Genomic DNA, 69,745 nt, shown 5'->3' on the forward strand with positions numbered 1-69,745 from the left:
CTCCCCACTTTTCCTACTAATTAGGGGTAGAATGGTCTGTGTCCCAAAAGAAGAATTCTACAGAAAACTCAAGAATCTTTATTTTAGGCTCTTCGCCGCGCGAAATTTTTCGTCGCCTCGGCGAAATTGGGCAGAACCACCCAAGGCCACTTCTCCTCCTCGCTCGCCGCGGCGAAGTTCTTTCTTCGCCCCGGCGAAGTTTGAATTCCCAACTTCACCAAAACTCAACCCTTTTCAAGGCAACAACCAACCAACTCCACATACAAACTCAATTTAGATTAAAACAATAAACTTTTAACTAATACAACAAATCTTAAATACGTACCTCAAGTGGGATATTCATATTGTTTCCTCTTCGCTCTTATTTGAGTTGGTTTTGGTAATTGTTTGATTGAGTGTTGTGTTGAATGCTTGCCCCTGAATTGGTTGAAATAGAAGAAGTTTGGAGACCAAGCTTCGCAGGGCGAAGAAGAATCTTCTGCCGCGGCGAAGATGTGTTGAAACCACGGAAAACTCTCTGGACAGTTTCGCCGCGGCGACAGAAGTTTCTTCGCCGCGGTGACAGCCCGTTTAAAATGTTGTTGAGTTTTAGATATTTTCTTCCCTAGCACATTGACCATTCTACCCCATTTAGCAGGAAAAGTGGGGAGTTATTTGTAAGGATTTTTCATGGAGAATAGTTGTATGGGGGTGAGTTTGTAATAATCAAAGGATATATATAAATTCCAAAGAAGAGTAAGGCAAAAGGGAATGCTTTGGTATAAATTTCATTAAAAGAATAAGAGTTAGCAAACCCTCATTCTTTTTCTCCAAAAACGCACTCCTCATCCTTACTCCTCTCAACTTTTCTTTCTTTTGATCAAGGAGTTCCAAGGGTTTTTGAAGTGATTTGGTAGAAATCAACCTAAGGCTTTCTAAGGAAAAGGTCAAGCAAACCAGTGAAAGAAAGAGTTGGTGAGTCTCTCCTAACAAGGTAAGTAAATCCCAACCCAAGTTGAGATTTAAGAATTTTCTTGATAGGGTTTTGAGAAATGATGTATGTAGTGATATACATGTGATATGCCATGTATGGGGTTTAAATGGAGATTTCTATGCTTGTGAATTGTAATACTTGCCATATGAGAAATGAGTTGTTGGGTTAGAGAGGTAGTTTGAGAGGAATTGAAGGGTTTTGGATCCCCTTTTGGAAGTGCTTTCTTTGATAGGTTTTATGATTATGTGAAGGGGTTTCTCCCCATTTGGATGGTTAGAGAGATTTAGAATCATTGCTATAATGAGTTTTATTATGCACTTGAGTTGTTGATGAAATGTCTAGTAAGGTTTGAGTTTGAGTAGTGACCTTTTCTTGCAACATTGCATGTTGGCATTCACAAGTGCATTAGTGGAGATGAACCATCCTATGCATTATTATATACTTGAAAAGTGACCTAAGAAAGAGTAGGAAACTTTGTGTATACAAATACCTCTGAGTAGAGAGCTTGGTGAATACAACTACTCTAAGGTAGAAGAATAAAATGTTAGAATAGAGTGGATTAGAAGAGTATAAGTGATGGGTTGATGCTTTGGATCATCACCGACAGTTATGGGAATCGGGTGATGTTTTTGTGATCACCACCCGACTAGCCCTTAGAGATGGGTCGATGCTTTGTGATCGTCACCCATAGAGTAATGAAGGTGGATGCTTTGTGATCCCCCCCGGTTAGTTAATAATAAGTAGGTTGATGCTTGTGATCATCATCCGACATTTAGTAGAAGTGTTGATGCTTTGTGACCGTCACCCGATAATGACTAGAGACGGTTAATGCTTGGTGATCGTTACCCCAAAGTCAGAGAACGGGTAGGTGCTAGGTGATCTCCACCTGATAGTTAGGAAAACCGAGTTGGTGCTTTGTGATCCTCACTCGGTAGTCACTAAGAACGGGTTGGTACTGTGTGAATTCCACCCGATGTCATGGAGAGTGAGATGGTGCGTGTGTGAACGCCATCCGAGCCGTACCTCCGGTAAATGAGGCCTGATGTTAGTAGAAACAGAGAATATACGTATAAGGAAAGAATTAAGAGTTTATATCGGGGACAGACAGATGAGGGTTTTACTTACTGAGCATTATCTTGTGTGCTCACCCCGTTATTTTCCTTGTGGATGCAGGATCTAGGTGATGATATGCATCGGAGGGGCGTGGCAAGCGGAGAAAATAGCTACACTGTTTCCCTGTTTTGTCTTTTAAAATGATTTTTTGTAAACAGTACTCTTTGTGTATAAAAGACATATGAATTATATGAAAAGAAATTTTGGGGCCCAATTTTATATTGTTTTATGCTGCATTGTACAGTTTTCAGTAGTTGTTACATTTTTGGTATCAGACACAGATTTTGGGATTGAACAGTGTACTATCTCATCTCGCCAGACGTCCTATACCGACTATGTGTGAAATTCTTTCCTTATAGTTAATTGTTCCTTAGTTTATTAGTGTGATTATTTTGTAGATGAGGCGTAGTTATCGAAAATCGCGGTAAGTGTGGTGAATGAAGGAGAACCTCTAACCCACCAGTCTACGCCCCCTCCCTTGGATGAGCTAGAATCCGGAATAATTCAGCAAGTTATGGTAGAAACCAGGGAGAGTTGTACCCCCTGTTCAGGTACCGCCAGTTACACATGTCGAAAGAGGACAACCGTACCTCCCCCAACGTAGAACAGAGTGGAACCGTTTACGGTCTTTCTAGTTAGCATCAACCCTCAGAGTTTAAGGGTACTACAACCCAGTAATAGCAGAAGAGTGGCTTGGGTCAGTAAACGGCCACAGTTTATTTCCCATGTCAGACCGGAGAGATCCGGTATGCGAGTTTCTTGTTTCGGGGTGATGCCCGAATTTGGTGGAATTAATGGAAAAACTCATGATTGTGACCGAATGACGTGGAAGAGTTCAGCAAGAGTTTGAGGCCGTATAGAACAAGGGACCAGTTCATGAGAAGGTCCAAGATTTATCATTTACAGCAAGGGACTAGTGCCGTGAAAGATACTCGTTGAAATTCAACGCTCTTGCAAGGTTTTGCACCGAATTTTAGCACTCTGGCCTTAGAAGGGATAATTGTGCATGGTTGAAGCCGGAGATAGCCTGGGATATATGACAAGCTCCAACCCTCCTCGAATTATAGTGAGGCTTTGAGCGGCATGAAGGCGGAGATTTTTGAGAATAAAATCTTCCCCGGAGATCCTCTACAGGAGGACCAAAGGAGCTACCCTCTCTCCTCAGAGAGAGAAGCATGAGGGTGTAACAGGTAAAGACATGAAGAATCAAAAAAGAAGTTTCAGTATAGACAGAATAGGAAAGAGTGGGAATAAGCGACCTCACGGAAGGTTTCCTCCTTGCCCTAATGCCGGGAAGAATCACCTCGGAGAATGTCTGAGGATCAGAGAGTATGTTATAGGTGCCGACAGCCATGGCACATGATGAGAGATTGTAAAGCTCCTCTTTCCACCAACGACTCAAAGTTCAAGAGGTACTGCAATGCCAGAGTTTTTACTGTGGCAAAAGGGGAAGCAGAGGCCGTCCATCAGCCGTTACTGTCAGTTGTTTATTTCATTTAGTCCCTCTATATGCTTTAATTGACTCAGGTGCTACTCATTCGTTCATATCTTATGGGAGCTTGAAAGATTAGGTTTGAAACCTACTAGAGCGACTCAACCCATTAGATAGACTACCCGATGGGGTTAGTGTTTGACTCAAGAGATTTTGTTAAGAGAGTCCTTAGTGATCCAGGGTAGAGAATTAACGGTTGACTTAATAGTTTTTGATATGCCCGATTTTGATGTGATTCTGGGTATGGACTTCCTAGGGAGTTTGGAGTAAGATTGACTGTCAGAAAAAGAAGGCGAGGTTTAACCTCGATAGTGAGATAAGTTAGTTTTGGAGAAGGCCATCAGTTGAGCTGCTGATTAGTAATGTAAAAGCCAGGAAGATGTTAAGAAAGGGTGTTTCGGTTTATATTGCCCATGTAGTACGAGTGGTGATGTTCCACAGTTAAAGATTCAGAGGGTGCCAGTAGTTCGAGACTTTCTAGATGTTTTCCGGAAGAGTTACCGGGTTTGCCTCCAGAGAGGAGGTAGAATTTAGTATCGAACTAGCACCAACAGCACCAATATCTAAGCCCCTTATCGAATGGCCCCAGCTGAGCTCCAAGAATTAAAGAAGCAACTCCAAGAGCTTTTAGATAAAGGCTTCATCACCAAGTCATTCTCCTTGGGGAGCTCCAATCCTGTTGTGAAAAAGAAGGATGGATCACTAAGGATGTATTGATTATAGGAGAGTTGAATAAGGTTACAGTGAAGAATAAGTACCCTTACCCCGATAGATGACCTTTTTGATCAGTTGAAAGGAGCGCAGTGTTCTCCAAAATTGATTTGAGGTCCGGGTATCATCAGGTAAGAGTGTTGAGCAAGATTGGCTAAAACTGCATTTCGTACAAGATATGGCTTAGCTGATTTGTATTAATGCCTTTTGGTTTGACTAATGCCCCAGCAGTTTTTATACTTGATGAACAGGGTATTCCATGAGTATTTGGCCAGTTCATTGTTCTTCATTGACGCATTCATTTACTCAAAGTTAAGAAGAACATTAGAAGCACTTGAGATTGTACTGCAGCGGCTGAGAGAAAAGAGTTATGTGCTAAATTCTCTAAGTTTGAGTTTTGGCTTAACCAGTGATTCCTGGGTCATACCGTGTCGAAGGAAGGGATTCGGTAGATCCGAGTAAGGTGCAGGCAATCCTGGAATGGCAGAAGCTGGAACAGTGAAAGAATCAATGTTTCTTAGCTTAGCAGGTTACTATCGACGATTTTGTAGCGGTATTCGCCCAGTTGGCTAAACCGTTGACAGCTCTTCCCCAAACAGAAAACTCCTTTTGTCTGATCACAGCATGTGAAGAAAGCTTTCAAGAGGAAGAAGAGGTTAACATCAGCTCCTAGCTAGTGTTACCGCAAGAGGGTGTAGATTAGACATTTATAACAGATGCCTCTTTGCAGGGACTTGGCCGTGCTGATGCAGTTAGGTAGGGTTAAGCTTATGCTTCTCGCCAATGAAAGAGTACGAGACCACATACCCTACACATGACTTAGAATTAGCAGCCGTGGTCTTTGCTTTAAAGATTTGGAGGCACTACTTTAGGTGTTAATGTAATATCTACACCGATCATAAGAGTTTTAAAGTACTTCTTCTCACTCAAAGAGTTGAATATGAGGCAGAGAAGGTGGTTAGAGCTGGTCAGGATTATGATTGTGAGATCAAGTACCAGCCGGGGAAAGCCATGTTAGTAGCCGATGCCTTGAGTAGAAAAGCCCATGTTTTTCGGCTTACCAGCTGAAAAGTTAATAGAAGAATTGTCTAATAGCAGATTGAAGTGGCTCCGGAAAGAATTGCCAGCCTAGAGTACAGTCTTCTTTACTAGAGGAAATTAGAGAAGCGCAATCGACTGAGTGGTGCCAGAAAACAGTTCAGCAAGTGCTTGAGGCAAGACACAGAGTCTTTATGAGATGGTTCCTCTATTTCAGAAATCGGTTGTGCATTCCTCCAAATGAGGAGTTGAAACAGAAAATTCTTATGGAGGCCCTGACACACCGTATACCGCTCATCCCGGGAGCAACCAAGATGTATCGATGTAAAGAAAGGCTACTGGTGGTCGAATGAAGAAGAGACATCGCTGATTTTGTGGCTAAATGTCTAACTTGTCAGCAAGGTGAAAGCAGAACATCAACGCCATCAGGGTTGCTTCAACCACTGAGTATTCCAGATTGGAATGGGAGAACATTTCAATGGATTTTATCGCGGGTCTTCCCAAGTGCAGAAAGGGTGTAATGCTGTAATGGTGATTGTGGATAGGTTAACCAAGTCAGCCCATTTCCTTCCAGTACAAATACCACTACAGATCAATTAGCTCGAATTTACCTCAAGGAGATAGCAGATTGCATGGTGTCCCAAGACTATATGTCAGATAGAGATTCCAGATTTGTTTCATCGCCTCCTGGACAAGTTTACAGAGGAGTGGTGGGTACCCGTTTAGCATTCAGTACTGCCTATCATCCTCAGACAGATGGTCAACCAGAGACAGAAAGGATAGTGTTGAGGGCCTGTTGCATGGATTACGAGTATCTTGGCATGAGATTTCCATTAGTGGAATTTGCCTACAACAACAGTTATCAGTCTACAATTAGAATGGTGCCTTATGAGGCTTTTTATGGTAGACGTGTAGGTCTCCGCTTCATTGGGATAGTAGGCGAAGAGATTTGAGTGCCGCGCTTGGGCCAAGATGAACTCAAAACTAGTAAAGTGAAGTTAATCAGAAATAGAATGAAACACCCAAGATCGACAGAAAGTTATGCTGACTTGAAGAGAGAGGTAGAATTCCAAGTGGACGATAAAGTATTTCTGAAAGTTTCCCCCTACAAGCGAGTAATGCGCTTCGGAAGCAAATGGAAGTTAGCACCGAGGTATGTAGGTCCTTTTGAGGTTTTGCAACGAGTAGGAAACGTGGCCTACAGATTGGCACTACCACCTACCATGGACAGGTGCATGATGTCTTCCATGTCTCGATGCTACGGAAATATGTAGGATCCCCTCCACATCCTGAGCGTAAAGGACGTTGAAGTAGCAGAGATCTAGTATATGAGAACGTCCAGTTCAGATTTTAGATTGAAGGGTTAAAGAGCTTCGGAACAGAGTGTTCCGTTAGTGAAGATCCTTTGGAGGAATCACAAAGTGGAAGAGGCCACTTGGGAATTAGAGCGGACATGCAGAATCATTTCCCAGAGTTATTTGCTGAATTTCGGGGACGAAATTCTTTAAAGGGGAAAGATTGTAACGTCCCACCTGAGGTACGTAGTTATTGTTTCCTCTTTCGCTCTTATTTAGTTGGTTTTTGGTATTTTGTTTGATTGAGTGTTGTGTTGAATGCTTGCCCTGAAATTGGTTGAAAATAGAAAAGTTTGGAGTACCAAGCTTCGCCGGGGCGAAGAAGAATCTTCGCCGCGGCGAAGATGTTTTGAAACACCGGGAAACCTCTCTGGACAGTTTCGCCGCGGTGACAGAAGTTTTCTTCGCCGCGGCGACAGCCCGTTTAAAATGTTTGTTGAGTTTTAGATATTTTTCTTCCCTAAGGGCAATTTGACCATTCTCCCCCCTAAGTAGCAGGAAAAGTGGGGATTAATTGTAAGGATTTTTCATGGAGACATGTTGACATGGGGAGGGGTGTTTGAAATGAATCAAAGGATATAGATGGAATTCCCAAAGAAGAGTAAGGGCAAAATGGAAATGCTTTGTTATAAATTTCATTAAAAGGAATTAAGAGTTAGCAAACCCTCATTCTTCTTCTCCACAAAACGCAACTCTCCATCCTTACTCCTCTCAACTTTTCTTTCTTTTGATCAAGGAGTTCCAAGGGGTTTTTGAAGTGATTTGGGGTAGAAAATCAACCTAAGCTCCTAAGAGAAAAGGTCAGCAAACCAAGTGAAAGAAAAAGTTGGTGAGTCTCTCCCATACAAGGTAAGTAAATCCCACCCAAGTTGATATTAAGAGATTTTCTTGATTAGGGTTTTGATAGAAATGATGAATGTATGTGTTATACATGTGATATGCCATGTATGGAGGTTTAAATGGAGATTTCTATGCTTTGTGAATGTTATACCTTGCCAATATGAAATGAGTTGTTGGGTAGAGAGGTAGTTTGAGATGGAATTGAGGGGTGTTATGGATCCCCTTTTGGAAGTGCTTTCTTTGACAGGTTTTATGATTATGTGAAGGTTTCTCCCCATTTTGGATGGTTAGAGAAAGATTTAGAATCATTGCTATAGTAGAGTTTATTATGCACTTGAGTTGTTTGATGAAATGCCTAGTAGAGGTTTGAGTTTGAGTATTGACCTTAATTCTTGCAACATTGCATGTTGGCATTTCACAAGTGCATTAGTGGAGATGAACCATCCTATGCATTATTATATGCATTGAAAAGTAGACCTAAGAAAGAGTAGGAAACTTTGTGTATACAAATACTTATGATTAGAGACCTTGGTGAATACAACTACTCTAAGGTAGAGAGATAAAAATGTTAGAATAAGTAGATTAGAAGAGTAGAAGTGATGGGTTGATGCTTTGTGATCATCACCGATAGTTATGGGAACCGGATGATGCTTTGTGTTCACCACCGAATAGCCCTTAGAGATGGGTCGATGCTTTGTGATCGTCACCCGATTAATAATAGAACGGATGTGCTTTGTGATCCCCACCCGGTTATGTTAATAGCAAGTAGGTTATGCTTTGTGATCATCACCGACTTAGTAAAGCGGGTTGATGCTTTGTGACCATCACCCAATAGTGACTAGAGACGGGTTAATGCTTGGTGATCGTTACCCAAAAGTCATGAGAACGGTAGGTGCTAGGTGATCTCCACCCGATAGTTAGGAAAACCGAGTTGGTGCTTGTGATCCTCACTCGTTAGTCACTGAACGGTTTGGTACTTGTGTGAATTCCACCCGATAGTCATGGAGAGTGAGATGGTGCTGTGTGAACGCCATCCGACCGTACCTCGTAAGAGTGAGCCATGATGTTTAGTAGAAACAGAGATAGAATCGAAATAGTATGAAAGAATTAAAGAGTTATATATACGGGGACAGACAATAGAGGTTTTTACTTACTAAGCATATCTTTGTGCTCACCCCTTATTTTCCTTTGTGGATGCAGGATCTAGGTGATGATGATGCAGTCGAGGGGGCGTTGCAAGCGAAGAGAAATAGCTACACTGTTTCCCTTGTTTTGTCTTTTAAAATGAATTTTTGTAAACAGTACTCTTTGTGTATAAAGACTATGAATTATAATGAAAGAAAATTTTGGGGCCCAATTTTATATTGTTATTATGCATGCATTATACTAGTTTTTCAGTAGTTGTTACATAAAATACACATCCTTAACAGTAAAAACCATACACTATAGGAAGAAAAACCAGAGTTAGTCTAAAACATGTACTTAACTCTAAATTAACACCAGTCCAAAACACATCAGCCCACAACAATAATCTTCCTAGGTACATAACATAAGGTAGCACATTTTATGATTTTAAATTTGATAAATCTAGTTCAGACAACTCTTAATTATCTGTCTAAAAAGTAATTATATAATAAAAAGGTAGCATATTTTGTAATCATGGAAGAAATAAACTCAACTCCAATAATTTCATCCTCAATTGACCACATTTAGTTAGAATATCACAAATCACTGTTACATTTTACAAAATCTCTTCCGATAAGCACTTTCTTCAACAATGCTTGCACGTCCAGGAAATGGATTGTTAATCTCCACCCTCAAATTATAAACTAGTTCACAACAATCACCACCTGAGAGAAACAGCCCCATGATGGTAAAACAATGTACATATTGTTAGCAAAAAGCAACATGCAAAATTTATCAAATCTAATCCCATTGGAGCATTATAAACATGTATGCCATCAATCATTCACAAATTAGTTCCTAGAATACCATGTTAACAAAACTCAAAAAACTTTACTGAAAATCAACTCATCCAAATATATAAACTCCACTCAATTATAGTCAACCATAAATACAGTGAGTGAGTGAACTACACAATACTCCCAAAGTCATCCATTAATACAATCAACTACAAAGTAACTTACCATATGAATATAAACTTTCAACAGGATAACAAAATTAACACAGTAACTTACATCGTGGTTATCGCCTTCGTCATGGTTATCACCATTCGCTGTTCAAAGGGAGTGGTGGTTATCATGCATTTATATTTCAAAGTTGGCCGTTCATAGATCAAAAGGTTAAGGGCTATTTTAAGAAGTTAAAGTATAATTTATACTAGGGTTTCTGGGAAACCATTTTAAAATCCAATTCCAGTTACCGGTTTGAGGAAACCCATAAACTGAAAACCAAACTGAATATTGGTTTATGAATTTCCCCAAACTAAAGAACCAGTTTGAAAAACTTAATTTTTGGTCTGGTTTTCTAGTTCGATTCAGTTTTTGGCTTTTTTCCCACCTTATCCTAGACTCAGCCAAGTAATACATGGAAAAGGTTTTATTATCCACCCCTTAATAGTTGACTTTTTAAACTCATCCACGATTTCTAAAAATTGCCAAAACCAGTATTCCTCCTTACAATAGCAAACTCATCTGAGTGGGTAGGTTGCCAAGACTCCAAAAACCTAGGGTTGGGGAGAACCCAAATCCCGACCTTGGACTCGGCTAGGTAATTACCTAAGAAACCTTGTTTTTTACTATCCACCCCCTTAGAGATAAGTTATTCTAGGTGCACCCCATGTTCAAAAAGCATAAAAAAATACCCTGTAACCCCTAGTAAACTAGGTCTACGACACCACCTTGATTTCTAGAAAGTACCCTAAAACCCTTGAAACTCAAGGTTAGGGACAACCCAAACCTTGGTCTCAAATGTATAACTATATATTTTAAATTCAACCCGAGTAGGTAGGTTGCCAAGACTCCAAAAACCTAAGGTCGGGAAGAACTCAATCCTGATCATTGACTCAACTAGGTATTTACCTAAGAAATCTGGCTTTTATCATCCCCCCCCTGATGAGAGATAGCGTAATTCTAAGTGCAACTCCATGATTTCTAAAAAGTAAACAAAAAAAAAAAATATCCCCTAAACCCTAGTAAAGCAGGGTCAGACGACCCCACCCTTGATTTCTAGAAAGTACCCTAAAACCCTTGGAAACTCAAGGTTAGGGACAACCCAAATCTTGGTCTCAAATGTATAAACTGTATATTTTAAATTCAAACCCAAGTTATGAAGTTAACAAATTTAAACCCTATTGTGGTACTGCATCTCTTTTATCTTTTCTACTGTTTTTCCAATTCGCACCTTCTAAAATCTTCTCTAGTTCTCTTCTCTGCAGCACTTTAGACTTGCCTAGCCTTCACCACAGGCTTTTTAACAATCATATATATTGACAATATAAAGTTCGTAATCTCGAGCAAATATTTTAATTTTTGTTAAAGAAAAAAACTAATATTTTAGGTTTTTAAATCAAGATCAAGGAAATTGTTCCCCATCAAAGATTCTTCAACCCTAACCACGACTCTAGAAACCTGAGGGTAAGGGCAGGGGCTATATAGTAGAATAATAATATGATTGGATGAATGCACATAAAAAGTAAACTCATTAAATGTTCAACAAATTAGATTAATGATGCATCAATTAAAGAGTGGTGACACATAAGATTGTATGAAAAAAGTTTGTACAAGTAGTATTACTCTATATAGTATTACTGCGGCCACTCGCCCAACCCCCAAGCCGAGATTTGTCATCCTTACTCCTTTCTTTCTTCTCCTTCTCTTGCCTTTTTCCCCTTTCCTCCCTCTCTCCAAATGTAATCATCTCCAAACCCAATCATCCCCAAACCCAATCATCCCCAAATTGACATATATTATTATTATTAAAAATGTTTACTTGGCGCATCAAATGCATGTGCTTAATGGCATAAAAATGCCACTTTCCTCTCACCCTCACAAAAACCTTAAATTAATGCGCACTAACATGAAGAATTTTTTTTGCACCCCATATACTTTAAATCCAAAGGAGTCCCTACTCTTTTTGAATTATTTTTCATATCTTACCCTATATTCTTTATACTTTATTTCCTAGCACAGCCTGTTAGAATTAATTTTTATTTTTTTAAATTAAAACCCTTACCTTCACATCACTTGGATAACATCATTAGGCCACTCCATTACAGACTTCATAAGCTTCTAACAATATCCTGACCATTTTTTAGATGACCTCTTTGACTCGTACTAATATATTTTTAATCCCATCATTTCACAATCCGTCAAAGTAGATCCCACTATTTATCATCAACACTTCCTTTATATAGTTTTAAAACATTTCAAAAATAGCCTTCACTTTCACTCTTAACATGGAAATTAAAGAAACTTCACTTCATCATTATTATCTCTATTTTTCTTATAAAAATATAAAGTAGGAAGCAAATCTCAACCATGCATATTTGTTAATGTACATGTGTCATAAGATCAATAAATCTGGGGAAACAATCTAATCAATTCTTAAAATGAATGATACCACAATCATACATGCAATATCAAATTAGTTTAAGTGAAAGAGTTTATATATAAAGGTTGTATATCTATTGGCACATTAAACATAGTATTTGTATTTGCTCCCATATCTATTCCATTCCCAAGGTCAAGGATGCATTAGCAAGCACTTTGGAAAATATTCTGCGAATCAGAAGATGTTTTCCAGCAAATGGATAAATGCTTCTTCTGTTCGATATATATGCTTTTACAAGAAGCACTTCTTACAAAATTCGTTCTCCAATTCTTTTAACATTTTAAGCCATTCCAATTGCTACTTTAACACAAATTTTCTTCGAATAAAGCAGTGGCTAATCTCCATTGAGATATTCTCCAAATATTGTTCCCTATAACCCAATCAGACATCTACGCCTGGATGATATGTTCTATAATTTATTTATTTGAAAGGAATCATGGAAAGTGTATAATGTAAGCTTGTTTTGTGGGTCTGATTCATTAATTATGAGGGTATAAAGTTCAATATGTATACAAGTTAACATCAAATTTAAGTTAATTCAAACTCAGAAGTGTAATCTTCTCTTCACTTTATTGAACAAAATCATGAAGGCTGAGGCATACTTGTGTGGATGCAATGTCAAGACTTGCTGGCTTTGTTGCTGCCTTCCAGTTTGTTGTGTGGTAAGAGTTTCTGTAAAAAAAAAAAAATTCAAGTTTCAAGGAAAATATAAAATAATAATAATTACTGTTGATTCTATTCTCAATTCACTTCATCTTTGGATCACTCTTTAACTAGGGTAATGATAAATAATATCGTAACAAGTTTCATGAAATATTTGAGTCACATACTTTTGCTTTGTTAGATTAATTTATTCTGTTAAATAAAATAAATTCATGTGATTGTATGGATGTAGAAACGTTGCTGCTATTGTTCTTGTTCTGTTGCTGAAGAATCAAAGCCAAAAAAGAAATGCTGTACGTGGAAGAAATGTTGCACGTGCAAGAAATCCAAGAAGCCAGTGAAGAAAGAGAAGGTCGACGATGAGATATCGGTAAAGTTCATCGATAGAATTATAATTTTCTCCCCTTTTTCATGTGCTAAATTTTTCAGTTCTTGCACTTCTTGGTTTTGTATATGTTAAACAAAGAGAAATTGGAGAAGACATTCAATCGAATCGTAAGTTAGAACGAGATCTTACTTCACTAACTTTCTTGATTCTTGTGTCAAATTGACAGCTAAGTTTACCTCGGTGTCCGACACATAAATATTTATCTTAGATCTGATAACATGTTGTGCTTGTTTGTTTTAATAGTTAACTTAGTTAAATGTTGATGGATGTTATGTAACATGAAGCATGGTGTCTAATGCCACAGGATCAGAAAGAGAACGGGCTGGAGAAGGTGGAGAAAAAATCTGAGGCAAAGAGAGAAGAGTGTTCAATATCTCTTAAAATGAATTGTGGGAAATGCAAATAAGGAGAAATGCAGGAAGCCCCATCAATTACTCATCACTGTCAAGTGCAATTTGTTATTCTGTTTGTATTGATTATCCGTTAATCGGAAGCTTAATTTGATTCACTCTAGATTTTGAAAGGCAAAACTGTCATTTAATACTCTTTTACTTAAACAAAACCTAACCTAAAGTCAAACCCTTAACATTCACTTGCTTTCGCTCTCACCCCCAACATTCAAACCTTACACTTATTTTCTCTCACTCTAATCCCCACCTCCCCCTGGCCACCTAGCAACCCAAACATAACTCTTTGCAAGGCAGTGACCTTGCTTGAGGATGTTTCCGCCTCGCGAGGCTGCTATTGCCTCACAAGGCTATGACCTCACTAGAGGTTGCCACCACCCCGCAATGCTAGTGCTTCACTGAAGGCCATCACTGCCTTGCAACGCTATGATCTTTCTTGAAGTTGGGGATTGGTGATGGGGTGGATGTGGGTTAGGGTTTAAGTCAATTTGGTAATTTCACTAAGTTTTAGGGTGGTTTGATACTTTCATCTATTAACACAGATAAAATGTTATTTAATCTCAATTTACGGGCAAAATCGACAATTCTCACTCAAGATCTAACAAAAGTCCAACAACGCTACATTTAAGGGAGTGAGTGATGTTTTTCTGAATAGTTTTGGGGGAGTTTGATTAAAATGGCAATAGTTGTCATCTCAATAAAGATTTCCTATAAAGTTAGAGAGGTAAGTAATTTTCGGGCTAAACCCAACTCATAAATTACAATAAATTTGTAAATTTACTCAAACACAATAATCTCTTTGATACCGTAACCACACAATAATTAAGGGTTCCACAAACCATGAGATATGGTTTAATTTAACATTATTTTTTAAAAAAGATATTAAAATACACACTAACTTGAACAACTCATTTTGCACTCCATAGATACTAAATCTACTGTAAAGATTTCTACTTATCTTAAATTATTTCATATATCACCCCAATTTCTTTATCTTTTAATTGGGAAATTATCGTACACTACCTTTAAGGTTTCCAAATTTATTATTTGGATAACAACTTTTACACTTTTTATTAAGTGGATCCTCAAAGTTTGAAAAATGTATCATAGACAACCCTTTGCGTTACCAAAAAGACTCTCAAAGTTTAAAAATTTTATCATAGATTTCCCTTTGCCCTAATCCTATCACATTGCCGTTATACTTGCAAATCACTTTCTTATAAGACCAAAAGTCATCATTTTACCCCAACACTATTTAATAATACCAAAGTTACCATTTCACTCATATATTACAAACGACAACATAACGAAGTTAGGGCAAAAGGGTATCTAGGATACAATTTTGAAACATTGAGGGTTTATTTAATATAAAGTGTAAAAGTTATAATCCCAATGATAAATTTGTAAACCAAAAGGGTAATCTATGATAATCTACTTCTTGATTTATTCCCACTCAACCTGATAGGATTAAAAATTTTCAATTAAAACCCTTACCTTTACATCACCAGGATGACATCACTAGGATGACATCATTATGCCAACCTATCACTGACATTGTCACAAGCTTCAAATAATATTTATTCTCAAATTTTAAAAACATACTTTAACTCGAATTTTTTCCGAATAAAACAAAGGTTAATCTAATGAGATATTCTCCAAAAATATTATAACCCAATTAGATGTCTAAACCTGGATGATTTGTTTAATATTTAATTAATTAAGCAAGGAATCAAGGAATTTGTATAATGTAAGCTTGCTTTGTAGCACTGATTCTTTAATTATGAGGGTATAAAATCATATACATACACAAGTTCACCTTAAAGTTAATTGAATTCAAAGTTTTCTTCTCAGAAGATTAATTTTCTCTTCTCTTTATTGAACAAAATCATGAAGGCTGAGGCATACTTGTGCGGATGCGACTCCAAGGCTTGCTGGCTTTGTTGCTGCCTCCCACTTTGTTGTGCGGTAAGAATTTCTGCAATAATTTTTTTTTATTATTTAAGGCTAAATTAATCTTCAATATGGTGGAAAACATAAAGTAATAGTAATTATTATTGATGATTTCATTCAATTTACTTCATCTGTGGATCACTTTCTAACAAGGTTAATGATAAAAAAGATACTGTAACAAGGTTAAATATTTAAGTCACATAGTTTTGCTTTCTTAGATTAATTCATTTAGTTTTATAAATTAAATTCATGTTAATGTATGGATGTAGAAACGTTGCTGCTATTGTTCTTGTTCTGCTGCTGAAGAATCAAAGCCAAAGAAGAAATGCTGCACGTGCAAGAAATCCAAGAAGCCAGTGAAGAAAGAGAAGGTCGACGATGAGATATCGGTAAAGTTCATCAATAGAATTATAATTTTCTACCATTTTTCATGTGCTAAATTTTTCAGTTCTTACATTTCTTGGTTTTGTATATGTTAAACAAAGAGGAATTGGAGAAGACATTCAATCGAATCGTAAGTTAGAAAGAGATCTTGCTTCACTAACTTGATTCTTGTATCAAATTGACAGCTAAGTTTACCTCGGTGTCAGACACATAAATATTTATCTTAGATCTACTAACATGTTGTGTTTGTTTGTTTAAATAGTTAACTTAGTTAACATGATGCATGATGTCTAATGCCACAGGATCAGAAGGAGAACGGACTGGAGAAGGTGGAGAAGAAATCTGAGGCAAAGAGAGAAGAGTGCTCAATATCTCTTAAAATGAATTGTGGGAAATGCAAATAATGAGAAATGTAAGAAGCTCCATCAATTAGTCATCAGTTTCAAGTGCAATTTGTTGTTCTGTTTGTATTAATTATCACTTAATCGGAAACTTAATTTGATTCACCCCAGAGGATTTTTCTTGCGTACTTAATAAGTGAATGTATTGGTACTCGCAAAAATTATATTAACATTGAAAGTTTTAATTACTTTACCAAGTGAATTAAACCTAAACGGAAATGGTTGCTATGTTGATTTTAGTGTCCATTAATCATAAACATAAAGCAATCAAATATGAACCAAAATAAAGAACACTAGGTTTTTACATGGTTCAGCAACATGGCTACATCCATGGGATCAGTCCATAATGAAACTAATCCAATATGGTAAACTTTTCAGTTTAATTACAAAGCCAAATATTAAGCCTCAGTTGCAAGAACACCCCTTGTTTTGCAATGCTTCAATCTCTACCCTTTTGTCAAACTTCGTACTACATAGCCAACTCCAAGTACACAAAACCACCTGGGTAGCCTTGAGCTCCTCTCAAGGTATAGCAATGAAGTTCCACTTTGGTTGAACAAGCTCAGCAAGCTTCAAGCATCAGCTACATAACCAAACATAGAGAGCAAGGACAAATTCTAAGGACTTTTAAGAAGGTATTTGTAAGCTTACCTAAGTATGGAAACCTGATAAAAACAAAAGAAAACTTTAGAAATATTCAAAGTATTTTCAAGGAAATAATTAGGCTTCAAAAGAAATTGCATTGGAGAAAAGCAGCCAATGCAAAAGGACAAGCGGCTAACAAGAAACTTTATGGATTCAACTTTGTGAAAAGCTTATTCCATTTCTCTTGGGACCACCAATCAATGAAGATAAACTTTCCAACTCATTGTGTAACAAATTGACAAGTGTTATGGACTAGAACAATATCTCATAAAGAAAATAATGACAGCTCAAGGGAATATTAAAATACAATACGTGTTTTAAACAAAATATATGTCAGATGCATTATGACCACTCTGACTCTGAGGTGCTCACACGATGTACCAGAAAAACAATTTAATTGAAGGTGGTCACTTTGACAAAAGGTCGTCACACTAGAAATTAAAAAAAACAATTGTGCTAAAGACAAAGTGAGGTGTTCATACCATGACTTGTTACCACACTAGATTCATAAGTTGACAAGTAACTTACAATCTCCCCCTTTGTCAAACTTATGAACAGAGCACAATCTTTTCGAACATGAACCTGTCTCAAAAATCATCAATCATTCAAATGAGATAGTTATATAAACAAACACAAAAACAAGATCTCATCAAAGGTATAATCATTAAAAGAGAGAGATATGCATGACATAAAAACAATTTACTCCCGCTCAAGTAGTATACTCCCCCTAAGTAACTAAACCAAGTCAATATTGAAATGACAATCAATGAAACAAAAGGAGGGTTAGTAAAGTTCACAAAAACTTGTTCTCTGCACATGAAAGAACAACATTAGTAATGACATTCAAGAAACATGCAATTTCTCAATATAAAAAAATATTGCAAGTTATAAACTGAACACCAATAAAAGAAAATTTAAAAGTTCAACAAACAATCCAAAAAAATTCAGTTTAGGTGATCATTTCAACCAGAGTGATCACATCAAAGTTCAGATGATCACTTTAACTAGAGTTATCACATCAAGAGCAACCGCGCAACCGCTTTTGAAAGATCTTCAGGTTTTTACTCCCCCTCTTTGTTCATAGTTTTTCAACCCTTATGTCTATTTGATCTCTTGATGAGAAGAGTCTATCTAGCTGTTGATTTTTTACATCTCTTTGATGGGGCAAACACTTGAGGCTGATTTAAAGAGTTGTAGCAGTGTCAATTACCATAAGAGGTGCAACAAGGGTGGCAGCATCAACTGGAACTTCTTCAGTGTATTGATCAATGGCAGGATCAATTGATTAAGTTAGAGTCTCAAAACCAACAACAACAATAGCAGCTTTAACAATGGCTTCAACCTCATCAACAGCACCAATTGCAGCAACAGCAAAGTCTTCAGGAACTTCCAAGGCTTCAGTAGGATCAGGCACACCCATAGAGGAAATTTGATGCTCCTTTTCAACTCAATTATTTTCATCAGCCTAATCATGATCATCAGTACTAGAAGGAATATCTATAGCAATTTCATTTTGAACTTGAGAGGCAAGAGGCAAATCAGTGGTAGCTTCATCTTGAACTTGAGAGGCGGGAGGCACATTAGAAGCAACTTTATCCAAATCTTTTTCCAAGATGGCAACTCTTGTATCTTTCACTAGGTCTTCTAAGGTATCCACACGAGCAGTCAAGGCAGTATGATAATCATCCATCTTCTTCCCCATTTTCTACAAAAAGTCAAAAATCCTAGACTGCTAGTGTTAATTTTAGCAAGGGCAACTTGTGAGGATGATGGAACATCCATGATAGGAGCAGTTGGAGAACCAGATCCCTTGATTATCTTGGAGAAGATCTTCCTCACTTTGAGATGAATTTCATTTGACTGCTTGATTGGACCATAGGAGTTTACAATCCTATGGATTAGAGATGGAAAAACTAAGGCCAAGGTCTTGCCTTCAATCTCAGAAGCAGACTTGATTGATTGGTAGATCAAGGAAGACAAATTGATACTTTTCCCTCTCACAATCCCATAAAGGAACTAGGCTTTGTCTAACCTAATAGATGAATTGTGTCTAAAGGGTGACCAGTTTGTAAAGGCTATTTTGAACAAAATCTTAAACGGAGGGGTGAGCACATTAGCAGCAATGTAACCACAATTGGGCCAGGTGGTAACAACTCTACCAGTGAATTCACTTGCTAAATTCCCTAATTCTTCAATAGGGATGGTCAAGTCATCAACCATTTCAACAACAGGCAATCTCAAATGAGTCTTAATTACACTAGGAGTGAATACCATCCAAGTTCCCCTGACACAGACTTTTATTTTTCTTAAAATTCAATTGGTCTAGGTCTTTCCTAAAAGTGGAATTAAATATATAGACGAAACCTTGGCATGGAGTGACAAAATGGACAACAATTCTTTCCCATTTTCTCTCAGACACAAAATGGGCAATTTCAGTAAAATTAGATAACTCAATATGGGATTCATAGATAATTGGCCTAAAAACAATACTTTCTCTAAACCTAGATTTTGCAATAAGAGAGCTAAAATTTTTGCATTTACCCATACCCTCAAATTGAGGAGAAGATTTTGCTTTCTTCTTGCCTTTGAATGCCTCTGATTGAGGCTATTTTCCCTTTGCCTTTGCAAGAGATGCCTTTGTTTGCTTCAGTCGTTTGATTGGTTGTTCGTTGGAGGATGACGAGTTTGTGGTTGACAAGCTGGACACAAATTGCGTCGCTTTGGAGTGTTATCACCTGACAATGCGGAGTGATCATTGTCAGTGGCTCGTGAGGTCGGGCTTGTTCTTGCTCTCTTCTTTGATTCTACAACTCTTTGAATATCAACAAGGAATGACTCTTGATGATCCATTGAATGAGAAACCAAGCAACTCAGATTTTTCAATGAAAGAAAAATAAAATGGAGGTTTTTGAGAGAAAGAGATTGACGACACAAGGTTTTCAATGAACGAGAAAAACTTAGACTAGTAACTCTTTATAAAGTAAAACCCTAGAGAAATATAGGTGTTAATTCAATCTGTCACTTAAAGACACAATAAGCACCTTGAACGCAAATTGAACACTCTAGCAGTACAAATGTCAAGGTGATGACCTCATTCAAGAAGTGGTCACACAATAAGGAAAGACAAGCAATTTCAACCATCAAATGGTGACGCAAATGTCAGGGTGAACATACAAGAATCAATTTTGCAATTTAGATCAACGTAGCAGAGGGTGGTAACTGAAAAGACTAATGTGATCATCGTGAAGCAAGCAAGTTAACACATGAATACTTAAAGTGGTGGCATAGACAAAAAGGTGAAAGACTAAAAAAATACATAATGGTCATGAGTTCAGACAAAAATATCATGAGATTTAAAGAGACAAGTCATATTTATTTGATTAGAAGACACAAAAATCATTTAGCAACCTATGAAAGAAATGCATAAGGAGTATCTCATCCAATGAACATTTCATAACTTAAAGTAATCACTCCTTTAAGTCACAAATCAGCAATAAAAGCAAACATTCTTAATCATATGTGTGTGAAGTGTCCTCAAGGGTTGAGTTTGACTTATTGGTCAAATTTTTAATAAAAGCAACTCCCATTTCTCTCATGCCCTTTTTCTTCTGCTTAATTCTTTTTCTTTTTTAACTTAATCTCAACATTTTGGATTTTTTTTTGCATGTCAATAGAGATTAATCGGCATAACTCTCAAGAGGTAATCAAGTGTAACTTTCACACTTGCTAGTAGGTAGTCCTCTAAATGGTAGATTTTTCAAGGACATAGGGGTCTCTCTATATCCAAGAAAATTACTCAAGCATGACTTTCATAGTACAAAAAAATGTAGCTCTTTCACAATGGTGACAAAAAACATGCACAAAGTACTCAAAAAAATGAAAGAAAGTCACTATACTTCTTCAGGTGAAAAACATGGTGGACACACCACTCGCCACACATATTTCAAAGAGAGAAATGAATCTTCATGACTTAACATAGATCATATGCACTTGTAATTTTAAAGACAAAGAAAAGGTTTTCTCATGACATTATTAAAGGAAAAAAATCTACTCAAGTTGAGTTAGTCCAATGGACTTCCCAAATTCACAAAAGTTTGAAAGTCTAAAGCCTTTGTAAATAAGTTAGCAAGTTGAGACTCAGTGTTCACATGTGCCAAAATGATCACTTTATAACTAAGTCTCTAATGAAATGATGCCTAATATCAATGTGCTTAGTTCTAGAGTGGTGAACTGGATTCTTGGATATGTTTATTGCACTTGTATTATCACATAAAATAGTAATTACATTCTTGATGAAAACCATAGTCACTCAATATTTGTTTAATCCAGAAAACCTATGTACAATAGCTCCCTACAGCAATGTATTCTGCCTTGGCTGTTGACAGAGAGATGGAATTATGTTTCCTGTTGTACCAAGTTACCATGTTGTTCCTAAGGAAAAAGAATCCTCCAAAACTACTCTTCTTGTCATCCAAGCTTCCAGCCCAATCTGCGTCACTAAAGCCAACCAAGGTAGGGTTAGTGTCATATGCAAACCATAATCCAAAGTCATATTTACCTAAGACATATTTCATGATTCTCTTCACAGTAATAAGATGAAGTTCAGTAAGATCAGCTTGAAATCTTGCACAAATAGCTACACTGAAACACAAGTCAGACCTACTTGTAGTTAAATACAACAGGCTTCCTGTCATGCTTCTGAACAATTTGTTGTCTATCTTTTTCCCATTCTTATCCTTGGACAGTTTTAGGGTAGAGCTCATAGGTGTTTTAGCATATTTTGCATTTTCAAGGTTGAATCTTTTAAGCATGTTTTTTGCATATTTTGATTGTGATACAAACAAACCACTATCAAATTGCTTAATTTGTAGACTTAGGAACATGTTTAATTCTCCTACCATGCTCATTTCAAACTCATCTTTCATTAAAGTAATAAACCCTTGCAATTGTGTGTGAGAAGTAGAACCAAATACTATGTCATCAACATAAATTTGAGCACAAAGAAAGTCACCACTGCTATGTTTAATAAAAAGAGTCTTATCAGCATTCCCTTTTCCAAAATTGTGATCAATAAGGAATGAGGTAAGTCTTTAATACCATGCTCTTGGAGCTTGTTTCAGTCCATACAGTGTTTTCTTCAGTTTGAACACATGATCTGGCTTCTAAGGATCCTAAAATCTAACCCATTCAAGAATGCACTCTTCACATAAATTTGATAGAGTTTCAATTTTAAACAACAAGCTACCCCGAAAAGCAATTATATTGATTCCAATCTAGCCACCAGAGCAAAGGTCTCATCAAAATCTGTCCCCTATACTTGTGTGTACCCTTGAGAAACAAGTCTGGCCTTATTTCAGACAATATTTCCAAATTTTGCAGACTTGTTCTTAAAGATCCACTTGATTCCTATGACATTAATCCCTTCAAGCCGAGGGGCCAAGCTCCACACATTGTTTCTCTTGAATTGTTCAAGCTCCTCATGCATGGCAGCCATCCAGCAATTATCTTCCAAAGCTTGTGTTGCATTCTTTGGTTCTAAAAGAGAAACATAGTAGAGATGATTAATTTCATTAAACCTGTTTCTCCTTGTAACCATTACCTTTACAGGATTTCTAATGACAGAAGATGGTGGATGAGCCTTCTTGATCCAAGAGGAAGGCTTTTTGGTCTTGGGAGTCCTTTTTTGAGTGATTTCATCTGATAGATCAGCTGCCAAGTCAAGTCCTTGTCTTTGAGAAACAAACCCTTATTGAGCAGTAGTGGTGCTCACTTCAGGTTCTGGGGTGGTCACCTCATCTTTGGATTCTGTTCCAAAATAAGTCAAAGTGGACACTTCATTATGATCTGTGGTCATTTCAATGGGAGCAATCATATCATTAATTTCATCTTCTTGAGAAAACTGTGAGTAATCTTCTGAATCAGAGAAAACCACATCATTAAAAACTCTATATGCCTACTATTTGATGAATACTCGAGGAAGACTCCTTCATCACTCTTAGCATCAAATTTCCCTAGATGATCTATATCATTTAAGCCATAGCACTAGAAACCAAAAAATGGAAGTACAAGAGATTTGGCTTCTTACCTTTCCACAACTTGTATGGAGTTTGGGATGTACCCTTCCTTAAGAGAATTATGTTGGAGATGTAGCATGCAGTGTTAATTGCCTCAGCCCAAAGTCCTGTAGGCAACTTCTTTGCATTTAACATAATTCTTGCCATCTCTTGAAGAACTCTATTCTTCATTTCCACAACACCATTTTGTTGTGGCTGTTAGAGTAGGTGCCCTATAGCCAATCAATTATTGTAGAATTGACTCATTGTAATAATGTTTATTAATCAATAAAAGACATTTTAGTCTATATCATGTAAATCATAATTGTGTGTATTGATATATGTCTTTAGGATGATAGAATCGTGACAAGGGTATTAAGTATTTCAAATCTTGATAGTAAGAACCCTATGATCACATATGGCCATTCTAGAAATGTTCGTAGCTCAAGTATTATTCTAACCAAGGATATAGATAATACAGTAAGACTATCATAGTGTTAAACGACCCTATCGAAAGGCAGTGACTAATCTCGCTTGTCAAGATTGTTTGTCGACAACCTGGTGTAACACATAGTTGCTTGCTGTAGGCAAGTTCACTAGACAAACCCTCCAGAGGATTCCATATAGATGGTAACCCTAGTGTCAATGAAATAAATCCTCTAACAAATAATGGTGTGTGTGATCCTTAGACTTGAGATCATTGGAGCGTCTTGTGCATCAATTGATGTAGTTTGACACTAGCCCAACATAGTTCTATTCAGAGTTATCAATATCGTAGTGATTGGCTACATCGAGGATGTATCAAGACTATGGTAGATCGAAAAAGGATTCATCACTCTTAGGTACGAAAGAAGTTATTTCATGGCGCAATTCAATGAATGACAATAACACTAAATATATGGCCACAATGGGATTGAGTTGTTGCTCAATCCAATTTATTATTCCGGTATTGGTCCAGTAACTGAATACAAACATATCAATGTTATCCGAGGTTGACACTACTTATGTACCTAAGCCTTGATGAGATAACATATGATAAAAGGATTTGATTACACGATAGCCATATCATTGATAGGTAGCTACTTCACTGAATCTGAATTTATCGGGTGGCCATAATGCCATGTTAGGGGCCAATCTTGGTATGTGTGTAGTGAACAATTGACTGGTGTCAGTCGCGATACTACTCATTGCCGATATAATAAGGAGCCTACGGGTCACACACTTAGAAGACAATTTAAGGATCGTGAATTTTTGGATGGGTATATTCGTCTTTTAGATGAATGGGCATATTGGTAATTTTGTTGTGTAATTAAATTTACTGAGGTTGTAGCCTACGTCCAATTTTATTATTAGAGTAATTTAGCAAAATTTTAAATTTAATTATTAAAGTTAATATTAATATTAAAACTAAATAATTAAGTTGGGTTAATATGCAAGTCTACCTAAAGTTTGGGTTGTTACTAAACTTCAGGGGTGGAAGAGATATTTGCTTGATTATTTAAAGAAAGCAAAAAAATAGGCTTTACTCACTGTAATTCATTCGGCCGTGGAGTACAATATTAAGAGAAGAATTTTTATTCTTTTCTCCCAATTCACATTCTTCCCAATTCTTGAATCCTTAAAGCCAACAATTAATTCTTGGTCATTAACGTACTGTCTTTGTGTGGACGATGTGAGTTTGATTCCATTCTCAAATCGATAACAAATCACATTCAGAGACATTGATAGAGCCTCCAATCGCAGTTATAATCGAGTCCTTTGAATGGATTTATGTTATTTCAATTTGAGCATGTAAAATATATACACATCAGACCTTGATCTTGGCACAATCAAAGTAATCGATGAGCGAAAAATTTCATTTTTCGGTTGCCATTGTTTGTTGATTACCTACAACGGTATCTTAGGGGCAAAAAATTCATACCAAATGCCTTGCATTTCACAGAAGTTTGAAAAATTAAAATTTTCAAACTCCCTCCCATCATCGCCTTCTTTACACGGCAGTCTTACTCCACCTACAACCTTTTCACAAGACACTTGAAAGCTTCAAATGCATCAGATTTTTCTCTTAAAAAATCAACCCCTGACAATATAGACAAATCATCAACACAAACATAAACATATCTCTTTCCACCTAAACTTTCAGTTTGTATTGGATCCATAAGATCTATATGGAGAAGTTCTAAAACACAAGAGGTAGTCAAATAAGATATAGGCTTGTGAGAGCTCTTAGTTTGCTTACCTTGTTGGTAAGGCCCACAAACTTTAGCTTTGGGAAACACAAACTTCGACAACCCTTTAACAGCATCCTTCTTGGAGAGTTTCACGAGATCTTTGAAGTTCATATGTCCAAGTTTCTTATGTCATAGATCAACACAATCTGATTTAGTGCTCAAACAAGAAATTTTGTTAGACAATAGATAGCAATTATCATTTGAAAATAGATAGCAATTATCATTGATCTCTTTCCCTCAAGCAAAGAAGAACCATTAGCTTTCAAGACTTGACACATATTCTTTGAGAATTAAACAACACAATCCTTGTCACAAATTTGACTAATGCTAATAAGACTTGCCTTTAGACCTTTAACATAAAACACATCATTTAGCATTGGGAAACCAGGAATAACAATAGAACATTTTCCAAGAATCATACCCTTTTTCCCATCACCATAGGTAACATGGCCATCTTCCACAAGTTCAAGATTAATTAATAAGGCTTTATTACCTGTCATGTGTCTTGAATAGCCATTGTCAAAGTACCACAAGCCTTTTGAAAAGCAAGCAATGAAGTATGCGCAATAGGACAGTTGGCACTAAGCTTAGGTTTCCAAACTTTACAGTTTTTGAAAAATTGTTCTAGTGTGCTAACACGAGAGATTGATGTGGTGATCTTACTAAATTAAAATCATGATTTCCAATCATCTTTTCAAATACAAAATGAGTTTAAAACAGTTTGGTCTGATATGACCTTTCTTTGGGCAAAAATAACAGATAGGAATGAATCCTTTTACCATCAAGGTCTAATCACATGGGGCAACAACAGTTTTCTGAATTGATTCAGTGGCATTCACGAAAGTGGTCAAACCAAATTTGGAGGTGCTAGCACCAGAAGAGAATCTCAAACTTGTTCTATCACCATAAATCTTCCCTTATCCAAGAACTTCATCAAGCTTGTATGAACCTGCATTTAACATTTCAACAATGGCCTTGGCCTCAGTTAGTTCATTTAAAGCTTGATTCAATAAAATTTTCTAATTGGACAAATCAGATAACAAGATGTTCATTTTATCATTCAAAATTTTCTTATCTTCTAACAAGTAAGATTTTTCAGATTCAAGAGATTTAATCCTCTTGATGGCTTTTAACCAAACCTCATGCATCTTGTCATAAGCCTCATATTGCTCTTTGTAGACATCACTTGAGTCATCCGAGGACACATTATCACTATCCTCTTGGTTAGCTGCAAAGGCCAAGAAATGTTCATTCTCATTAGTGTCATCACCCTTACTCTTAGTGTCATCACTTTCACTCAAGGTGGCAACCATGGCTTTTCCCTTTTTCTTTAGACTATTCACACACTTAGACTGAATATGGTGATATCCTTCACACTCAAATCATTTGATTCCTTTGCTTTTCTTTTCAATTTCTCTCAAAAATCTTTTCGAGAACTCTTTTTGACCAAATTGGTCAGGAAATCTTTTAACAAAGGGTTGGTTCCCCTTTTTAGCCATATTTGGCTTTCTCATGTTCTTTTTTAGGAATTTCAAAAAGGTTTTTGTGATTAGAGTAAACTCATCATCTTCATTATCACTAGTATCACAAATAACTGAAGGATCAGAAAATACCTCATGTTTCAATGCAAGCCCTTTACCTTATTTCTTTTCCCATCGATTCAGACTAAGCTTGAAGATTTGCAGAGAACCAATTAGTTCATTCAGTTGTATCTCATTAAGGTTGTGGCATTATTCAATGGAGGTTGCTTTGGACATGAATCTTTGAGGCAAGGAGCACAACACCTTCCCAACAACTTTGTTGGAGTAGGTGCCCTAGAGTCAATCAATTATTGTAGAATTGACTCTTTGTAATAATGTTCATTAATCAATAATAGAAGACATTTTATTCTATATCGCGTAAATCATTATTAATGCAATATGTATTGATATATGTTCTTAGAATGGTAGAATCGTGATGAGGGTATCAAGTGTTTCAAATCTTGATAGTGAGAATCCTATTAGCACATATGGTGGCCATTCTAGAAACGTCTGTAGCCCTAGTGTTATTCTGAAGTAAGGCCACAGATAATACGGTAAGGCTATCATAGTGTTGAACGACCCTGTCGAAAGGCAGTGACTGATCTCACTTGTCAAGGTTGTTTGGTGACAACCTGGTGCAACACAGGGGTGCTTGTTGTAGGCGGATATACCACAGCAAGTTCACTGGACCGACCCACTAGAGGATTCCATATGGATAGTAACCCCAGTGTCTATGGAACAAATCTTCTAACGAATGGTGGTGCATGTGATCCTTAGACTTGAGATCATCGGAGCGCTTTGTGCACCGATTGGTGCAGTTTGACACTAGCCTAACGCAGTTCTATTTAGAGCTGTCAATACGGTGGTGATTGGCTACATCAAGGAGTGTATCAAGACTATAGTGGATTGATGGAGGATTCATCACTCCCAGGTACAGGAGAAGTTATCTCACGGCGCAATTCAGTATATGGCAATGACACTAAAACTGTGGCCATAGTGGGATTGAGTTGTTGCTCTATCCAGTTTATAATACAGGTCATTGGTCCAGAAACTGAATACATAATATCGAGAGTAACCAAAGGTTGACACTATTTCTACGCTTTTGTCTCGTCAAGATAACGTATGATGAAAGGATTGAATTGTACGGTAACCATATCGTTGACAGGTAGCTACTTTGCTGAATCCAAATCTATTGGGTGGCCATGATGCCTTGCTAAGGGCCAATCTTGGTCTGTGTATTACTGAGATGATTAATTGGTGTTAATCGCAATACTATACACTGCCGATAAGATGAAGAGTCTATGGGTCACACACATAGAAGATAATTTAAGACTGAGGAAGAAAGAATGGCGTTTTCATCTTTTAAGGTGAAAGGGTATTTTGGTAATTTTACAATGCAATTAAATTTCCTGAGGTCGCAGCCTTTATTTAATTTATCAGAAAAATTAAATAAGTGAAATTACGTTTAAATATGTGTTTGCATATATTTAATTAAATCATCATTATTGTTAAATGTTAATACATAGATTAAATATATTTTAATTGATTTTAATTGAGATAATGATGAAATAAAAATAAATTATGTAATTGGGAGTGTTTGGTAACATGGGGTGTTTGGGTTGAAGCCCAAGCCTATTCCATATGGGAATAGGGCATTAAAATTACTATAAAAGAAAAATGTTATTTGGTTGAAATGAGTGTGATATTCATTAGTTCATTTTCTCTTTGAAAAGCAAAAACACACAGTCCCATTTACACTCCCATGGCAGTATTCCATTTTGCCCAAAATCAATTCATTTTGATTTTTCTTCTTTAATCTTAAAGCTAAAGAGGATCTAGCAAATCCCTCCTTAGTTCTTTGTGATTGTCTTCGTGTGGACTACGTGGGTTTGATCCTACACTTGGGTCAGTAGCAAAAACGTTCATTGACAACTTTGAAGGAGCCTCCAAACGTGTGTATGTTTTTGTAAACTCATGATTAACCTTTTGTGCAGGTTTTACTTTAATATAAATTGTAAAATTATACCCTTGATCTTGGCTCATGTAAACGATCCTTGTATTATATTTTTTTCGTTTCCGCTGTGTATATGGATCATTTACTAACAGTGGTATCAGAGCCTAGGGTACCAAATTTTACAATTTTTATTTGGATGGTTGATAACATGTATTTGTTGATATAATGTTGCCTTATAGAATCTGCCTTAAAATCATGTTATAAGAAATTTATTAATCGATTAATTTTAATTTGTTGATGATCTACAAGTTTGGAATAATGGTTGATGGATTTTTGTTGAGATCAATGTGTTTAATTGATTGCAAAATCCGTTTAGAGTGTATATGGTTACTGTATGAACAGATCCAGAGCTACAGATCTGTGTACACGGCAATATAACCCATCGCCGCAACGAGCGTTGTTCACTCTCACGCTCACCGCTGCGATATAAAGTATCGCCGCAGTGATCGTCTTCTAGATGAGCGTTGTACGAAAACAGCGCTCGCTGTGGTGATCTAACCCATCGCCGCGGCAATCGTCCTTCCAACACACGCCGAACGATCTAACTCATCGCCACAGCGAGCACACTTCCGAGTGTGGAGGGGCTAAAATGTAAAGTTTTAAAACTTTTGGACCAAATGTAGATCTACAAATTGTTGGGGGGTAAATGTAATTAACCCACAAATTTCAAAAATTGATTGTTTTTAAAATGTATGCTTTGTATTTGTTTGTATATTACATGGTGCCCAGTACATGAGCCTTAGACCTAAGGGTGAATGTTTTAAAATATTTTTGGGTATGTATGGTTGTATAATTGATTAAAATAAGGCTTGCGTGTCCTACCTTTCTCCTCTTCTCGATGTACATTCTCTTCTCATCTCATTCCCTTCGAATCTAAATCGAGGTTTCTAAATTTATATATGTAAAGAATTTGTATAATTATTTTATTGTAAATTTAGAATGATATTTTTTGTAATGTACTTGAACACGGAACAAAGGACGAGGCAACCATACTTGAAGACTCAAGATGTTTATTATAGGACCCCTAGGTGACCCACCAATTCCTCTAGGCTCGAGGAAATCGGTTTTAGCTGGGCCATGTACTGGCACGTTTTATATTTTGTTTAGAATGCATGCTAAGGTTGAATGTTAAATAACATGCCGAGCAATGTCATTCTAACCAAGATAATAATCTGGTGAGATATTAAATAACAAAACCCTCAATTAAAGTATATTAAGTCACGTAAGCCTTCCATCACCAAGGTTTTAATCAAACCACTGTTCGTCGAAACCTTGTTCACCAAAGCAAAGGGTACACTTCTACCAATGGGGGGTTAAAATGCATTGGAGTTTTCCTTAATGGTGATGGGTCGACTTAAAATGACGGTTTTGCTTGTTTGTCAAAGCGAAGGTTGATAAACATGCGTCATAGGCATAGTAGAGCAGTACACATATACTGTGTACGTGGTGACATGTAGTGTCCACTCTACTGATACTGAAAATCACACTTGAGGACGATGGCATGTAGTGACCATTGGATTGTGTGATTGGCTTGTTGGCTTTCTCACATTTGAGGTTGATAGTGGGAGCTATCATCTGGTGTGGATTAAGTTTGTTGGCCTACCTAATCAACTCATTTTGGCTTGTTCGCCAAAGTGAAAGTTTGAAATGGGCAGGATGGGATCTCAGTCCACTAGGAAAGTCAACGGACTTTCCCGAGTTAATGGTGAGGGCTATTGACTTGAGTAAAATAGTGGGAGCATCGTTTAATGAAAGACCATATTAATTAATAATAATGAACATGGCAATAACGGTTACTTATTCTACACTTGTAGATTCACTTAAAATTGAGCAAAATGATCCTAACATCGCTGCGACAAATCATCGAATTGGGAGAGAAATGGAATGGTGAAAATTTCGTTGACTGGTATAGAAGTATAAATAATATACTTCAGTCAAGCGATAAATTATACACCATTGAGCAAGCTCTATTACCAGAGTCTGCTGGTAGTTCTATCCATGAGGCTGGGTATGTATATGTGAAGCATACACATGATGCAAAAGCAGAAATGACTAGATACATTGTGCTTTCATAAATGGTACCATTACTGCGACAGAAATGCCAGAAAATGGATTTAGCTTCTATTCTTCCCTTTCTTTGAAGAAATGAGAAGCATATGGTGTCTTGGTCGTTATTCAGATGTAGGATGGAAGAGGGTACCGAAATTGGCGATCATATACTCAAGTGGATGGAGTATATAAACAAGGTTGAGATTTTGGGATGTGGACTTAAATAAGGTTTAGCAATAAACCTAATATTACAGTCTTTGCCAGATTCTTATTCTCAATTTGTCTATGACTTTATTGAGGAAGATAAGAAGAATACCCTTTCCGAGCTTCTAGATTTGTTGAAGGCTACTGAGTTAGGCATGAAAATGTCAGAAACATTGACGTTGATTGAAGCCAATTCAAGTGAAAAGGAAATGGCTCAGAATTCGATGGAAAGAACTACTGCAGAAAGGAAAGGCGCACTACAAGAAAAAGTACTTTTTGCAACCAATTTTTTTGCAACTAGGCAAAAATAGTTGCAGATACCCCACATTTAGTAACTAAATTCCAATTAGTCGGCCAAAGAGAATAAAATTTTGTGGCCAATTTTATTCCCGCCTTTAGCATCTAAAATTAATATTTTGTGACTAATGTGATTTGTTGCCCAAAATATCACATAAGTGACTAATTTATTTGGTTGCCAATTCTTGCGCATACACAATTGGCAACTATAACAAGGGAAATATGCAAATAGAATAGTTTCTAAATAGATGCAAATATTTATTAATAATTTGTAACTATTTTTATAGGTACAAATAATGCAATTACTGAAAATACCAAGCTTTTAACAAAATTACGAGGGCCCAGGGTACATTTGGCAACTAATTATTTTGTGTATATTACAATTAGTTGCAAAAACTCATGTATAGCAACTAAAATGTATTTAGTCGCTAAAAGTTGATGAATTTTTTTGAACCCAACTTTTCGGTAAAATGAAAAAATATTATTTTAATTTGTGACTAAAATTACTATTGCGTAACTAATTAGTTAGTTGCAAATTATCTTTTTTTGGCAACTAAGATTTTAGTTTCCAAATGTATGGTAAATTTTGAGCGCCCCAAGTTCCCGCTTGAAATAAATTATCTTCTTTTTTAGTTGCCAAATGTATGGTAAATTTTGAGTGCCTCATGTTCCCGCTTGAAATAAATTGAAATTTTGGGTATGTTATTTTGGCAACAAAGTTATAGTTGTTAATAGGATTTTTTTGCAACCAAAATGTTAGTCACTAAATATTGTTTATTAAAAAAATATATACTACTACTAACCAAAATCAATTTTATTGTTTGGTTCTACTTTTGTTGCCTCTTTACCATCTCTTTGATTCTACTTTTGCCGCCCATACCCCATTAAAGGTAACTTTTTATTTTTTATTTTTATGTCAAAGCTCATTCTTTTATAGATGGTATTTCAATTTATTGTTTGATTCAATCCGTTTCTTCACAACATTTGCTTTATTTGTTTAAGCATCTGTTGTTAGTAACGTTCCTAAATGGGTGGCTTTAACTTCATAATTGTCTTCTCTTTCATCTGACATTACAATGGGTATATTATTGCAATGAATATTTTAAATTCGTTATTGTTACTAATAAACGAATGGTGTTTGATTTTATTTTTGTCTTCTCTTTCATCTAACATTACCATTTTCCCTAAAACTTTTGTTTAACCGCTATTTCACTCATTTGTACAAACCCATAGTTGACCTGCTTTCGGCACTAGAACAACAGTTCTAGTTTCTACTACTCTCGTTCAGTAGACACGACTCGCTCACTGACTCTGGTGCTTATTTCGTGCCTATTTCGAGGAGTTTGTTAACTTCGATGGTTTTGGCAAGGCGTACCCAAACACCCAAATGTGCGGTGTTTAGAAAAATATAGAAACGAACCTAATCAAGAACTGAACAGTTTTTCGTTTACCTGGGAAACCGTTCGATTGTGGTCTACAAAAATACAAAAAACTGAATTTCCAATTTTAAAAAACAAAAATTAAAAAGTAAACAATTTTCCTTAAAATTTAAAAAGTAAACAAATTGAAAAGTCCCTAAATCCTTAAATTAAAGAAAAACAAAATCCTAAACCGGTTTTAGGGCAACATAAAAAAAAAAAAAAAAAAAGTAAGCAATTTTACACAAAAGTTTTTGAAATTTAAAATTAAAAACAAATTAAAAAGTAATAAACCCACTTATACAAAATCCCCAAACTAATTTTACCCTAAAACGCAAAACATCTCCATTCTCCACTCCATTCGCACCTTTTCTCCATTTTCCCACACCACATAACACATACAAAACCCTACTGCTTTACTTCGAACCCAGAAAAAGAAGGCAGAGAGTTTTTAGAGATTAAAAATAGGTGATGAATCTTAAAGATTGGTGTGCGTATTCTACACACGGCTCTCCCTCTCTCTCTCTCTCTTCTCATCGGCCTCCGTTCAGCAGATCTTGTCATTATAATCATTACAATGGCATCATGTTACCAGCGGTTCACTGCCGGTCCCGCCGGTCACACACTACTCTACTTGAATCACGAAAACCTTCACGTACGGCGATGATTTCATGCCTCTTACGCCATCAGAGAAATCAACGGCCATGGTTTGTCCTGAAATCGCTGAAACAACGTTCGAATTTGTACATGGTGGGGGTGGGGGGGAGTGTGGGAGAGATCGGCGGTGCAGAAGAGGAAGGCGGGGACGTGGTCGTACGCGGTGGAGAAAAGGAGGAGTAAAGATGAAAGGAGTAGGAGGTGGAAGTGGTGGTGGCAGCGGCGGGTACGGTGGTCCTGGGTATTAGAAATCGAGTGTTGTATAAACAGGCTTGTTCCTCTGAATCATTACCCTACCTTCTCTTGCTCAGCTTGCTACTTTGGGTACCTAATAATTTATTTCTCTCTTTACTATTTTTATTCATTAGTGTTCCGTCAATTTTTTTTTTTAATTGATTTGTATAGTATGAGTTTTATTTAATATTCAAGAAGAGAATTTATTTTTTTATGTATTTCTCATTTTCAGTTTTATTTTATATTATCCCTTGAAAATCTCATTTTTTCTTCCTTGTTGCATTAGGAATCTTCCACAACCCATATTGGAATAGTTATTCAGGTTGTTTTTCATTCTTTCTCATTGTTTATGTGGTGAATTCAAGAAACTTTGTTGGAGGTTGTCAGTACAAGTTAATGAATCCTAAAGGCAGGAGGTGCTGATATTGTTGAAACCATGGATTAGCTGTTATATATCCAAAATTAAACATATTGGATGTTGGTGATAGTCAAATTATTAAAGATGATAGGAGCATTGTGAAGGTGGTTTTAGAGGTTTTTTTTTTCTTGGAAAAGCTTTAGAGGAAGGATTGTTAGAATAAGGTTTACTGTGGAGTGCTCTGGATGGACGCAAGGCAAATTAGCTGGAGAGAGCATTTGAGGAGGAAATAGAAAAGGCAAGTTGAATCTTGCAAAAGTTATTTTTGATTTGATGGATGGTAAATGGTTTATTTCATATGGATTGATAAATGCATGACTAGTGAAACTTTTAGTTCTGCAAGGGGGTTGAACCTCGACCTTTACAGTAACCTTTCTGTAACGGATAATATCAAAAATATTAAAAAAAAATTCTATATAAATTCTGAATTCATTTGGAGAGTGAGTTCTGCTTTAATTTTTCAATTTTACTTACTGCAATTGATAAGCTATATATTTGAAAATACTATTATGTGTTTGATTCCTTGACTGTTGTATATTCTCTTTATAGAACTATTAACTACATATGTGTTATGTTGTTTCTGGAACACATAGGTTCAAGAAATACAAATCATGATCCTTAAGCATGACCACTGTTTTGAAGTGATGTGAGTACCCTGCTAGCAACTAGATAGCTTGGTGTACAAAAAATGTCTTAGATTGGTTTAGAATATGGTTAAACTGAAGTTGAAAATAACCATTGGAAGATTGGAAGCAATGTAGACCCTTCATCGCTAGAATTTAAAAAAGGTTTCATCATTTTGTGGGTAAATTGGGTGAATAATACTTTTTGTTTTTCGGATGTGCTGGTCTTGAGAAAGTGTGGGATGTGAAACCTTTGGTTATGGGAAAGAGATTATGAGTGTTTTGCACGCTTAAATCTGGATGGCCACTTATTAGGGAGTGGGTAAGCAATCTTTAGCATCTAAGACCCAAAAAGTAAAAAGGTTTCAGTTCCAAATGCTAATTAACTCTTTACTTTACAGCAAAAAAAACTCATGGCAGCTTGCCCATCCCTCTGCGACAGCAGAGGAATGCCTTGGTGGACGAAGCAAACCTACTCAAAATCTATCTTGTTATTAGAAGTTTTACTCAAATCCTTTTAATTTTCAATACATAATTCTTCTACCATAGTCACTTTGTTCTAGTGATGCAACTGTCTTTGGTGTTACCACTGATTGTTTAAATTAGTTGTTATCATGGTTAAAGACAAGAGATTACATGTTTGTTGCCCTATCTTTAATGAATTTCTTGACCTTTGTTTTCTTCGCATTTTTAAGATAAAGGAATAACAATGTTTCAGGAAATATTGGTTGATAGAGCTGTTCATGCTACTGTTGGCGTTTTCTGCCTTCCGATTTTGGTGGTGAAAAGAACATTCATCCACATTGTTGGGATGACTTTACTCAAGCTATGCATGATTTCCTTCCAGTTGCTATGCGGACATTATAAACCTTCTCTGAAGGTGGTCGCTCTGGTTGGGATGATGTTGGTGGTGGTCTTAATGACATTCAGAATGCGATCAAGAGGTATTATTTCTTTACTTCTGATCTTCTTAGAAATGCAAGGCTAATAGAACTCTTTGAACTCATAACATTTGATATTTTATTGCTTCCTTGAGTTGATAGTTAATTGGACTTTGAAGTAACCCTATTGGAGTGTACATTGTACGCTTTAGATTTTAAGCTTGAAAAATCAGTTCATAAAGTTGAATACTCATTGAAAAATCTTTGATGATAAACAGTGCATTCAGTCTCTTCTAACATCTGACATTTAAATATAAAAGTTCCTATTTTTGGAGCTAATTTTTTAGTGTGTCCTGTGTAATGTACAAAATGCAAGAGCTAGATGCTTCTAGCTTCCAAGTTGATGAGCAACTATTATGAAAGTTTTGCTAGACGCAAGGGCTGGTTCAATAGTCCTACTTTTATCTACAAGATGTCACTGGTTTAAATCCTCTTGGAACCACATATTTAAGATATTATATCTGTAGGTTTCCTAACAACTAAAGGTTGTTGTAAGTAGTTGGGGTCTGAAATTGGTGCTCATGCCGAGGGGTTTTTGGATTATAAAAAGGAAAAAACAAAATCCATTTGTCTTTGTATCATAACTGTTGCTAATTCTATATTAATTGTCAGATGATTGAATTGCCTTACAAGTTTCCAAATATCTTTGCCAAAGCTCCTTTACGTTCAAGGTAAATGTTCTCTTATATGGTCCTCTGGTTGCGGCAAAACTCACATTGTTGGTGCTGCTACTGCTGTGCTTGTCCTTTATGATTATATCAGTGAAAGGGCCTGAGGTTGAACAAATACATTGGTGCTTCTGAGCAAGCTGTAAGATGGCATTAAGCCTTTTCTTTATCTATATTCCATTAAATCTGTTCAATTGTATATTATTCTTGACATTTTGATGATACATAGTAACTAATCAGGTGTCTTAGAAATTCAGAAATTTCAATCCATTGTTCTCTGCTAATGTAATTGAGTAAATATGAAGCCTTTTATAGTGTTACTTTCTTATATATTCTATGATTTAGTTCTTTGTTTACTTGTGAAAGTTATTCTAGAATTGAGTTGTTCAGTCTAAAATGACTAAATTAACCACTAAATTTAGTCATCAAAAGATATATTCAGCCACTTATAAATAGTCACGAAAACTTATTGGATTACCATTCAGCGTCTAAAATGATAATAATAACTACTAAATTTTGGGCACCAAAAGATACATTTGGTCACTAATAAAATGTCGCAAAAACCTATTGGATTTCACATTAACGTCTAAAATAATTATATTTAACTACTAAATTTTGGTCACCAAAAGATACATTCGGTCACTATAAAATAGTCGTGAAAACAGTTTCGATTCTACATTCAGCGTCAAAAGTATAACAATTAACCACTAAATTTTGGTTACCAAAAGATACATTCATCGACTAATAAAATAGGTGCGAATACCTTTGATGAAATACCCTTACATCTTTGGCGTCTAATTTTTGTGGCATTCGCGACAAGTTATTAGACATTAAAATGTACATTTTGCAACTAATTGATTAGTCGCTATACAATTTTACCAAATTACCCTTGAACTTTAGCATCTAAGTTGGGGGACTAATATGACCAGCATTTAGCGGCTATTTTGCTAGTCGCAAAAAAAAAAACTTTTCGCATCTAAACCAAAATTAGATGCGCTATGAATCTTGGACCAGCCTACTGCAACTAAGGGGCGACTACCAAATTTAGAAGCTAAAAAAGCTTAGCGTCTAATGTGACTTTCTGTGTCTAATTTTGCAGATACAGAATGCTAGTTTTCTTGTAGTGGCGTTTGTCCTCACTGTGGGATCCCACCCACCGAAGGAAACATTGCAAAGCCTCCTAGCAAAAGGGGGAAGAAGAATGTTACTTCTTCGGTCAGGTAAGTTTTTGACATTAACTTCTGTAAACATCTAGTTGACACAAGATGTGGTTCTCACATGTGATTGAGGTAGGAACTGCGGTAGAGTAGATTGCTCGCCGAGGGAGAGGTACCTACCAGTTGAAATGAAGCACGTGCTGCTGCATTTGTTGTAGGATTATGCTGATTTAGCCGTGGACTTGTTCTTGGAACTTGTGGATTATTATGGTTTTTCTTCAGTTTTGTGAAGTTATATTTCTGTGTCCACGTAGGACAAATGAGAATATTAGTTTACAATGGATTATTGTCCTTGAGTATAAATAATATTCTTTATGAAACTATTTCATAATAATATGTTCGAAAAAAGACAACAAGGATAATCTCAAAATGAAAACTATGCCAACTTTGGCAAGTTGAGCTAAACATACTTAAGGAATGTGGGATAGTATCACAACTCACCCTCCTTATACATCTCAACCACATGGAGTGTCAGAAATGAGGAATATGACCTTACTGACATGGTTAGGTCCATGATGAGTTTTAGTGATTTACCTGCATCATTCTAGGGGTTATGCCCTAGAGACTGCGACTCACGTTTTGAACGGGTGCTGTCAAAGTCTATAGATAAGACTCATAGAACTATGGAGTGGGCGAAAGCCCAACTTGTCTTATCTAAGGATTTGGGTTGCGAAACTATGTTAAGAAATTGACTTCGAACAAGTTGGGCCTAAAATCTTGTAAATGTATATTGTGGGGTATCCAAAGGAGACCAAAGGAACTACTTCTACCACCCGAAAGAATGCAAAATTTTTGTTGCTCAATGGTGTCTTCTTAAAAAGGTATTTCTAAGAAGTACTAGTGGAAGATAAGTAGAACTCGATGAAGTTTTAGAACCACAAGATTACTAGACAAAGGACAGGATGATGTGCCACAGGAAGTGGTTGAGCATTATGAGGAGGATACTCCACAACTTGGGGATCAAATCAACCACCTCAGGTAGTACAGGAGCACGTAGATCTGGGAGAGGTAAGCCATGAGCGAGATACAGTATCTCATGACTCAACATGGTAACTACTAATCTACCAAGATGATGAACCCAGAACCTACGAAGATGCTATATCGGATCCAGATTCGTTAAATGGCTTGAAGCCATGAAATCTGAGATGGACTCCATGTACCAGAACCAAGTGTGGTCTTGTGGAACCACTTGAAGAGGTAAAACCTATAGGGTGTAAATGGTTCTAAGAAGAAGACTAACCTGGATGGCAACGTGCATACTTAAAAGCACGACTGGTTGCCAAAGGCTTCAAACAAATTCATGGCATTGACTATGAAGAAACCTTTTCATCGGTTGCCATGATTAAATCCATCCGGGTTATGCTTGCGATTGCTGCATATCATGACTATGAATTTTGGCAAATGGATGTCAAAACTGCTTTCCTGAATGGAAACCTTGGGAGGATATGTATATGACACAACCTGATGTTTTGTTATTGATAGTCAAGCTAATAAGGTATGCAAGTTGTAGAGATCCATTTATGGACTAAGCAAGCTTCAAGGAGCTAGAACATTCGTTTTGATAAAGCGTAAAAGAATTCGGTATTATCAAGAATGAAGATAAGCCTTGTGTTTACAAGAAAGTAAGTGGGAGCGCAGTAGTATTCCTAGTGTTGTGTCGATAACATACTTTTGATCGGGAATGATATACCAAACTTGCAGTCGGTAAAGACTTGGTTATCCAAGTGCTTCTCCATGAAGGACTTAGGGAAAGTAGGTGCATCCTTGGTATAAAGATCTATTGGATAGATCGCGTATGTTGCTCAAACTAAGTTAGAGTACATATACAAGGTACTGAACACATTTAGTATAGAAAAATCCAAGAAGGGATTTCTTTTGATGGCATATGGTGTCTATCTCTATAAGAGATGTGTCCTTAACCACACAATGAGAGTGATAGAATGAAGAGGATCCCACATGCTTCAGCAAGTGGATCCATCTTGTATGCTCAGATTGATATCTAATGTGCATTCAGATTGTAGCGGAACAACAGGCTCAAGTGAGCAATATGTTATGTACTAAGATGGATGTCTTATGTGCATTCAGCACTAGTAGAAGATATCAACTAAATCAAGTGAATGAAACTGGATGAGTGTCAATAGATATCTTAAGTACTTGAAAAAGACTTAAGAATATATATACTCTTGGATTATGGAGGAAAGATGAGCTCACTGTAAGAGAATACAGTGACGCTATTTCCAAATGGGAAAAGGATGATTGTTCGCAATTTAGGATTACACAATTTGTCTCAATGTAACTGCAGTGAGCTGGAAGAGCTCAAATCAATGTACTGCAGCGAATTATAAATTGATGCTAAGTGTATCGCATTTTAATGCTGTCGTGTAGGCGGTTTGGATCAAGAAGTTCATTACTAAACTTGAGTGGATTCCAAGCATTGCTAATCCAGTATAGTTGTACTGCGATAACAATGGAGCCATTGTTGTGGCTAAGGAATCACGGTCTCACTAGTAATCCAAACACTACTTAGTTGATTCAATTTGATCTGAAGGATCGATAAGAAATGGAAAGTGCGAATTGCAAAATACCTACTAACCCATTATTAAAGTTTCTGTTGTAGCAGAAGCATGATGGGCACTTGGGTCATTCAATGTTGAGAGCATGAATGAAGGCTATAGTGCAGGCACTTGGGTCATTCAATGTTGAGTGCATGAATGATTGGCTATAATGCAAGTGAGAGATTGTTGGAGTAGGTGCCCTAGAGCCAATCAATTATTGTAGAATTGACTCTTTGTAATAAGTTTCATTATCAATAATAAAATGCATTTTATCTATATCGCGTAAATCATTATTAATGCAATATGTATTGATATATGTCCTTGAATGGTAGAACCATGACGAGGGTATCAAGTGTTTCAATCTTGATAGTGAGAACCCTATGAGCACTATGGTGGCCATTCTAGAAACGTCCGTAGCCCCAGTGTTATTCTGAAGTAAGGGCACAGATAATACGGTAGGCTATCATAGTGTTGAAAGACCCTGTCGAAAGGCAGTGACTGATCTCACTTGTCAAGGTTGTTTGGTGACAACCTGGTGCAACACAAGGGTGCTTGTTGTAGGCGGATATAAACAGCAAGTTCATGGACGCACCCACTAGAGGATTCATATGGATAGTAACCCCAGTGTCTATGGAACAAATCTTCTAACGAATGGTGGTGCATGTGATCCTTAGACTTGAGATCATCAGAGCGCTTGTGGCACTGATTGGTGCGTTTGACACTATAACGCAATTATATTCAGAGCTATCAATACGGTGGTGATTGGCTGCATCAAAGAGTGTATCAAGACTATGGTGGATTGATAGAGGATTCATCACTTCAGGTATAGGAGAAGTTATCTCACTGCGCAATTCAATATATGGCAATGACACTAAAACTGTGGCCATAGTGGGATTGAGTTATTGCTCTATCCAGTTTATAATACAGATCATTGGTCCAGAAACTGAATACATATATCGAGAGTAACCGAAGGTTGACACTATTTCTACGCCTTCGTCTCGTCGAGATAACGTATGATGAAATAATCGAATTGTACGGTAACCATATCGTTGACAGGTAGCTACTTTGCTGAATCTGAATCTATCGGGCGGCCATGATGTCTTGCAGGGGCAATTTGGTCTGTGTATTAGTGAGACGATTAATTGGTGTTAATCAGATACTATACACTACCGGTAAGATGAGGAGCCTTGGGTCACACACATAGAAGAAATTTAAGACTTAGGAAGAAATAAGGGTGTTTCGTCTTTTAAGGCGAAAGGATATTTTGGTAATTTTACAGTGCAATTAATTTGCTGAGGTCGTAGCCTTTATTTAATTAGTGAGATTACGTTTAAATATGTGTTTGCATATATTAATTAAATCATCATTATTGTTAAATGTTAATACATAGATTAAATATATATTATTGATTTTAATTGAGATAATGATGAAATAAAAATAAAATATCTAATTGGAAGTGTTTGGTAACATGGGTGTGGGTTGAAGCCCAAGCCTATTCCATATGGGAATAGGGCATTAAAATTACTATAAAAGAAAAATGTTATTTGGTTGAAAGAGTGTGATATTCATTAGTTCATTTCTCTTTGAAAAGCAAAAACACACATTCCCATTTACAATCCCATGGCAGTATTCCATTTTACCCAAAATCAATTCATTTTGATTTTTCTTCTTTAATCTTAAAGCTAAGGAGGATCTAGCAAATCCTCCTTAGTTCTTTGTGATTGTCTTCGTGGGGACTATGTGGGTTCGATCCTACACTTGGTCGGTAGCAAAAACGTCATTGACAACTGGAGGAGCCTAAACATGCGTATGTTTTTCAAATTCATGATTAACCTTTTGTGCAGATTTTACTAATAAAATGTAAAATTATACCCTTGATCTTGGCTCAGTAAACGAACCTTGTATTATATTTTTTTTTGTTTCCGCTGCGTATATGGATCGTTTTAACAAAATTCAGCATCAGAAAAGATTTTACCTAAAGCAAAACTCCATTAGTGATATCACACAATCTGTCATGAAAATCAATAATAGTTTTTCTTATTGCATAACAAGATTTTCATAGTCCATGATTAATCTTCTAAGCCTGGTCTTTTCACATTCGATTCCATAATTTTTAACTTGGAGTTTATCCCATGCATCCTTAGTTGTTTCACAATTAGCAATGTTTTCATTTGACCTATACTAACAGCATTAAAATGGCGTGAAGTGCTTTAGAATTAAAATTATACTCTTTTAACTCAGCAGTGGTCCATTAATCAAGAGCCTTTCCTGTACTTCCACTACGTCATCAGTTTTAGGTTCTTGCCAACCAACAACAGCATTCCAAGCCTTCTCATCAATGGATTTTAAAAAACACGCATCATAGGTCTCCAAAAGTTATAGTTGGCTCCCTCCAATAAGGGTGTTTATTGGTAGATCCTCTTCACCGAAACAACTCATGATAAACACATAGTTAGTATGGTCACAAAAGACTGCGGTGGTCACCCACAAGTTCATAAGATAAGGGGACTACACACATAGAGGTGGTCGCAAAGTTCAACACCGGTGTAGTCAAATAGCTCCAAAGTGGTCACAAGTCTAGAGCAAACAAATCGTAGAAAAAACATGAAAAACAGCCAGGACAAAAACAAATCTAAAATGCAATAAGAACCAATCAACAAGCAAGGATCAACTAAAATAACTTTCCAAAACAAGCTCTAAAACAATAAAATTTAAAAAACCATTGAAAATTTTAATTACTTTACCAAGTGAATTAAACCTCAGTGAAAAGGGTTGCTAAGTTGATTTTGGTGTCCATTAATCACAAACATAAATCAATCAAATATGAACCAAAATAAGAAGCACCAGGTTTTTACATGGCTTGGCAAAATGCCGACATCCATGGGACCAAGTCTAGAATGAAGGTAATCCACTATGGTATACTTTTCAGTTTAATTATAAAGCCAAAGATTAAGCCTCAATTGTAAGAACACCCCCTGTTTTACAACACTTCAATCTCTACCCTTTAGTCAAACTATGTACTACCACAGCCAGCTGCAAGTACACGAAACCACCTAGTTAGCCTTTGAGATCCTCTCAAGGTACAACAATGAAGATCCATTTCGGTTGAACAAGCTTAAAAAGCTCCAAGCATCAACTACGTAACCAAACGTAGAGAGCAAGGACAAATACTAAGGACTTTGAAGAAGGTATTTGTAAGCTTACCTAAGCATAGAAACCTGATAAAAACAAAAAAAACTTTAGAAATATTCAAAGTACTTTCAAGGAAATAATCAGACTTCAAAAGAAATTGCATTGGAAAAGAGTTTACATAAAGAAAATCCGGCCAATGCAAAAGGATGGGTGGTGGCTAACAAGAAACTTTACGGATTCAACTTTATGAAAAGTTTATTCCATTTCTCTTGGGACCACAATCACTGAAGATAAACTTTCCAGCTCATTGTGTAACAAATTGACAAGTGTTATTGACCACGGCAATATCTCATAAAGAGAATAATGACAGCTCATGGAATATTGAAATACAATACATGTTTTAAAAAAAATATCTGCCAGATGCTTCGTGACCACTCTGAGTCTAATGTGCTCACACGATGTAACAGAAAAACAACTTAATTGAAAGTGGTCACTTTGACAGATGGTCATCACACTGGAAATTTAAAAAACGATTATGCTAAAGACCAAGTGAGGTGTTCATACCATGCCTTATGTTACCACACTAGATTCATAAGTTGACAAATAACTTACAAACATAAAAGACTTGTGGCAAACAAAAAGAACAATATCTACAACAAAAACAAAAATAATAAATAAAAAAGAACAACATAGTCCTTGGATAATTAATTTAACATGAGCTTATTAGTTAAGAGAAACCCAACAAGAAAAAATCACTTACCTTCCCAACTTTATTGGAAATCACACTCAGAGGACAACTATTGTTATTTTAATTAAATTCCACACAGAAGTATTAAGAAATACATTACTCATACATCCTAAACCTAACCTTGTCAGATATCGGTTAGATTTTGAAAGGCAAAGCTATCATTTAATATCTTTTTTACTTAAACAAAATCTAACCTAATGAGTCAAACCTTTCACGTTCACTTTCTTTCACTCTCACCCCCAACATTCAAACCTTAACACTTATTTTCTCTCACTCAAATCCCAACCTCCGTTTGGCACCTAGCAACCCAAACATAACTTTTTGCAAGGCAGTGACCTTGCTTGAGGATGTTTCTGCCTCGCAAAGCTACCACTACCTCACAAGGCTACGACCTCACTAGAGGTTGCCCCCCACAATGTTATGGCCGCATTGAAGATCACCACTGTCTTGCAATGCTACGACCTTTCTTGAAGTTGGGGATTGGCAATAGGGGTGGATGTGGGTTAGGGTTTAAGTCAATTTGGTAAGTTCACTAAGTTTTAGGGGGCTTTGATACTTTTGTTTATTAGCATAGATAAATTGTTATTTAATTTCAATTTAGGAGCAAAATCGATAATTCTCACTCAAGATATAACAAAAGTCCGACAATGTTACATTTAAGGGACTGAGTGATGTTTTTCTAAATAGTTTTTGGGGGAGTTTGATTAAAATGGCAATAGTTGTCATCTCAATAAATATTTCCTATAAAGTTAGAGAGGTAAATACGTAATTTTTGCCCGAAACCTAACTCATAAGTTACAATAAATTTTTAAATTTACTCAAACACAATAATCTCTTTAATACCAAAACCACAAAATAATTAAAAGTTCCACAAACCATGAGATATTTAACATTATTTTTGAAAAAAGAAATTAAAATACACAGTAACTTGAACAATGCATTTTGCAGTCCATATATATTAAATCTACTATAACGATTCCTACTTATCTTAAATTATTTCATACATCACCCCAATTTCTTTATCCTTTATTTGGGAGATTATCGTACACTACCCTTAAGGTTTCCAAATTTATCATTCGGATAAAAACTTTCGCACTTATTATCAAGTGGACCCTCAAAGTTTGAAAAATGTATCATAGATACCCTTTTGCGTTATCAAATGAACTCTCAAAGTTTAAAAGTTTTGTCATAGATTTCCCATTGCCCTAATCCTATCACATTGTCGTTACATTTCAAATCGCTTTCTTATAAGACCAAAGTTATTATTTCACTCATATATTACGAACTACAACATAATGAAGTTAGGGCAAAAGGGTATCCATAATACAATTTTGAAACATTGAGGGTTTATTTAATAAAAAGTGCAAAAGTTATCATCCGAATAATAAATTTGTAAACCCGAAGGTTGCGCTTGGTTTGGGGTCAAATAGGATTACTCCGATAATCTTTCTTTAATTTTCAAGATTCCCTTTTTTGTTAATGAAGTAATAAAATATTACGGTAATCTTTCATTATAAATATTGTTTATTGTTTGTAAAATAGGGGGTAATCAGATTACCACTCAAGGGGTAGAATTAAAAGATTATCAAGGTAGTCTTAATTTTATACCTATTTTTCCCTTAATTAAATACCATTCTGGACACAATTACCCTCAAATGTCTACCACATAACAATTACCCAAAATCCCCTATATTTGAGAATTTAGCTAAAACACCCTAACCACAAAACAGATTAAAAGTTAACAAAATATCCCCAGCCAGCCAAGACCACTGCCAGTCGCTGGTAGAAATTGCAATATTGCTGCACGATCGGCGGGATCTGACCAGTTGTGTGTCGATATCGCTGTTTTCGACCAAATCCATGATGATCTAGCAATTTTTGGCCTTCAATCTAGCCGAAAACAGTCAGATCAACGTTGATGTAGTTGGAAACAGCCAAATCATCATGGATCTAGCCATTTCTGGCCTTTAGTTTGGCCGAAAACAACCAAAAAGGCACACGGTTGGCTAGATCCCAATGGTATTGCATCATTTCAGTGCACGACTGGCCAGTCGTGCGCTGAAATGATGCAATACCATTGGGATCTAGCCAACCGCCAGTCGTGCACTGTTCCAATGACTTTTGGCAGCAGTTGGTGGTGGTGACCGACGGGCGACAGTCGTCTACAGTGGCTAGAGGTATTTTTCAAATTTTAAACTTTTGTTATTATGGTGTTTCAGCTAAATTCTCAAATGTAGAAGGTTAAAAGAAATTTTTTTATATAATAAATGAAAAAAAATTAAATAATAATATAATAATAGGTTCTGGTGGTGTCTTGCTTTTAGGGCCTGTTGATGGTTTTTGCAAACCTTGATGCTGGGTAAAGGTGTGTAGGTGGGAGATGGGTGGGGGGGGTGGGGATCTTGGTGTTGGCGGTTTGGGGCTGTTGTGGGGTGTAGGGTCCTTTTTTCTTTTTTTGGGTGCAACTGGTTCTCTTTGCTTGGTGCTGCATTGATGTGTGCATGGCCAGTGTTTAGGCTTTTGCTATTGGGTTGTTTCCTTGCTTTTGGTCTCGTGCAGGTTGTGCCTTATGGCTGGGAATGGATTTGTGGTTGTTTGCTCCTCTCTTGATTGTATAACATCATTGTATAGCCTCCTTGGGCCTTTTTTGTCATCCTTGGGACAGGATTTGGTTGTGTAAAGGATGCTATTTTCCTGGGTCCTTTTGTTTCTATTTTGTTTAGGCGTAGTCCCTTTTTTTATAAGGTCGTGCATTATCGAGTCCATCTTGTCCATGTTGTAATTCTTTATTCTTTATTAAATTACCAGTTACTCAAAAAAAATAATAATAATAATAATGGGTGCGTTTAGTTTATTATTTTGGATAGGATTTTGAGAATAATATTGGGTAGTTGAATAGGGGAGTACTACGAGGTAAAATTTAAAAATTTCTAAAAAAACCCCTAGGTTTGCTAATATAATTAAACACCCCAACATGTAAAATGATAAAAACACCCCCACCACTCGCAATGCCAGATTTCGGCCACCACCGTCAGAATCTGGCAGGAAAATTGGGTTACGACACAGACCGGTCGGATCTATATCATAACGCATCGATATGGCCTTTTTCGACCAGATCCACCATGGATCTGGCTAGAAAAGGCCAGATGTACGGCCAGATGTGGCCGTCGATGGCCGGAAAAGGCTAAAAAAGTCCATCTTTGCGACGGCCAAATCTGTGAACTGCCGGCAAGTTCTGGTTGTGGTGTAGGCCGTTGTACAGATTCTGGCTACCACCGACGGTGGTTGTTGGAATCTGGCAAGTATGGGTTGATGGGGTTTTTTTGTTAATTTTTAAACTTTTTAGGGGGTATTTGAAATTAATAAACTTAAGGGGTCTAAAAGTAATTTAAAAAAATATAGTAATATTTCTGGAATAATGTGCCAAACAATATTTGGAGAATAGGATTGTGAATATGGGTAGAAATAATAAGCCAAACGCACCCTAAAAGGGAAGGGCAACTAAGCAAAAGTCTATGTCGATAATATTTTATTCTTCTCAACCAAACATTTTAATTATTTATACCCATTAATCTAACCAAATATATTAATATAGCATTCTCCTATAATCTTCAAGGTAATCTATTTCAGTGGTAATCCTACATTTTTAGTAATAAAACATTCTCCATGTCAAACGCACCCTTAAGGTTTCCAAATTTATCATTTGGATAACAACTTTCTCACTTTTTATCAAGTGGACCCTCAAAGTTTGCAAAATGTATCATAGATACCCTTTTGCGTTATCAAATGGACCCTCGAAGTTTAAAAAATTCATCATAGATTTCCCTGTGCCCTAATCCCATCACATTGTTGTTACGTTTGCAAATCACTTTCTTATAGGACCAAAGCTATCAGTTTACCCCAACACTATTTGATATTACCAAAGTTACCATTTCACTCATATATTACAAACGACAACATAACAAAGTTAGGGCAAAAGGGTATCCATGATACAATTTTGAAGTTAGGGCAAAGTGGGAGGCATACTTGTGCGGATGCTACTCCAAAGCTTGCTGGCTTTGTTGCTGCCTCCCACTTTGCTGTAGGGTAAGAATTTCTGCAATAATTTTTTATTTATTTATTTAAGGCTAAATCAATCTTCAATATCGTGAAAAATACAAAGTAATAGTAATTATTATTGATTATTTTATTCAATTTACTTCATCGGTGGATCACTTTCTAACAAGGGTAATGATAAAAAAGATATTGTAACAAGGTTAAATATTTGAGTTACATAGTTTTTCTTTCTTAGATTAATTCATTTAGTTGTATAAATTAAATTCATGTTAATGTATGGATGTAGAAATGTTGCTGCTATTTTTCTTGTTCTGTTGCTGAAGAATCAAAGCCAAAGAAGAAATGTTGCACGTGCAAGAAATCCAAGAAGCTAGTGAAAAAAGAGAAGGTTGACGATGAGATATCGGTAAAGTTCATCGAGAGAATTATATATATATTCCCTTTTTAACATGCTAAATCTGTTGGTAATATTATCAATATATGTTAAAACAAAAATACAAGGAGAAGAAGTTCGAGTCATTAGTTAGAAGATCTTGCTTCCACTAACTTACTTGGTTCATTGTGTTAAGTTGGTAGCTAAGTTTATCTCCGTGTCACACATATAAAATATTTATTAACACGTTACCGTCTTCATTTTTAATTTAAACAGTTCTACTAGTTAAATTTTAATGGATGTTATGTGACATTATGCCACAGGAGAACGGGCAGGAGGTGGAGAAGAAATCTGAGGCAAAGAAAGAAGAGTGCTCAGTATCTCTCAAAATGAATTGTGGGAAACGCAAATAATCAGAAATGCCAGAAGCTCCATAAAAACATGCCCTTAATTTCTCGTATAAAATTTAAAAAAAAAAAAATACGTAAGATTTGTAAATAGATTTTAATGTAAATTACTAAAATGCCTACATCCTATCAGAATTAAGATGAAAAACTTGGTTTGCTGCTGATCATACTCTTTGAAACCTTAGAGAATTATTATAAATAGTGAAATATGAGGGAGACGGATAATAATATCCTTAAAAAATTAAAAATTAAAAGAAAAATCTTGGAAAGAGTTTAGCTATGAGCAATCTAAAATAACAAAAATAATACTGTAAGAAAATGCGATTATGCAATTTATGAGGACGAACAAAGATAACACGTGTCATTTAAGTTTTTGTCAAATGTTTAACCTAATATTAATTATTTATTTATCTTGAAATTTGACGTAAAGTTGTTCTTTTAATCCAATAGTTAACGTTTAAAGTAAAAAAAAAAAAAATTAAAAATAAAAGTACCATTTAATATTGTCAAAAATAATCAAGTCTATGCAACTTTAGATTAATTTAATTTAATGATTCAAAAATTTTAATTTAAAAATGAGCAAACTTGCTTTTTAAGGAAATTGTATTTGACATGGTAGCTCTGAAATTGAGAAAATGAACAAATAAATAAATAATTCATTACATTTGTCCCGTTAAAGCAATTTTAGGTGAATAATTATATATAAATAATTAATTATTGAATATTGTTCTAAAATCATTTTCTAGTTAGGATGTGCTATATTGATTTGTGGTGATCATGAATATATATTATTAGAATATTATAACTGTTATAATTAGTTCAGTTTGTTTGTTAACTATGGTACAGTTAAATGTAATGCCATTGACCATAGTTAAGTAATCCCATTTAGTAAACCTCAGTTGTAGTTAGATTAGATATAAAAAGGGATTAAGGCTGCAAAGTTTAAGAGTTGACTTGAGCGATGAAATAAAGAACTACTCTCTGGTTAAGATGTTATGTTTAATTACCATTAGATTACTAATATAATATTTTACAACTCAAATCCAATGATATACGTTCTGACAAGAGAGTGACTCATACATACTTCAAAGTTATATCTTAAAATTAGAACTTACTAATAAATTTCCAAGTATTGCATTTGAATAACATATTAATCAAATGCGAAATTTAAGATATTATTTTAAATATATAACATTATTTCTAATTATTTTTAGTAATAAATAAATGGTAACTAATTATGAAATAAAAAGAAAAGCAAATAGTATATTTGGGATACGATTATGGTATGTCTTACCGCTGGATTAAATTAAATGTATAATATTTATGCTTATTCATGAGGATAAGCATAAATAAACAAATAAAAATATAGATATTTATTTATGCTTATCCTCATGAATGACTAAAGAAATTCCATGCAATTTACCAATCAACAATGGAAGTCAAATATAAACCCATCATAATTATGTCAAAAAAAATTTAAGAAAACGTGATATATTTGATTGAAATTTATTGAATAATTCAACTTGAAAACTTGATCACGAAGAGATTAATTTTCGCAATTGAATATTATTTGACGTGAAGCAACTTGCTGAAAAGGAAAAATCTAAGCTATGACTTTTGACTAATATGAAATTTGTGTAGCAACTTGTTGAAAATGAATAAAGTCAAACTTAAAAAAAATCATTTAAAAAGAATTAAGTGAGGAAATGACAAGAATTAAGATTTATGCATGCATGAAGAAGAAGAATTAAGAGTTATGCTTTAATGAATGAACAAGGGATGGTTTGATGGTAAAAGAACAAAGAGGTCTAACATGAGTTTCTGAGTTAGAGTCCTCACAGACACTAATAAGGGTAGCCACTGAGGAGATTTACCCGATCGTTCACTTCAGGGCCCTAAGAGATTAGTTGAGTTACGCGCAAGCTGGTCCGGACACTCCGATCACCAAAAAAAAAAAAGATTAAAATTTTTAATATAGAGAATTTTAACTGATTTTTTGTCATTGAATGTTATAAGTTAACAACTAACAATATTTTTTTCAAAATATAATGTTTTGTGAGATTTATTATTATTATTATTATTTATATTCTGGTCGGAACTGGCTATAGATAAAAAGTCAACATCGACGAATATGCATGAGAAAATAATTAAATTAAAAAACAAAAGAAATAAAAGAAGAGAAATAAATCCTGAAGTTGGTCAAAATTGTTATGCATGTCCTTTGAGATCAATTACCAAATCTAGATGCTTGAATTTTCTCCATTCGCCCCACAGAAAAACAAGACTTTGTAATCCAACGTTCACATTATTTTTCCGGAATTGAAACAGGCTAATCATTTTGAGTAATGCTACAGTTACCGAGAATAGTGCACCGAATCTGTACACCGAATAAAGTAACAAAATCTTAACCGTCGATTAATATTAAATTATAATTAATCGACGGTCAAAATTTCGTCATGTCATTCGATGTACAGATTCGGTGTACTACTTCCGGTGTCTCTATTATTTTCCAATCATTTTTTAGTACTATAAATAAAGGAGTTGTTCTGCCCTCTCATCCATACCAGTGTTTAACAATCTTCAGAAAATGAAGTCTCCAAGCTCTTCAACAATCTTCACATTATTTTCTTTTCTTTTTCTTTCATCGTTTCAAACCATAACTTTAGCCGACTCTCATCAGAATTTTCTTCAATGCCTTTCCCTTCATTCTGAGAACAATGCCACCTCCAATATTTCCCAAGTAATTTACACTGAAAACAACTCTTCATTCTCATCCATCCTGGAATTTTCCATCCGAAATTTCAGGTTCTCAACCCCGACAACCCCAAAACCTCTAGTCATCATTACACCATCGCAAGTTTCCCACATTCAAGAAGCCATTATTTGCTCCCAAAAACATGGAATTCAAATCAGAATCCGCAGCGGCGGCCATGACTATGAGGCTCTGTCTTATGTTTCCGATGTCCCTTTTGTGATCCTCGACCTCATATACCTCAGCGAGATCAGTATCGATGGTGAAAACAAAACAGCTTGGGTTCAATCCGGTGCAACAATTGGGCAACTTTACTACAGAATTGCCGAGAAAAGTAAAACTCTTGCGTTTCCTGCAGGAGTTTGCCCCACTGTTGGCGTTGGCGGGCATTTTAGCGGCGGAGGTTACGGTTTCTTGCTGCGGAAATTCGGCCTTGCTGCTGATAATGTAGTTGATGCTCTCTTGATTGACGTTAAGGGTCAATTGCTTGATCGAAAATCGATGGGAGAAGATCTGTTTTGGGCCATTCGGGGAGGCGGCGGAGCCAGCTTTGGAGTCATCCTGGCCTGGAAAATAAACCTGGTTACTGTTCCATCAACCTTAACTGTGTTCACAGTCCACCGAACCCTGGAACAAAACGCAACAAAGATTGTTGACAAATGGCAATACGTCGCGGACAAACTTCCTGAAGATTTATACATCAGACTTTACTTAACGAGATCGAATTCCAGTTCAGGGAGGACAACAATTCGAGCTACATTCGAGTGCTTGTTTCTTGGCGGGGTTGATTTTCTTGTTCCATTAATGCAACAGAGCCTCCCGGAGCTCGGATTGGAGAAATCAGATTGCATAGAAATGAGCTGGATCGATTCGATTCTCTACTTTGCAGGATTCCAGGGAGAATCCATGGATGTTTTGCTAAGCAGGACTCCGACCAGCTTCGATACTTTCAAAGCAAAATCAGACTATGTGAAGGAACCGATTCCTGAAACTGCGTTCGAAGGAGTATATGAAAGATTTTACGAGCAAGAGGCTGAGAGTGCGGTAATGATCTTCATTCCTTACGGTGGAATAATGAATGAGATTTCAGAATCCGAAACTCCATTTCCGCACAGAGCTGGAAACATTTACAAGATTCAGCACTTGGTGTATTGGCAAGGAGGAGGAGATGAAGAGGCAGAACGGCACATAAATTGGATAAGGAGGCTGTACAGTTACATGGCTCCATTTGTTTCGAAGAATCCTAGAGCAGCCTATATGAATTACAGGGATCTCGACGTTGGAACGAACAATAATAAAGGATACACAAGCTTCAAACAAGGCAGCGTTTGGGGTTTTAAATATTTTAAGAACAATTTCAACAGGCTGGTGCACGTGAAGACTATGGTTGATCCTGGAAATTTCTTCAGGAATGAACAAAGTATTCCACCAATTTATTCAAGGAAGAAGAAAGTTGATTAGAAGAAAACGGGATCATTAGTGGGGAAAGTTCTTGATCGCACCTAAGTAATGAAAATATGGTACAAGATCTTTTAAAACATAAATCAGGAGAAGATTGAAATTTAATTATGATTAATTTAAGCTAAAAATAATTTTTTATTTATCTATAAAGTTATGTAGATTCATGTGAAGCGATAAATAACTCTTTCTGCTTTGTAATGTTTTATGCATGAGTTTTCATGCATTGTCTGATAAAATTTATCTATTTATATAATTTATTATTTTTTCACTTCGTTTGTTTCCCATAATTTAGCGTTGGCTTTTCTCTCTTAAATCTTCCGGTTATTAACCATATATATAATAAATAAATAAGATAAATATCACATTAAGAGTATACAAAAGTAAGAGATTATTTAATTTGACCCTGAGAGATAATTAAGTCTTAAGCATGGCACTGATTTTAAGAAAGTATCAAAGACCTCCTCGGCCAAGCGTAGATGGACCTACATAATCACGAATGGGGGCTGGTGAGTGGTGACCCCACTCAAATTTTCATTAATTTGTTTATTTTTTTACTATTAACACCCTATATCTGTATCAATATTTCTATTTGAGTCCATTCATTTACATTTTCCCTATTTTAAGTTATGTTATTTTAGTTTACTCCCTCTAAAATTAATTTTTGGGTTTTTCAATTTTTTACGGGGTTTTTTAAGTAATTGAAAAAAATCTAATTTTTTTAAAAAATCACTGGAAGTCTTAAAACCTAACTATTTTTCAAGAGGCGAATGAAATCAACCCCATCATATAAACCTCATTTAGAATAATAAAATAAGAGTAATACTATTCTTCCCAAATGAAATCCCAAATTTTTCATCCTAAATTATGTGTTATCTTATATGGCGTTGACATATTATTTAACAATTCAACTCCTCGATTACAAATCCAAGTTACATAAGGGAACACATCGCTTGAAAATGAGAAATTTGGGATATCATTTGGGAAGAGTATTATTATTCGTAAAATAAATAAGTTTTAATTTAAAACTTGAGTCTTCGAGTCCAATGATGCAACTAGAGCCTTGACTTGAATTTGATCCGAGTCTTTTTCTTAAACCCAGATAAGACCACGTCCAGATCTTACTCAGTCAAGAATAACCTTCATTTGATAAAACAAGGTGATGTTCGCTTTTTTTTTTTTTAATTTAAAATTGAGTAGAATTGAATTGACTTAAAATCTGAAGTGTGTATAAACTATTCCAGACACCTTAATTAAAAAAAAAAAAAAAGTATTAAATTATTTGTTTTTCAAATAAAAAGATTTGAAAATCAACATTTTGACATATATGCCTATTTGATGTTTAATATATTATTATTATTATTACAATAAATTTTATGTAATATTATTTAAATAATATTTTAACTTTATAACCTTGAAAATGAGTATAACTAGTTGAATCAAAAAGTTTGAACGAAAGGATTAAAATGGACTATATATTGAGATATTTTTTATTCAAGTGAAGACTGAAGAGTAAAAAAAAAAATTGGGCTTTTCAATTCTCTTAAGTTTAGATAAAAAATCATTATTAAATGAAAAAAAAAAAAAACCCCCTAAATAATAATAGTTAAGTTAATATAAGACTAATCTAGTCATATTACTCTACACTCTACAGTTCTACCACAACTTGATGTTGACTTCCAAATTTGGAGCGAGCTTTTACAGGGCTTTCATTAATACATAGTTACACACAAATAGATGCAGTAATGTATTAATGTAAAACTTGAATAATTCTAATGTGAAAAATTGTAAATTAAAACACAAATTTTTAAAATATATTTGTAAAACTTTGACGCCTTATATTATAGTATATGAGATAATGGAGCTTCATACACTTCCGATCATGAATTATGTGACAATTAAAGAGTAACGCTACGTTAATTTATTTACAAGCAGGGACGAAGCCACAGTTTGAATTTTGAAGTGATCGAATATAAACAAATAAATACAAAAAGAATAAAAAATTACAATCAGTTCAAAAATTAAAACTTTAAATTATTCTTATATTTTTTATTGCCTCAAGGTAAATTTCAGAATCCGAATTTCCCAGTCACTCACTTTGTTCAAGTAGCTCAACCTGAGCCGACTGGAGTCCAATCATAGGATTCACTTAGATAGGAGCTCAGGTTACTGGTATCGAATTTAGTCCAACGCGGAACAAAAACCTGTGAAAAAGAATACACAAATGAGTGAACATCTCAGAAGGATCGAAACAATTTTATATTTTTGCCAACCGACGAGGTAAAGCTTCATATGCACGGCTACATAGTTTCCACAAGATCAAGAATGAGACCAGAATGTACCAATCTGTTCATCCTCCTCGCATATGTGCTCCAAGTTCACCAAACTGATCATCAGCTTCTACTGTATCCTCAGACAGGCGAACTGCATCCAGCTTTTGTTTCAGAACTTCTATGGCATTGAGTACCATCTGAGAAGGTTTAATTGCACCGGTTGATTCAACTGTGAATATGAAGATGTCTTCTCTGCCATAGATCTCTATGAGTCCTGGCTTCCCCATGGCTTCTGCTTGCTTAAGCACTTCATCATCACTAGCCGCCCTCTCTCTCTCTCTCTAAGCCGTGTTCATCATTGTGGGGAGAAAAGAATTTTTCAAGTAAAAATTATGCGTTTCTTATTCCTTAAAGCTAATTGATCTAACCGGCAAATAAATCAATTAGTGATTGTCATCCTATCTTCGTGTGGATACCGTTCGTACATTCCTTCCCTAGAATGAAAGCGAATCCAAAAATCAATTGAAGAAGCCTCCAAATGCTGGTTGAAATTGTTATTGAAGTTTTAATATTTATTTCATGTTTAAACAATGCAAATCAGCAAATCAATATAAGGATTTTGGGATTTCGGTTTGTGGATAGAAAATACTTTTAATTTCTGCAGCGTTAAATCGATCCATAAACCTATAAAACATTATTTTGATATCCGCTTTGGATAAAATAGGATATCGTTTTAAAATTTCTAATAGATAGTTGTCTTTTAATTTAAATGATATTCTATATGGAACTGCAAAATTACATGATGGCTTATATGTTCGTGATTACTCGCATCACAAAACTCCATAAGGATGGAATCTTGGATCCTTTTGACTTCCAATCATTTGAGGTATGCGAGTCATGCCTTTTAGGCAAAATGACCAAATCGTCTTTCACAAGATATGGTGAAAGGGTTATATAATTGTTAGGCATCATCCATAGTGATGTATATAATCCATTAACAGTTGAAGCAAAAGGTCGATATTCATACTTCATCATATTTACTAATGACTTCAATAGATTTGGTTATGTCTATTTTATGAGACATAAATGTGAAACTTTTAATAAATTTAAAGAATTTAGAAATGAAGTACATAATATGTTGGACAAGAGTATTAAGGCTCTTCGATCAAATTGAGAAAGTGAATACTTAAACTCTGGATTCTATAAATACCTAAAGGAATGTGGGATAGTATTACAACTCACTCTTTCTTATATACCACAACACAATGGTATGTCTGAAACATAAATAAGGTACATTACAAACTGAAATATTCAATACTAAGAGTTGTAAAAGCGGAAATACATAAATCCAAGTACAAAAACCGTATCAGAGTGCTCTACAGTTTTACAAATCATGTACAAGCAACCGAATATCCAATCATTTAATGAGATATGCGTGCCCTACTGCAAATATATACAATAATATCATATAATTCTCATTCAAATTAACCAGCATGTAAACATGGATGCAACAGTACTTGTAACAATATAAAGTCATTAAACATGTGAAAATTTCCATTTACAGCCCATAAAATACAAGTGCTGCATCCATGTTTCAATCTTTTCAGTTAACCTCCAAAATAACTCTCACAACTGACAGTTTCCCCCTTCTTACCCGAGAGCTCACTGTCGTGGCAGGAAAAAACTCTTGTCGCGACAGGAATGCCTCTGCCCAAAAAAGTACTTTCTTCTACCCTTCAACCCTTTACACCAAATACAAGCAATGTAGCGTATAAATTCAACATGCAAATAACCCAAAATTTAATTCTCGGCACAAACATTAAACATATACACAAAATCATACATGCGTGTCACCCATATACCAACACATAGCCAAAAACAATCAATAAACTTCATACCATCAACATGCATCTCGAATTTTATCCAAGAATCATGAAAATTTTCTGTTCTAAAGCTGAATTGTAACCGGAAATTAAATACCCATGCATGCACATATAATCAATTTCATGGAAACAAAAATTTTAATGCAATTTATAGTACTATTCCACTGACAATTTCCTTTCCTTAGCTCAAATGCTCATTCCTTGCATTTTCTTCTCCTATTTGTTTCCAAATTTAGCAAAGGAATTAGAAAGCCCCAAGGAAAAGAAAAAGAAATGAATCGCAAGAGTTTAGAATACCATGTATGCATGAAAACTTACCTTTCTTCATCAAAAATCCCCAAATTTCTTCCTCTCCCTTCCTTACATTTCTCGGCCCTCTCCTCTCAATCTCTTTTAAATTTCGTTCTTCATCCAATTTTGCAACAAATGAGCTAAAGGTGCATATATATACTAGTCTGGAAAGTTTTACTTTAGTCCAAAGATCCATGGCACATTTTCATGCACACTCTAGGTCTCGGATTTTGCAATTCAGTCCGCCTGGCCTGACACAATACACATATAACAAAAGTTTGGAAAAGTTACAAATCACCCCCTGGAAAACTCTGCATGCACCCCTGGAAAAATTTGCATGCGTCCCTATTTGGCGAAATATTGGAAAAGTCCCTCATCTAATGATACTGTGCCTTGCCCCCTTAAAATATTCTCATCTTCTTGCATTCAAGTCCTGCCAAATTACTGTTGGCCTTTTCAGTTCTTATAAGCGCGCTTACCTAACACCCCCATCAAGTTTCATTGATTACAAATTACCCCCTAAAATCAAACAAATAATCAACTCCAAAATACATAGAAATACGGGGGTATTTCATAAGTCATATCCCCTCGCGCAAGGGTAAAAGGGATTTAACCGAGGTTAAAACAGGGTTCGTTGGCACCAATGGAAACAAGTTCTTTGGAAGAGCAAGTTTAGAAGGAGATAGAGGAGGAGGAGAGGGGATCTTAGGAGGGACTGAGCAGGTGGAGGGTGGAGAATTGGTAGTCAAAGGAGGGCCAGAGCTCACGGTGGCAACTATCTCATCAAAGAAGACAGCCGCCATGAGAGGGGAACAACAGCTTCGGAAACAAGATTTAAGGCTTCTGGCTGTCTAAATTTGACCTTATTATTATATATATCCATATCAGATTTTTGGCTTTGATAAAGATTTCCTATCTGTCGACAGGAGGGACCGAAAGCAATATAACATGCACGTTTCACGTAACCTCCCAGGCTCCCATTGCTAAAGATTTTTCTTTCGTAGACTAAGCATGCTGAAGAAATCAAACTATTTAGTAAGATTTTCTAGTTGATTATCTATTAGTTTTCTGATTCTGAAAAGAATTGTGTGCCCTGACTACGAATCTCTATATATGCTAATCTGAATTTTCAATTCGTGGATTAATTTGATTCATGCATGTCAGAAGATTTTCTGAATCAAAATCTTGTCTGTGCTAATCCATTATCCCATTATGTAGTTGTACCCTAAGAGAAAAAGCCAGCCAAATAAAATCAGTATACGAATTTTTATTATAATCTTTTGTGATCATATGTTAAGATCCATTATATTAGTTGTGGGTAGATTCTTGCATTAGGATTTAATGAACTCTTTTTATCAAATATTAGATATCAAATTTACCTTTCTCAAGATTAATAAAATTATTATACTAAACAATTACCTATAGTAAGCTATACACAGAGAGAGATGTGAATCTAAATTGGAAATTCAAATAATCATAGCAAAAAAAAAAAAAAAAATTCTCTTTAAATAAACAATTCTTTTATTTATTAAAGTAATATTCAACAAGGATAAGAACCAACAAATATTTAATTTTACAAGCATTAACCAAACATCTATAAAACATCACCACAATTAACAAATCAGCTTTCTATAAATTCTTATTTTACTTAGATTAATTAAATATTAACCTAGCTGGTGAGGAAGAACTGGAATGCTTTGTTCATTCCTGAAGAAATTATCAGGATCAACCTTAGTCTTGATCTTCACCAACCGCTCGAAATTTCCCTTAAAATACTTGATCCCATAAACCCTTCCTTCCAAGTAGCTCCTATTTCCATTGTGATTGACCCCCAAATCAATGTCTCTGTAATTCAGAAACGCCTGCCTCGGATTCTTGGACACAAATGGAGTCATGTGATTATAAAGCTCCCGAATCAAACCCAAATAAAAATTTGCTGCCTCACTCCCTGATTGATTCCAGTTCACTAAGTACTGCATCATCCATAAGTTTCCAGCTCTGTGCGGAAATGCCGTCGCCGATGCCGCAATCTCCGCCATTCGACCTCCGTAAGGATTGAATGTCAGCATTGTTGTCTCTAGTTCAATCATTTTCTTCCAGATTCCTTCCAGGCCATCTCTAGGAATCGGCTTTTTCACATAGTCCGACTTTCTCTTCAGGAAACTCAGCGCCGGCGTGCGGTTTAGTAAAATATTTGTTGAAGTTCCTGAATCAAAACCTCCCCAGAAAACTACGGATTCAATCCAGCTCGATTCAACACAGTCGGATTGAGTTAAACCCAGTTGAGGAAAGCTCTTGTTCATAATCGAGAGAAGTTTTTCAGAGCCACCGAGATAAAATCCCCAGAAGTTTCCCCTGACAGTCTTATTAACCACGTCTAATGTGAGTCGGACGAAGAGCTCTTCAGGAAGTATATACGCAACATGTTGCCAACGATCCACAATCTCGGTTAGATTTTGTTCGAGAGTTCTTCTCACCAGAAAAGAGTTAACTTTTTCCGGAACTTGAACAAGGTTGATTTTATAAGCAATAATGACTCCGAAACTGGCTCCTCCGCCTCCTCTGATAGCCCAAAACAAATCTTCCCCCATGGATTTTCTATCCAGAAGCCTCCCATTAGCATCAACAAGCCTTGCATCGATGATATTATCGACAGTGACCCCGTATTTTCTCATCATGTTCCCATATCCGCCACCGCTAATGTGCCCGCCAACACCAACTGTGGGACAAACCCCGGCTGGGAAGCCGTGAGTTTTACTTTTCTCTGCAATTTTATAATAAACTTCTCCAAGAATAGCCCCCGTCTGAACCCAGGCACTGTTGCTTTCGATGTCAACATCAACGGCGCGAAGATTAAACATGTCGAGGACGAAGAACGGGACTTCGGAGACATAAGATAAGCCCTCGTAGTCATGGCCGCCGCTTCTGATTTTCATCTGCAGGCCGTGTTCACGGGCACAATTGACGGCAACCTGGACGTGAGATTCATGCAATGCAGTGAGAATGAGGAAAGGTTTGGGAGTTGAAGTTGAGTTGAAGCGGAGATTCCGGATATAGGACTGCAATACAGACGAAAACGAGGCGTTTTGTGGAGTGAAAATGGCGGGGGAGATTGGATGAGAAGGCTGAGAATGGTTGAGAAGACAATGGAGGAAGTTTTCATGGACGGAATCTGAAGTTGCTCGCCATGAAAATAATGAAAAGAGAACGAGAATTATTGAAAGTAATGAAAGTTTTGAAGTATTTGTGAAATTTTCCATTTCTAGGTATTGTGTTTTGTGTTCATGGGTCGTTGTTGCTATTGTATATATAGAGTAATTTGATGGAGTAAGCCATCCATCTCCTCCCAATTTGACCAAGAAAATTCAAATATATGTGTGTGTGGAAAGAGACGTATTTTATTAGTCTTTGACATTTCTTCATTACAAAATGGTCAATATTATTATCGGTAAAAGGCATCGTTACCATTTAAAATTAATGAATAATGATATGATTATTGATTAGTACGGTTGACATAATACTCATGTGAGATTATAAATTTTCTCTAGTTTGATAACAAAATTCTTATATCAAAATGAATTCCTTACCTTGTTTTACTGGTATTATAAGACTGTTTAATACTATATTTTTAATGATATGTGCTATTATATATATGTGTGTTAAATTTCTTTATTTTATGTAGTTCATTACCAAGATTCATGAATAATTGTTTACTATCCTTCATTAATAACCTTTACTATGATAAATGAATTGAAAACTAACAACAATGTCTTTATTTTTTTGGACGTTTCACCAAGTTAACAAAATAAATCATGTTATTATATACTACCCTTCTAAATTTTAATACACATATTATTGTTTTATTTTTATATTTTAATGATCGGAGGTATACGAATCAGCTTACAAGTACCTCAACTAATCCTCAAGGACCTTGGTTTTAATAGTCGAATAAAAACTCTAGTAACTACCCCTATTAATAATCGAGGATAGACTCAAATTCAGAACTTCTTAAATAATACACCTAAGAGTCATTATCAAATCATTTGATCACCCAGAGGTACTTCATATTATTGTTTTATTGTATGCCTCGTCACGTTGAGAAAGTGAGAAAAAAAAAAAAAAATTGGTTAAGCAATTAATGATAAGAATAATTTGATAATAAATTAGTATAATGTCATGCTTACGTTTGCTTTGTCACGGCCACAAATAGGTTAAAATACTGCTAGACGAAGATAAAGAAATAACGATTAATAATTAATTAATTAATTAAGTAGAGAATTATATATTAGTGCATGTGTAGCTTATTATTATTTTTATATTATTTCAATTATTTGAAGTCAATTCAATATTTTCATCTTTGAATCATACATTTTGATGGTTTAAAATAAAAACATATACTAATAGAAATATTTAATATGATAAAAAAAAATATACTAATGAAAATATTTAAGTGGTAACGTGCTTAAATATTGTGTTTCTAATAAGAGTAAACCACTATTTCCTACCCAAGGTTTGCCTCGATGACACTTCCCTATCCAAAAAGTTTCAAAATAATATTTTTTCACCCAAAATTTCTATTCCAACTAGTATCCGATGAATTTTGGCATCTTTGCAACCCTACGGCATCACCATTCTCTCTCCCGATCACTACTCATTAAAACGCCTCAAATATTGTTGTCTTCAACCCTATCAATCGCCGGTAATCGAACGATTTGTGTAACGAGCAACCGCCCCTCCCAAATTAGATTCCGACAAATCTCAACCACCAAAATTCAACCTGCCACCTCCAAAAGACTCATCGACATCCCCTTTTTAAAAGCCTCAATAGCCTAGACCAATTTTACTCTCTGTTGACCGTCGAATCGAAAAGTGTAATCTAAATAGTAAACGAAATATAAACTTTAGGTGAAAAAATGATATTTTGCAATTTTTTAGGTGGGAAAATGTATTAGTCAAACGTTGGGTGGGAAAGAGCCGTTTACTCTTCTAATAAACATATACATTGCAAATTTATTTGTTGGCAATATATATGAAGTATCGTGTTTCTAACTTGTTCATATTATTATAACTATATGCTATTGAAAAATTAATTCGATTATTACACGTATCATCCCTCCCCTATCATATATAGAAATTGATAGTTCCGTAGCCTATTTTAGAATTCCCAATCCATCAATCAAATTTGTAAGATTGAGTTTCGTGACAAACATATATCCACTGGAAATCATTGGCGTGGATTTTGTAAATTGAAGTACAAATATAACAAGCTATTAAATAGTTTAATTATTTTTAAAATATTACTGTATGCAAAAAGACTGAGCGAGCTGCTCATTGTCATACACATAGAAGGGGAAAAGAAATACAAATTGGAGTCTCATGTTCGAAATTTCAATTCATCTGCGATACGTTTTTGGAATTTTGGGAAATAACTGAAGACTTTAACTGATGTTGCAGATTGTGAAGCAAATACTGGCCTCATGTTTTCATGATTCAGCTTACACCCTTATAGATGGTCAATGTTTTATCCTTACCTAAATTCAAATATTAATTAGTTAGGTATCACCATCGGAAATTCAAGTTGTATTGATGCTATTTGTATCGACACAATACCATTTAGCTAGAATATCACCGATCTTACAAAGCTAAACAAAGTCGTAAGATTCAGAGAGTATTACTATGATGAGTATCGTCATCATACAAGTTTACAATACTTTTTTTTAGTTGTATATTTAACCCTTTTGAGTAAAAAGAAATATGGTGTTTGATCCTTCGTTTAAAATTTAAAATTAGTACATGTTACTCAAATCTTATTAATTTTTATACAAACTATAGATTATAATTTTGATATATATTAAAAAAAAAAAAAAATTAGGTGATGTAACCAAATGAAATGGTCAATGAATTGAAATTTAATTAGATAAGGTTTAAACAAATTTAATAAGACTGAAAATGTCATAGATTTTATCTATAAACTAAAGCTTTGACATTATTAATTATGTTAATTCAATCTCAGGTTGGTTTTTATTTGACCAACCCGGGTTTTGATTTGACTCTCATATTAATTAATTGATTAATAAAGCCACGTGCATGGTTAATTCAACTGTTCAACAAAGAAAAAGTAAACCATTTCGATCCACCGAAAATGAAAGGAAATCCTTATAAATAATTTAAACTCAACCCAATTACACACTTCAGTAAACCATAATATATATTAAAAATTAAGTTATTATTCTTAAATAATTAAATGTTTTCAACTTCTGTTGTGAATTTTTGACTAATTGCCAATAATACAATTCATAAATTACTGTGATTTCTGCTTCTTTATATATATCAGATTGCACCAACATGCACGTTATGTATCAAGCTTGCCGGACTCACCAAATCATATAATCATTGAAAAATTATTACAACAAAGCTGATATCCTCTTTTATATATCAAAGTCAGGCGGGATGGCTAATTGATTATAAATCGAGTCAATTCCAGAGCCTGGAGTGTGAGATCATGAATGACTACATAAACTAACCTTTGAAGTATTCGTATTTTATGCGTTCATAATACTTAATTTGTCTTCACCAATTTCCTAAGTTTTTCCAAGAATATTCTGGTCCTTCTGGATAACAAGTAACTAGGGGCGCAACCAGGATTCCAATATTGAAGGACGAAATATATTTTTATGTTCAACTAACAAAGCTAACAAAGCTTTTATGCTTGTACAATATCATAAGTGTTGATATGAAAATTGGTACCAACTAGAAATACCCAATCGATCTTGGGACAGGTTAAGTAAGATGTACGCATGGTTACGAGCAGGGGTGGATCCAGCCTACTTTTGGCCCACCCTAACAAAAATATTAATGTGTAATTAGTTTTTTTTTTTTTTTTTTTTTTCCACCTAACAAACATTTCTAGATCCGCTACTGGTACGAGTAACCAACGAGGTAGATAAAACGACGTAAACAAGTAAAGAACAAAAAAGATTTTTATAGTGGTTCGACGGTGCAAAGACCAAGCCTATATTCACTATCATATTAAGCTGAAAAAGCTTTTATGCTTGTACAATATAAGTTTTACATTTATTCATTATACTTTTTGCCTCATATGCTACAAGTTTTTAATTATAGCTTAGGGAACATTTGGTTTAGGGAACGTTATATTACTAAAAAGATAGGATTACCAATGAGATAAATTACCTTGAAGATTAAGGGTGCATTTGGTTCAGGGAATGTCAAATTACTGAAATCTTATATTACCTTTGAAGATTACTGTGAATCTTTAAGAAAATATGTTTGGTTAGTTGGAATAAATGGGTGGGTATATTATATTAATTTGTTTGGTTAGAAGAAATAAATTGGTGGGTATGTTATTTAAATTACTAAGTTGCCCTCTTTTAAAATATTAATATAATATTATTTTTATTATTAATTCTTGAATAATTCTTTTAACCCCTAATATTTCATATTTAGCTAAAACACCCCCTTATATAAAACTTTAATTTATAACAAAATCACCCACACCACCCTGCCGCCGTCTGCTGCTCCCACAAACCACCATCGGAAGTCGCCTAGAGTCATCGTGAGTAGCCCACCGTGATCAGGAGGCTTTGATATGGCCGTTTCTGGCCATATTGATGGCCAAAAATAGTCATATCAGACTAGATCTGGCCGAAAATGGTCAGATCTATTCTGGCCATTTCTAGCCAGATCGATGATGGTCAGATCTCGCCCAGATCTGGCGAATAATAACTAGGGATCTGGCTGTTAACGGTCAGATCCATTGATCTGGCTTAAAATTGCCAGAATAGATCTGGCCATTTATGGTCAAATTTAGTCTGATATGACCGTTTTTTGCCATCAATATGGCCAGAAACGGCCATATCAGAGCCTCTCGGAGCTTCATAGTGACTCTCGATCATGTTTAGTGACTCCAGCGGTAGTCCGCTATGGTTGGCCCGCTGTCGGTGGTAGTGGCTGGGTGGCAGCGGTGGTTTGTAATTTGTTTTAAATATAATGATATTATTGTCCAAAAACTTAATTAAACAAGGGTAAAATTGTAATGGTGGATTAATGTAAATTGATTTTAAAACAAGGGCATTTTTGTCCAAAATTTTTATTAATAAGGAATAGAATTGTAACAAAAATAAGATTACCTTGGTAATCTTACAATACCTTAGAAAATGGAGGTAATCAGATTACCTCCAATATAACCAACAGTAACTACTATTGGTATTGGAAGATTACCGGAATCTTATATTACTTGACAATCAAACGTGGTAATCAAAGTAATATAAGATGACATAACCCCAGTAATCTGATATTACCCCCAACCAAGAGAAATGTTATATTATATATGTTTGGTTTGATTGTTAGGTATAAATAATTAATATATTTTGTTGGGAGGAATAAAAGAATTCTAGGAGACCCTTTTACTAAATTGCNTAAGAAAATATGTTTGGTTAGTTGGAATAAATGGGTGGGTATATTATATTAATTTGTTTGGTTAGAAGAAATAAATTGGTGGGTATGTTATTTAAATTACTAAGTTGCCCTCTTTTAAAATATTAATATAATATTATTTTTATTATTAATTCTTGAATAATTTCTTTTAACCTCTAATATTTCAGATTTAGCTAAAACACCCCCTTATATAAAACTTTAATTTATAACAAAATCACCCACACCACCCTGCCGCCGTCTGTTGCTCCCACAAACCACCATCGGAAGTCGCCTAGAGTCATCGTGAGTAGCCCACCGTGATCAAGAGGCTTTGATATGGCCATTTCTGGCCATATTGATGGCCAAAAACAGTCATATCAGACTAGATTTGGCCAAAAATGGTCAGATCTATTCTAGCCATTTCCAGCCAGATCGATGATGGTCAAATCTCGTCCAGATCTGGCGGATAATGGCTAGAGATCTGGCTGTTAACGGTCATATCCATTGATCTGGATGAAAATTGTCAGAATAGATCTGGCCATTTATGATCAAATTTAGTCTGATATGGCCGTTTTTTGCCATCAATATGACCAGAAATGGTCATATCGAAGCCTCTCGGAGCTTCATAGCGACTCTCGATCATGTTTAGTGACTCCAGCGATAGTCCGCTATGGTTGGCCTGCTGTCGGTGGTGGTGGCTGGGTGGCAGCAGTGGTTTGTAATTTGTTTTAAATTTAATGGTATTATTGTCCAAAAACTTAATTAAACAAGGGTAAAATTGTAATCGTGGATTAATGTAAATTGATTTTAAAATAAGGGCATTATTGTCCAAAATTTCTATTAATAAGGAATAGAATTGTAACAAAAATAAGATTACCGAGGTAATCTTACAATACCTTAGAAAATGGAGGTAATCAGATTACCTCCAATATAACCAACAGTAACTACTATTGATATTGGAAGATTACCGGAATCTTATATTACTTGACAATCAAACGTGGTAATCAAAGTAATATAAGATGACATAACCCCAGTAATCTGATATTACCCCTAACCAAGAGAAATGTTATATTATATATGTTTGGTTTGATTGTTAGGTATAAATAATTAATATATTTTGTTGGGAGGAATAAAAGAATTCTAGGAGACCCTTTTACTAAATTGCCATTTTTTTTAAATATTATTATTATTATTATTTTATTATTTAGACTATTACTTTAACCCCTTACATTTGAGAATTTGCTAAAACAACCCAACCAAAATAAAAGTATAAAATTTAACAAAATAACTACAGCCACATAAGACCACTACTAGCCGTCGACCACCACCACTAGCTGTGGCTAAAGTAGCACATGAGCAGCCGGATCTAGCCGGTCGAGTGTCTATCTGGTCGTTTCCAACAAGATCTTTAGCCGTAAACGGCTAGATCGATGACCGTTAAAGACCAGATCTATAGTCGTTAACCACCAAATCGACGGATCTAGTTGGAAACAACTATAACAGACATACGAGGGAATTTATGTTTGAAATGTTAATTAATTAAGGGTAAAATGAGAACAAAAATTGGATTACCCAGTAATCTTAAAATACCACTATTTCAATCTATAATCAGATTACCTCAATATCACCTATAGTAATCACTATTGGTATGAGAGGATTACCAAAATCTTTTATTATCTAACAATCACCTCAGAAATATTCGGATTTTAAGATAGATTACCAGAATAATATTTTATTACCGCTAACCAAACGGCCCCTTATTACAATATGTAAAATCTAATGATACAAACTTTTTAAAATGAATTATAAATTTTCTCCCGAATGAATCAAAAGACTCCTTAAAAAAAATTATTATTCGGTCAATGTGTTTTTAATAGTTAAAATTTAATCTACCTTACATAATTAATTATCTTATAAATGACACTGGCTAACTAAATCCAATATAAACTTTTCAATGTGATCTACATTATTTTGGTATTTTTTTTTATAAATTGAACTGCCATACAACTTATTCTTTTCTTCTAAAAAATTAGTAATAATAAATGTGTATTTTTTTAGGTAAAAGAACTTAGATCAGAAGATAAGTAATGTTATATATCTCAAATGATAATCCAAATTTTTTACATCAACTTATGTAAAATTGATATATCATTCATCACATCAACTCTTTATATATTATTAACGCTCGTAAATAATAACAGGTAGTGACTTTTATCATCTAACTTTTTTATCAAGCCCACACTTTTTTATTTTAACAAGTTTAACCTTAAATAAAATTAGTAATTTACTATAAAGAATACCATAAATTCTAAGTACACTCATACTTTATTTATTTTTTCCTTTTATTTATTTATTTTTATAACATTTAAAACTCATAGTTTATTCTAACTATGTTTGTTTTTCTTAAACATGAAGTTATGAACTAATCCAATTTTTTTTTTTTAAAATTCGGATTTAATAAATTATGACTTATGGTGGAGTTTCTTGGAGTAATTGGAGTTCTTTTCAGGAATACAAAACCTTGTATTTAATAGTTGTAATGACGGAAGAAATACAAAAAAAATATAGAAAATATATTTAGTAATTAAGAAGACAGAATCTTGAGTTTAGGAGACTTAAAAGGAAAAAAAGGAAATTAAATACATAGATATTTGTAATCTTATATTATAATTGTCATATTTCAATGAATCTTTACAAACTTGACAAAATAAAATAGGAAACAGTCTAAATCTCAAAAAAAAAAAAGAGGAAATGGGGTAAATAAAATACTTATTTAAGTCTAAAACGATAATTTTAGTATTAAGTGGGATTTTCAAAAGATATTTTAAAATATAAATTTGGTGTTATTAGTAATGCGGGCTACTGATCAATTATTAGGGGGCGTGGAGTCTAATGTTTCAGCCTTTCCAGAAGAGGGTGGCAGTTGTAAATGTGAAATTTTGGGTTTTGCAACAATGGATCAAATCTATCTAGCTAAGTTTCCCTCACAATATACCCAAGGCCCAAGTGATATTTAAGAGAACACTTATATAATAAATTAAAATTGGGGTTTTTTCTTAACTTTGAGGTTTAATCAAATTTCAAAGTCTCCTTGACATTTACGAAATAACATAAATTTCCTCAAAATTCTCTTTCAGTTCTCATATTTTCCTTAAAATCTAAAATTTTATTTAGAAAATATATATTAATTAAGATCTGTCACCGTGCCAAATCTAGGGTTGAGCAAGAAATTCGGGTAGAACCGAAAGCGACGGATACTCGGGATTTAGATTCTAGTTCCTACCCAGAACCAGCATGGAAAGGGTCGATTCCGGTTTCAAATTTGGTGAAACCGACATCATTCAATTTCAATACAAGTCCCACCTCTTCAGGAATCGAAACCGAAACTGGAATCAAGGTTCCAGTATCCAAGGTGTAATCGACTGGTACCCAGGGTGTATTTATAATTTTTGTAAACTATTAGGAATGTATTTGTAATTTTCATAGGGTATATTTGTCATTTTTGTGACTAGTAGAGGAGTATTCATAACTTTCCTGGCTACTCGAAACCAAAACCAAAGCTTGTTTTACTGGTTCCAGTTCCAGCTATTGAGGAATCGAAACCGGTCGGTTCCGGTTCCTTGGAAAAAGGGTGGGTAACTGGACCCGATTAAACCTATGGCCCAAACCAACACAAGATTTTTTTTTAGCCCAAGGCCCATCCAGCCACTTAGACGTGTCATATGCAAATCTTCCCCAATTTTATTCATGTGCGTTGATATAATCGATGCTCTCGACAATCATGCCGTTAAACAAATAAAACTAACTCTAAATAGCGCTAGAAGATGATTGTTTTGGTCACTTGGTTAAAATTAAATCGCAGTTTTTAAAATGGTGAACCATTTTGCCATTGGAAATAGAAGCTACTC

The 69,745-nt window shown here is 35.3% G+C and overlaps 4 protein-coding genes across 6 annotated transcripts; 3 read left to right on the forward strand and 1 right to left on the reverse strand.

Annotated features, from left to right (window-relative positions):
• Positions 1-12,636: 12,636 nt before the first annotated feature.
• Positions 12,637-13,708, forward strand: LOC116121616 (sodium-dependent phosphate transport protein 2B-like). Of its 2 annotated transcripts, XM_031407555.1 has the most exons (4): positions 12,637-12,756; positions 12,990-13,127; positions 13,224-13,252; positions 13,450-13,708. In XM_031407555.1, exons 1-4 carry the CDS (start codon positions 12,679-12,681, stop codon positions 13,529-13,531), a joined length of 327 nt encoding a protein of 108 aa, XP_031263415.1. In that variant the 5' UTR covers positions 12,637-12,678; the 3' UTR covers positions 13,532-13,708. The 2 variants fall into 2 exon arrangements, with proteins under 2 accessions (XP_031263415.1, XP_031263416.1); XM_031407556.1 differs by lacking the exon at positions 13,224-13,252 and having other exon boundaries at positions 13,450-13,699.
• Positions 13,709-15,389: 1,681 nt separating this feature from the next.
• Positions 15,390-16,426, forward strand: LOC116121617 (sodium-dependent phosphate transport protein 2B-like). Of its 2 annotated transcripts, XM_031407557.1 has the most exons (4): positions 15,390-15,517; positions 15,772-15,891; positions 15,988-16,016; positions 16,189-16,426. In XM_031407557.1, the coding sequence occupies exons 1-4, from the start codon at positions 15,440-15,442 to the stop codon at positions 16,268-16,270; spliced, it is 309 nt and encodes a 102-aa protein (XP_031263417.1). In that variant the 5' UTR covers positions 15,390-15,439; the 3' UTR covers positions 16,271-16,426. The 2 variants fall into 2 exon arrangements, with proteins under 2 accessions (XP_031263417.1, XP_031263418.1); XM_031407558.1 differs by lacking the exon at positions 15,988-16,016 and having other exon boundaries at positions 16,189-16,419.
• Positions 16,427-51,334: 34,908 nt separating this feature from the next.
• Positions 51,335-53,042, forward strand: LOC116121675 (berberine bridge enzyme-like 18). Its single transcript, XM_031407612.1, has one exon. The coding sequence runs from the start codon at positions 51,335-51,337 to the stop codon at positions 52,958-52,960; it is 1,626 nt and encodes a 541-aa protein (XP_031263472.1). The 3' UTR covers positions 52,961-53,042.
• Positions 53,043-58,907: 5,865 nt separating this feature from the next.
• On the reverse strand, positions 58,908-60,695 carry LOC116121694 (berberine bridge enzyme-like 8). The gene has a single exon (XM_031407630.1). It carries the CDS (start codon positions 60,662-60,664, stop codon positions 59,069-59,071), a length of 1,596 nt encoding a protein of 531 aa, XP_031263490.1. The 5' UTR covers positions 60,665-60,695; the 3' UTR covers positions 58,908-59,068.
• Between the last annotated feature and the right edge of the window lie 9,050 nt (positions 60,696-69,745).

The sequence above is a fragment of the Pistacia vera genome, unplaced genomic scaffold, assembly GCF_008641045.1.
Source record: "Pistacia vera cultivar Batoury unplaced genomic scaffold, PisVer_v2 Contig127, whole genome shotgun sequence".
Taxonomy (NCBI): domain Eukaryota; kingdom Viridiplantae; phylum Streptophyta; class Magnoliopsida; order Sapindales; family Anacardiaceae; genus Pistacia; species Pistacia vera.

Excerpts from the sequence above, each read along its gene's own strand:
- LOC116121616 (XM_031407555.1), top strand. The coding sequence starts at position 12,679 with ATGAAGGCTGAGGCATACTTGTGTGGATGCAATGTCAAGACTTGCTGG. Across the intron at positions 13,128-13,223 it reads AGGTCGACGATGAGATATCG|AGAAATTGGAGAAGACATTC; the intron begins GTAAAGTTCATC and ends TGTTAAACAAAG. Across the intron at positions 13,253-13,449 it reads AGAAGACATTCAATCGAATC|GATCAGAAAGAGAACGGGCT; the intron begins GTAAGTTAGAAC and ends CTAATGCCACAG.
- LOC116121617 (XM_031407557.1), top strand. The coding sequence starts at position 15,440 with ATGAAGGCTGAGGCATACTTGTGCGGATGCGACTCCAAGGCTTGCTGG. Across the intron at positions 15,518-15,771 it reads GCCTCCCACTTTGTTGTGCG|AAACGTTGCTGCTATTGTTC; the intron begins GTAAGAATTTCT and ends GTATGGATGTAG. Across the intron at positions 15,892-15,987 it reads AGGTCGACGATGAGATATCG|AGGAATTGGAGAAGACATTC; the intron begins GTAAAGTTCATC and ends TGTTAAACAAAG.
- LOC116121675 (XM_031407612.1), top strand. The coding sequence starts at position 51,335 with ATGAAGTCTCCAAGCTCTTCAACAATCTTCACATTATTTTCTTTTCTT.
- LOC116121694 (XM_031407630.1), bottom strand. The coding sequence starts at position 60,664 with ATGGAAAATTTCACAAATACTTCAAAACTTTCATTACTTTCAATAATT.